The sequence below is a fragment of the Lytechinus pictus genome, chromosome 15 (genome assembly GCF_037042905.1).
Source record: "Lytechinus pictus isolate F3 Inbred chromosome 15, Lp3.0, whole genome shotgun sequence".
NCBI lineage: Eukaryota > Metazoa > Echinodermata > Echinoidea > Temnopleuroida > Toxopneustidae > Lytechinus > Lytechinus pictus.
The window spans coordinates 14,255,317-14,316,264 of NC_087259.1; the positions used below are offsets into that span (position 1 = coordinate 14,255,317).

Sequence of the window (60,948 nt, forward strand, 5' to 3'; positions counted from 1 at the left end):
TCTGCAGCTTATGAGTAGCTTCCCATTGAATAAAATAAGAATAGAGCCTGGATATGGTAATTGGATACTACTGACCTGCCTCAAACACCCTACACACTGTCTTGATAATTGCATTATCTACCCCCATCATTGCTTTTATATGCATCGACTGAGCATAAAATAGCCATTTGTTTACTTACCGTAGATTGATAAGGGGAACAGTGTTTTAATGCAGTATGTTCAAAAGGATTTGAAGATAACTTTTGCAGCCGTGAATAGGTAAAGGTCTTTTTTATTATTGATTACTTATTAATGGAGGTAGAGTAGTACTGTTAGATTTTTTATTTGAAGTATATGAATAAATAAACAAACGCAGTTGGTTGGATATGAATAAATTAACAAGCAGGTGTATTCAGGTTCTGCAAAGGATGACTTTAATGGCATTGATAATTCATAACGATCTGATTAATGTGCTTTTTGTCTCACCTGCATAGCAGAGTGAGACTATAGGCGCCGCTTTTCCGACGGCGACGGCGGCGGCGGCGTCAACACCAAATCTTAACCTGAGGTTAAGTTTTTGAAATGACAGCATAACTAAGAAAGTATATGAACCTAGTTCATGAAACTTGGCCATAAGGTTAATCAAGTATTACTGAACATCCTGCCTGAGTTTCATGTCACATGACCAAGGTCAAAGGTCATTTAGGGTCAATGAACTTAGACCATGTTGGGGGAATCAACATCAAAATCTTAACCTAAGGTTAAGTTTTAGAAATGTCATCATAACTTAGAAAATATATGGACCTAGTTCATGAAACTTATACATAAGGTTAATCAAGCATCACTGAACATCCTGCATGAGTTTCACATCACATGACCAAGGTCAAAGGTCATTTAGGGTCAATGAACTTTGGCCGAATTGGGGGTATCTGTTGAATTACCATCATAACTTTGAAAGTTTATGGATCTGATTCATGAAACTTGGACATAATAGTAATCAAGTATTACTGAACATCCTGTGCAAGTTTCAGGTCACATGATCAAGGTCAAAGGTCATTTAGGGTCAATGAACTTTGGCCAAATTGGGGTATTTGTTGAATTACAGTCATAAATTTGAAAGTGTGTTGGTCTAGTTCATAAAACTTGGACATAATAGTAATCAAGTATCACTGAACATCCTGTGCGAGTTTCAGGTCACATGATCAAGGTCAAAGGTCATGTAAGGTCAAAGAACTTTGGCCACGTTGGGGGTATTTGTTGAATTGCCATCATATCTCTATAAGTGTATTGGTCTAGTTCATAAAACGTGGAAATAAGAGTAACCAAGTATCACTGAACATCTTGTGCGAGTTATAGTAGTTTTCAAAATCAGCACTGCTGCTATATTGAATCGCGTGATGCAGGTGAGACGGCCAGAGGCATTCCACTTGTTTCATATTTGTAAGGATAGAGAATTCAAAATCAGATGTCCATTTCTAATTCTGCTAATGGATTAGTTTAATAAGAGTGGTATTAATGTGGTATATTTATTCAGAACTTATTGAGAAAAGGATGAGAAGAGTACTATATTAATGTCAGTGTTCAAATAATTGTTTATCATATTTACAAATATCATTAAAAATAGTTGCAAAGGATTTTCTTCAAATGCTCGTCAAATCTTTAAATATCACCAGTTTCAATGGTCATATCAATCATTTGTATATAGTCCCATGCATGTATATTTGTGCATGTGACTGTCATCATTGGTCCATTTGTTTTAATTGTGCAATTCTAATATTCTACATCAAAACACTATTATGTGCATTATAAAAACAACCTGTTCCAATTGTGTTGAGACGGTCAAAATTCAAACACATAATCAGAATTGAACTTCTCCTTCACCTCATGTACTATACAAATAATTATTTTTTTTTATTTAGCTAGCACTCAGAAACAATGCGTATTAAGCACTGCATGAATATTGATTGATCCTTTATCCCTATCTGGTAGCCTGCAGACTTTGTACAATGGTGATACTCCGATTAATTAAGATTGCTGGTATGAATAGAGGATTAATAAAGTTTTGACAATGGACACTGAATATCAAGGCCAATATACGGTAATCACTCATTAAGGGGAAACCTTCCCAACTATTGTTGCAGCGGTAGATGAATTATCTCTGACTGATTATAATGATATGCTATTTGTTGCATTTTCTTTGTATACCTTGACAGTCAATTGTGTGTGCATGGATCCTTTTAAATAAAATTGTAGTGATGAAATCTTTTGTTAGGATCAAATTTTAATCAAGGAGGAAAATATGGATTTGATTAGTCCATTATTGAGTTTGTAATGTAGACCTTATCCATCAAAAAAATATGCTTTAATGATAACTTCTTCATTATTTGTTGATCTTCTAGCAGCCCTGCATAATATAACATTATCATTACTCCTCTCAATTCTAATATTATCCCTAGTAGGATAGAAGAAAACAATTGGTTCTATTTGTTAAACTTGCGAGGTTCTCACAATAGATTTATGAACTAGAATTGAAATTCTTTAGTAAATTGTGTACAGAGCATCAGTTGATATAATAACAATAATAATAATATAGGTATATTTACCCAGGGTAGCCACTTCAGTTCCAAAAGCTTTATTCATGACCTTGTTATGTGGACAAACTCAAGATTTTGCTGTACAGAATACAATTTGATGAAATTTGAGAAATAATAATATAGTTATAGTTACCCAGGGAAGCCACTTCAGTTCTGAAAACTATTCTCCCAGCGGTCCCTGCTATTACTATTACCCCGGCTTAAGCCGAGCTGCCTAGGCGCTCAAGCATTCGAGGAATTTCTTCCTACCTGGGTTGAGTGCAGCACAATGTGGATAAATTTCTTGCTGAAGGAAATTACGTCATGGCTGGGATTAGAACCCACAACCCTCTGTTTCAAAGTCAGAAGACTAATGCACTGGGCCACAACACTCCACTGATATGCTGCTTAATCCAACATTGGTATAAATGCCTGTAGCGAAATCCTGCAGAAGACGTTTTTCTGAACATGCTACATCTATAGACAGTGAAGATATTGGAATGGGGAATAGTTGTGTGAACACCCTTTTAATCAAACATTGCGGTATTTGCAGCTGACTGCGCCACACTCTTAACACTTCTCTTATTTCAGAGTAAAGAATACAAGCTTCCATTTCACTCCTTTCTTCTCTCTACAACCCCTCACCCATCTTCGCCACCATCGCCATAACCCCCCCCTACCACCTATCCTCGTCACCCCCCCCCCGCCTCTACTGACACGCTCGCCAGCTTCAACACCATTGTCCCTTTCCTCTTTGTCACACTGCGTTACAACTCTCTCACATCTTCACCCTTCCATTTCTGTCCCAATCGAAATAAGAATCTCCTTGTGGCGTCGTCGCCGTGGTAATCTCCTCGCAAGGTTTCTGTTCCACCGATTGTTTTCATCTCCCCCATCCTCCATCTCTCCACTCTCCCCAATCCCTCTCTCGTGCACCATCAGTGGAATTGGTTGCCCCAACACAGGTGTCACTGTGGTTTTGACCGGTTTGAACGGAACCCAAAAGGTACCCCAGATAAATGACAGTGTTTTTATCATAACGGGTTCCTCTTCCCACTTCTCACATCGTCCATTGCATACATAGCAGCTCTCTCTCTCTTAATCAAATTTGGAGTACACTGCATGAAATTTTGTGTATCCTACTGGATTGATTCTCTGGTGAATGCAAGCTGATTTTCAATAGGATGTTTTCATTATTTTAAAACAAGGACGTGACGTGATGCGGGATTATCTATTCCAGTTGTGAGAGGCATTTCAGTAAGTTTGAGCAATGCACATCTACATTTGTGACGAGATTACAGAGGATTTCATTTTCATCTTGTTATGAGGATTAATGTCACTCACAATCAGGGTTATTATCATCCGTCTGTTGTAACATTCTCAGGGGCATTTCGTCTGTCTCCATAATGCTTCTATTTCATGATTACTGTCTTGTATTTTTCTAGTTTTACTTTTCATTGGAGCAATGTTACTTCCAAATAATGTTTTTATACTATTGGTTTGGATTATATTTTGTTAAATTGTTATTTTGATATGGTTGTTAATTTTATGGAGCATGTATAAATTTGTTGTTTCTACATCCATCTGGTATCAAGATTTGATTATTCATGATAAAAGCATTTCAGTTAACCTTCTAATCTACTTTGCCCAATACCTTTTGCACTTTCATTATTGCAGAACATTATTGTCTCTGCTTCAGCCTATCATTCATCAGAATCCTTATCTATTTTCAACCATATTGATAATATTTAAAAAAAAGTCTCCCTTAACCCTAATTAGGTTTGGCTCTTTTTTAGCCATGCGGTATCGGGGAGGGGGGGGGGATTTCCCCAGTCTCTTTAGGGTCAATTGTTTGATCCATGTTTGCACATTCGTTTGTATTGTTCATGGGGAGGAGTCAAATGGAATATTTATTCTAAATTCTGAGTCAGTGTTTTGGGTCGAGTCCGAAATTAGATTTGAATTTAATAGACTTACATTAACCATATATAGCTCAAATTGTAAATCTGATTTTATGAACACCTCACTTCTTTTTAGTTTATTATAAACAGTAATATGATAAGCTACAAAGAACTTAAATGCACATCACAAGAAGGACATTTGAAATATTGAATCTTAGTTTTTTCTTTCAAAAGGTATTTATTCATTTTTATGAAAATACCGTGATTATATGCTTGTCTGTCATTAACTTTATACATGAATTGATCAATTCCAAGACACCATACAAGATAGTCTTTCTAAACAACACAGCTTTCTGTCAAATCTGTAAGGACTATAAGATAGAGTTACGGTTTAGGGCTTATTCACACTTGAAATGGTGGTTAAACTTAAGCCCTTTCATAGGAAAATAATCCTCTTACAGTTGCCCACAGAGAGAACATAATCCTCTGTGTCTCTGTATAGATACCTCATTTACGTTACATTTCACTTCAATATTTCAGTTGCACAATCAAAAGCAGAGAGTAATGAAACATTACGGTTAAAGGATATTGGTGTTTGCTTTTATTTGCTTTGGACATTGCATGTTTGATACTGATTAAAGTAACAACTCATTCAGACAAATAAGTAGTGTTAACAAGCGACATCTCTCTTGTCCAGAGTTTTATAATTAAATCATTACACTGATTTCTGACATAGTTTTAGCAATTCAAATATTGTGACATCACGCGATGTCTTAGACTATATAACTGAGAAACAAGTAACACTGCAAAATACTGAAAATCTCCAGCAAAAAAAAAGCGCATGGGGGTATGTGTTGCATCATGCTTCATAGAAAAGACCTGTTATTTGCAGAATGTCTTGTTTATTTTTGCTAATTTGTTAGCAATTATTTCCTTTGAGAACTATTTCATAAATGCAAACACTTGCTGGAAATCTGAATGGATTGCTTATTGAGACGTGTACCATAACTGGAGTTATCTTCACCTATGTTATTTTTTTGTCAAAAGTCTTTTCTTGACAAGGTGCAACAAACAATATACTACATCTCTCACCATTTTTAGTGTAAGGACTTTGCATGCAACCCCCCCCCCCCTATATTTAAAAATGTGCATTACATGTATGATATCATATGAGGTTTTAATGACGTCCGAGGATATGCACAAAATCTCTTTTAAAAATCATTTGTGCTAACTTTCATAAGAATAGGAAAATACTAAACTAATTTTGACAAACATAGCAAAGTCATATAGTAACAAAAAAACACAAAAAACAATAATATATAAATCATCTCCAACCAATTTCACTTGCAGGTTGAATTGAATAAATAAGAAATATATAACCTTGAAGGTAAGAGGAATATTGATCCAAAAAAATACTTATATATATTGTCTGCACAATTCATTTGTTTCAATCCAAAATTAATAAGCTTTTGTTATCTTTTCCAAGAAGGAATTGTCTACGTACCATTTTTGCATGCTTAATGAATTTGTAGTTGTGCCTCTCATTTTAACTTAGACTAATTAATTGTTTATAAAGGTTAAAATGTTTGAGACATTAATCTTTATCTTTAGAGACTTCTCTTTCACCATCAAAAGATTAGTTGTACTTCCAAATTTTATTAAGAAGTAGAGCAATGAATACAAATGTATTATGAAGCCAACACATTGCACCAAACTGATGGTGAATATGGAACATATTTTGCTAATTCAGTGTACTTTTGTTTTCATATTTAGCAATGGACATATACAGAAGTAGAAATTCTAGTGGTGGTAGATTAGCATAAACACATTGAAAATATTTGAGTTTATTCACATTATTTTGATGAAAAGACAGCATCCGAAATATTCTGTCTGTAATCTGACAAGCTACTACGTTGTAGAGTGGGAAATTGATGTTTTAAATCGTAGAATTACATATTGTAATCAAAAGTAGATATGAAGTAAGCTTGAATTTTATCATATATTTTCTTTCCCTTTTTTGTGGATTCATGATTTTGGTTTTACCCCGGATGATCTCCCTCTCTCTGTTTTATCAGTAAAAGATGTATTGATTATTTAACACATAAAGTTCACTCACTTCAGATCTTAGGTATTTATTTAGGATTTTGCTTTGAGGACAGATTTATCCGAGTTTATTATTTTTTTTAAAGGCTAATTTTCAGATTGATTTAATCATAATAATTTATGGGATTTGTAATGCGCCAAATCCACTTGGCAGAGTGCCCAAGGTGCAGTGAAAGAAAGAAAGAAAGAAAGAAAGAAAGAAAGAGAAAAGTACAAATATATTATTAATAGATTCAGGAACAATTAAGAGTAGGAAGCATTGAATAGATGTGTCTAAAGGTAACATTTAAATGTGTCAATGGAAGTGCATTCACGGATAACCAGGGGAAGATTATTCCAGAGAACAGGACCAGCATGAACAAAAGCCCAAACCCCCCATGTCTCAACGGATTGGGGAATAACTAGGGAACCAGAGTTGGATGAACGTAGGGACCTGACAGGAGTGTATCTGTTAATTAGATTATTATTGTACTGTGGAGCAGAGCCGCGAATTGCATGGAATACAAGGAGAAGGATTTTGAAGATGATGCGATCTTTACTTGGGCATTAATTTTAAAGAGATGTTTAGAATAGCAAGTTTGTTAAAATTCTGTAAATGATTTTGATTCTTTGTTCTACTTTCAAATAAGTAATTCTTTAAATGGTTTCAATTCTCTATTCTACTTTTATTTTTTTCAGTTTGTGAATAATGATGAAACTTTAAAGTTTGAAGCACAGTACTTTATCCAGCCAAGGAACTCCTCAATGATAAAAGAAAGTAACTATGACTGCATCTTATCATTGTCGTCATGGTGTACAGACAAGCTCTCTGATGTATTTCACACTGTGCCATTTACTTAGATCTATTTTCCTGATAACACAACATGGGGCAAGAAACATACTCCCAGCTGAGCCTTCTTTGCCCTCACTTTAAAAACATGAAATCACTTAGACTTTTTGGGAGCAACCAATAGATAGAGACCCCCTCCCTCTCCCCCTCCCCACCCCTCATATCCTCATAACCACAACAACATAATTCCTATGTGTTTTACGTTACATGATGAGTGTTTGGCTACCACAGAATACTTCAATTGATGAAGTCTATAGTTAAATAAATGTTACCATTTAGAGAATGAGGCTTCTGTTTTACACAAATTTTGATAAAAATGAATTTACTAAATTTAAAACTTGTTTTTACACTTTATCTACCTATCACTTAACTCTTAACATTCTGTAATGTGGCTCTTAATTATACATTTATGAATCAGTTGCATTTGTTCTGTTTGATGCACCAGTTTTATTTTGCTAGAATTACATGAGTTAGTGCAGTATATACAAGGGCTAAATTGTATTTCTGTGACCATCATTGTAATTCTGCCCTACTACCATAAAATACTTGATTTTGATTGGCTGTTTCCATTGTAGTTACCAATGGATAGAAAAATTATCATAAATGTTTTGCCCATGATTATTTTCATAGCCACTGCATTTCTAGAAATGACATTTAAAATTCTTATTACTCCATATTACTCCATACTTCTTTTTTCATATACATACTAGATAGTAGTATAGATAAATTACCAATATGATCAGATATTAAATAGGAGTTAAGGAGAGAGAATGTTATACAGTGCGTCCCAGAAAAAAGGAAACCGATTTCCATGTCTTTTTTCTTCAAAGGCAAATGAAATATGACATTTACATAATCATATAATTCAATTATTCCTCTTTATCTTGATACCTTATATGTGACAAACACTTCACGCATTAATGAGCAAATCAAGTTTGAAATTTTAATGTCAAAACCAGGTTACGCAGAAATATTGGACAAGATTGGTTTGGTTATACTTCAAACAGGCTTATTTTACTATTGGCTCATTAGCATTTCTTTTGTATTTTTTGTTAAGATTCTCTCACTGATCCCTGAAATTAGAATTGTTTCAGATTCACATATGAGTTTCTGCGCAAATCTTTTTCAATATGGTTGTCATCTGCCATGTGCGAACAATTTGCTAAGCTGTTAATTTCAAATAAGAGATAAGATTTCACTCTTGCCATGAGTATCAAATTTATAGTAAAACATATTTCATAATTGTGAAATCTATCTCTGAAAATGGGTTTCCTTTTTTGTGGGATGCACTGTATATAACCAATCATTTGTGTATTTGTTTTATATTTTAATGCAAGAAACCTGTAAGTTGGTAATAAATTGTGCTATACACACAGAAAATAAAACAGATTTAAAGTGAAAAATGTAAAGTAGAGTGTTTAAGGTATTCCCACTATGTTCACTTTGTCTCCTTGCAGGGCCATTTTTCTACCTGCTTATATTGGGTTATATTAAGTTTTATTGCCCTTGCAAATTGCCTAGACTATACCTTTCATATTGGGTCAAGGAACTATAACCAGTCAATAATAAATAATAACTTGCGTGCATCATGACATTAAATTGATAGGCATTGGTGGCGAGGACTCCAGCTATTACTCACCTTCGAAATTATAAACGTTTGCCTCACGATTGTCCAGTTAAATCCCTTTATGAGTTTTACAGACAATATTGAGATGGGGGAATGTTTTGGGGGTATAAGGTGTCGTGTAATTTAATGTAGCGTGGTATATTCATGCTTCATGTTTCTATACAATGTGCAGTAATGTCAAACATTTTGATACAGGCACTTTTTGTTTGTTCAAATATTTCAGTGGGTTTGAGGGCATTGCTAAAGCATGACAGGCAAGGCATTTTTTGTTCTGAGAGTCTGGCCAAAATATTTCTACTCCTGGGTTTCCATGGTGATTGCACCTAAGTTTGCATTCCTCTCATTTATTTTAAACAAAGACAGATTATGTCGAAATTCTATTCTGAGTTGAACTTTCCATTTCATGTATTAGTTTTAGGGCTAATTATATTATTATTTTCAAAGGCCTTTTCTGGCTTCTTTCATTAGAATATATTTCCTGTTGCTTTTTAGTTTAATTTTTTTGCTAGGCAGCATATTTAAATGAATCTTTATATTATAAAGACAAATCCTTTGTATGATTAATTACAATTTGGTGATGGTGATAGTTTGGAATAGTGTTGGTATTGTGGACAGGCAAGGATGGATTTCTCAGTTCGGTGTTATAGATTTCCAGTTTGCAAAGACGAGACTAATCTGATCAAACAGTCTGCTATTTACCCATGCTTTGAATGTACGCCAGGAGCCCATCCCTGTTTACCACACATTAATTGAATATATGTCAGATTTTACCCAGTATTGTATCCAAGAGGACATAGATGGGAATAAGATAGGGAGATGGGAAAAGCGAGATACCTTAGAAAGAACTATGATCAAATCTATAGGTGAAATATTGAACTTGAATTGTAGTAATGATAATGCCATATATATTTTGCCCAGGGTTCCCCCAGCGGGCCCTTGTTAACATGATAATGATATTTTTAACTCGACTTTAGCAGGGCTACCTTAAACTCAATACAATAGAGATTAGTCAATAGATATTTAAATGCATACATAGGAAATAGAGACAAAATGATTCTTCTGAAATATGAGAATACCATTATACGAAGATGTGAAAGCAAATTGCAAAGAATAAACAGAAGAAAGCATTTTTAAATATCTGATTCTGTACTAGAATAAAGCTAGAGCTAGGCATATATCAATATCAAGCTCCGAAAGAAACAACAACACACCATTGTGAGAGAGGAGACAACGTTGGCGTTTACGGTGAAAAACAAAAGAGAAATGAGACACGAGGAGACATTTTGGGGTGCCATACATCCTCATATAAGAATCAAATCATATGGTTCATGTCATCTTTCGTTCATTTGTTTGTATTTCATTTCATTTCTGTTTGGAGACAACGCACCCCGTCTATCCTTGAGCAAAATGGATACGCACTAAAAGTGTAAACATCGAGGATGAAGTCGCTTTGAATCGCCACACACTCAACTGGTTTCAGTACTCGCATTGTATCTATTGTTAATGGCATTAGGTTTGGTACTGTTAAAGTGTGGAAAAACTATAGTTGAAAATCTGGTTAACGGAAGACAAACAAATGATTTGTAGCACCATTTTTTTTAAATTCTTCTCTTTTTGATGGTTGCATCAATGTTTTCAGAATATCCACAGAGAGGACCCATCGTTGTATCAGACCTGTATCCATGCAATGGCCTATTTAGTTGATAGTAGACATATTGGTGTGGTTTTGTATCCACTTGGTCTAATAGCAGACTGTCTAATTCTCAAATTGTCCAACGTTCTTAGCCAGTCTGCTAGGTCTTCTATCAGTCAAGTATGATGATGGTTTATTCCAACTATCACATGGTGTAATACATGTACTCACTTGCTGTTGTTTTAGTTTATACGGCGCATATCACTCGGCAGTGAATATTTGCGCCAAAGTACAAATAGAAACAAGTGTCAATTAGATGTTGTTTGAAGGTTTGCATGGTGGTATGTACAATCGCTGATGTGGTTTACGGTACACCATGTGAAGTGTTGTAGAAACAGTGGATAGGAGAAGAGAAGAAATGGATAGGCGAGAAAGTGGAGATTTGAGAGTAGAGTATTCTTTCTTGAAAGTAGTCCTGAAAAGGACTGTAAACCAGGAAAGATTGATGAGTTGAGAACAGCTTGAGTAGTAGAGCTAGTGAGGAGATGCTGGCTTGAGTCGGCGAGTAGAGATGATGAGTAGTAGAGAGACTCGACGTTTCGGGCAGGTTGACTGTCCGTCTTGACGGACAGTCAACCTGCCCGAAACGTCGAGTCTCTCTACTACTCATCATCTCTACTCGCCGACTCAAGCCAGCATCTCCTCACTAGCTCTACTACTCAAGCTGTTCTCAACTCATCAATCTTTCCTGGTTTACAGTCCTTTTCAGGACTACTTTCAAGAAAGAATACTCTACTCTCAAATCTCCACTTTCTCGCCTATCCATTTCTTCTCTTCTCCTATCCACTGTTTCTACAACACTTCACATGGTGTACCGTAAACCACATCAGCGAAGTGTCATTTAGTCTCGTGTCCAGATGGTTTAATGTTCATTCTGTCTTTGTAATATATTATTCTTTGTCAAATGCAATTTGCTTCATTAATAGTTCATCTCATCACATAGACAAAGTGGTGTTAGACCAATATGATATTAGACATAATTGATATAGCCTAACTTGAAATTCTGCAATTAGACTAGATGAAGTGTTTAGACAAGGTGAGATGACGAGACGAAATGTCAAGTAGACCGAATGGGTGTAGACCAAGTGGTAATTTACCGATTGAACTCCTAACATGCCACATCCTCCAAATGGCATCACACAAGACAAAATTGCCCAGAGATGCATTTTTCTCTTGTTAAGGGTTAAGATTGATGCTCATTGACAAGAAAAAGAGACTACAAACATGGAAGCAATAAGTCTTGGCATATTTACTTGATCTTAGCATCCTCATGCTCTGATGAAAGCATGCTATTTGAACAAGGAGATGCCTCTCTACCGGTATAAGGATGTTGCAGGGATATCCCTCTATGTACTTGGTAGAAATCAAACATGTTGCTCTAATTAGAGGCAGAGTTGTTTGTGTATGACGGAGGAGTATTTATTACCGTAGATTGTTGGAACGAGGTTAGGTGGGATTCAGGGAGGAACCTTTCTACTGATGTTATCTTAAACTTGGATAGCGTCACTTCTATCGATCTTATTAAGTGATGCATCATAGGGGGATGACAGACCCCTCTTAGTTGAGTTACCCCACCTGCCTTATAATATAATTTTTTCAACTCAAGGTGTAAATTTTCGAAGGTTTGCCAAACCAATAGAATCTTCGCTGCTTTGGGAAGTATTTCTCTTTTCCTCTTTCAGAAGAGCATCACCAAATTCCTGCATAATGCTTGCAGGAAGTGTATATTCATGTCTAGACCCTAAGGCTACCTCTTCTGTAAGAAAGTAATCAATTATAATTCCATCGTGGTAATGATTCAGTTGTCCTTTTCTTCGGGGATATCCTGTTCGTTTGTAATTGCAGAGGATTCTTGCAGAGCATCGCGTAAGGTCTCTGGAGGATCCTCGTACGGGGTTGGAAGATATCGGGTGATACTGCTGCCTCTTCCCGAATTTCATCCCCTGAATGGATCATAATAGAATTCAATACTCCAAAGGCAGTTTGGATGCAAGGACGCTGTCAGCAACTGAATCATGCCACGTCTTGGGTTCATCACTGCGTAAAATGCTTCAATCACCCGTTTGCATCATTGACCATGTCTGATTTTTCTTTGTGGAAAATGTTTACTTAACCTATGCATTATCAAAGAGACCTCATTAATATCACTTTTATAGTTATATCTATGCTATCAATAAGACAAGATCCGGTAGGAAGAAATTCCTTGAATGCTTGAGCGCCTAGGCAGCTCAGCTAAAGCCGGGGTAATAATAATAGCAGGGCCCGCTGGTAGAACAGTTTTCGAAACTGAAGTGGCTACCCTCGGTAAATATACCTATAATATTATTATTATATTATAATTATTCACAAAGTCTGATTACTATAATGCATTTTAGCAGATCTTTTGATGTTTTAATATGAAAATGATATGCTTTTAAATTCCTCTATTTTACCAAATTACTTTAAGCATGATGTAACTGAAAATACGTTGTACCTTGACAAGAGGTTACATTATTTTGTTGCTTGTATTTTTAGTAATTGGTGGATTAACTTGTTCACTTTAACATTAACTTTTGCAGACAATAAGAAGTGGTGTTCATGTTATTTTATAGAGTAGTACTTAATTTTCAACCCCCTGCAAATGTTAATATTTGTAAGCTGTCAACATATTTTGATCATATTGTTTGTTTAAAGAATGTATAAAATTTTCACATCAAACTCTACCAAATGGGGCCCCTAAATGTAACTTATTCAACTCTCATACTAAAGCTGTGAAAAGTATAAAAACATTGTTTTTTATATGGTTGGTTGAATGAACTTAAACTTAATCAAAATATGAAATAGATATTTATATTCTAGCTATTTACTTTTCATTCATATTGCATGTAGCAAACAATTGCTCCTGTGCATCTGTTTGAAATGAATGCATTCATTCTGTGCGGTATTAAGAGGTGTCGTAGTGTTACAAGGTGGAAGCTAGGTTTCGTTTGAGTACTGCTTTGGGCTAACCGCAGCGCTTGTTTTCTTGGCCGATTTAAATTGCGCCTCAGACTTTCCAGCAACCTGTTCCTGTCAGTCACATAGCCAAAGAGCAAAGAGGAAAGCTGATTCCAGTCAGCTGTTTTTGGTTTGGTATATTACGCATGGATCGATGTCACAGGATTTATATTGCTGTTTGAATCATTTTTTTTCTTTCAAGCTTTTTAATGTTAGATTTTTCTATAATAAAGTGGCAAATTTATGATTAACACAATTCTATCTTTGAAATCTTCGAATTAAAGGTAAAGCATTGACTTTGTGTGCAGATAATGTGTATTCATTGGTAAAGAAAAACAAAGGTTCTATAAAACTAATATCAAATTATAGATAAAGCATTGGTTCCTATAAAGCTTTATTTCACATATGCCCCACTTTTTCAAAAATTGTGTACAAATATTGAAATATGACATTTGATCATGACTTTTTTTATCGTTGGCCCCTACCCCACTTTTGGTCCCTGACTAATAGGGGGAGGGGGGGGGACTTTGGGATTCTCTGTCATTGTTTTCCATCATGGACAAATGATTTACATTATTATAAAGGTTAGTGATCAGATCTGTTTTTATTTTGATACCTACAATATAATGATATGAAAGGGTCATAGATAGATCATTAGCAAGTGCAGCTTAAAATCAAGTTGAGCAGAAAAAATTTGTCAAGATTTATATGGCAATAGCATCCAACAGTGAGAAGGAGTGGCTCATTAGCATTTCTTTTCCGTTTTGTTTCTTTTCCTCCACTATATCTTACTTAGAGTGATTGAACATTACCAAATGAATTATCAGTGGTAATCATTGTGAAATCATTGGACCACACAGGTTGTGTGGTCCAGTGGTTAGAGCATTGGACTCATAATCGCAAGGTTGTGAGTTCGAATCCCCACTCTGCCATTGTCTCCACATTGATAAAAAGACCCAAGAGCAATATCTGTCGTCTATAAGGTCAGCCACTACGACTGATTAACCTAGACGTAAAATGTTTCATAGGTTTGGTTATATACCAGCTTGGTGTTTACCAGCAAAATGCTGTCCTGCTGAGTTCCTACTGGAGCTTCCATAAAATGCCTCTTTTGAAAAAGATTGTATTTGGTCTCAAATGAAAATAAATATTCTGTCTCAATATTAGCTTTTAGAAGAAAAGCAATACATTTCATGATAGTTGATATCTTGCTCTATAAACAGGATTCACTCTGTCTGGGACACATGGGGATGCACTGCATAAAATTGCGAAAAATGCATAGATCCGTTCCTCGCAAGGCATGACAGCATATCAACATTATTATGCAGGGCATGAAAGTGCAATACTTCTTCGGGAATTAATTCACTTGATCTTAATTTGGCTTGTAAATGCAGGCAAACGATAATAACATGGCCCCCTATCATCACTATAGCATCTCATCGACATTCAATCCAACTCGCTTAAGGGTTCATATAAACAGGGGTTTTTCTTTTCTTTGCAATCTAGAAGTGGCACTTTTGAAAGGTCAGGGGGTGATATTGAAATTAATCACCATCTTTGCGGTCTGTCTGTCTCTCTCTTTTGCTGTGTCAAGTAAAAACATGTTCCTTAGTTCTATTTCAGGAAATATTCTATTTGCCAAATGTAAAGCATGTTTTCCCAACAATTGTGATAGATTACATCACAGAAAATTGCTTTACATTCTTGAAAACAATTAACAAATGAATAGCAAATGTTACTTTAAATGAGACCTGCATTGTAAGGCACAATCAAAAGAATAATGATTATTAAATAATCATACATTTCCTTTAAAATATATTATTTCAGTTATGGAATATATATAAAAAAATAGGTGTAACTAACATGTACATCTGCATGCTTTGCCTTAGACTCTTTTTTCACCAATTTTCAAATTGTTCACTCCATTTTATTGGCTATTCACAACTTTGCTAGAATTATGAAGATACAATTCATGGAAATTTATTCCAGATTTCTTCTCGGTAAGATTAGTCGTTCAATGGAAAATACCTCAAATACCAACTGTAAATAATTATAGAGAATGTAGACATAATTCACTTAGCTATTGTAGGTTTACATAGGGATGCATGTGGAAGCATGGTAGACCTGATCAAATTAGGTAGCCAGCTCTTTATTTTAATTCTCCTATAATTCAATTTTCTGAAGAGCTTTCTATTCAATTGGGTATTCTGTTAAATCGGGTGCTTGGTAAAGAGAGATGCTTGGGGTGACAAAACCTTTCAGCTCGCCTAAGCAAAAACAAAATAAAAAAATTAGGAAAAGCATAAAATTTCCTCTAGTGATATGTTCATTCACCACATTGTCTGGATGTTACGTAGACTAGAAGAATTTGGTTCACATTTATTCAAATCCAAAGGAATTAATTAGTCATCTATAAGAAACCTTATTGCTGTCGTTAGATAATGGAATCTGTTGAGAGCAACAATGAGTTATATTCTATTGGATGGCTCACAATGGAATACCATATATATTCTATGTGTTTAGGAATTCTTGCACAAATTGGATATCAGCCCTAATTAGCAGTATATTTCTGATATCCAATGAAGAAAAGACATTCAATATAATCATTATCTAATTATCTGTTAGACTGTGCAATACGGCGCAAGTTTTCACTGCAAGCTTTGCAGATAAGGCTATTGGGAATTTTGGTCACATTCTGGTGCATAGTGCAATTATGTTCTGAAATGGCAAATCATGCAGACAGAAATATGAATCTTCAATGCACCACTAAAAGGCCCTTGATGAATAATAATTTAATGTAATTGGATGCAATATTAGTTACTTTTCAGCCGCAGTGAATCTGTTTTGAAAGCACGGAGTTCAATCATGTTCAACATAGATTCAGTGCAGATTGTATTGTCATTCGACCCAACAATTGATATCAATTGTAAGTCTACGCAAACTGTGTACTGAAAATTTACTATTGAACGCAAGGTTGGTTATGAGTGTTAATGTATCAGGATACTGTATTCAGAGATCTAATTATAATAATTATTATACACAATTTCAATTTTTGTGATGTCGGCTCTACAGGGGTTTTGCGTAAAAATATACCCATTTTTATATTCATTAGGCTCAAAATGCATGTTATCCTCTCCTATGATCACAAACAATTGAAACTGATTGTTAAATGAAATTTCATAACATTCTTATTTTTTAGTGTGGTTGAGGATTATGTAAAGAAGATTTAAATTTTGTAGTGTTTTATGTTGATGGCTAATACTAATAGTAATTTTCAATAATAAATTGATAACAATAGCATCTATTTCATTGGAATTAGATCTGACAATAGCGAATTACAACAATAATGAAAAACGAAAATTGACTGACTAATCACTGGACTTGCGGATTTAATGGCAGCTAGCTAGGCATGATAATGCATTTGGCCATACTCGATATATGATATTTCCTGGCCCCTTTGCATGGTAATGTAGGATAGTTATTTTGGCTTTTTCTTATTTGTTCATTTCCTCCATTCTGTTTTATTTGCCAGCTGTTTTTTCAAACCCTACAGTAACTTTGCCATCCAATGGTAACCTTTCATGGAGTCCTTGATTCTGATTGGCTGAGAAGCATCGTTACCATGGTAGTTACCATTGGATGGCAAAGGCACTACATTTATGCAACTGGGCCCTGGAGAGCGTTTCATGAAAGGATTTGTCAGAAGTTTATCAGAAAAGTCCTGTTTTATATCCGACAGTTACCATAGTAACATTGACTTTCAACCAATCAGATTCAAGGAAAGTTGTCAGATCTGACAACTCGTCGGACAAGAATGTTGATGAAACGCTCCCAGATCTGGAGGATGTTGGTTAAATTTCTGATCCTCTTTGTATAATCTACTTCTAAACTCTCGCACTATTGTTGGACAAATTACATCTTACAAAGAGCTACAATTGGTCCAATTAATCGTAACTCTATGGGAATCCATCAGTGTCATAATTTTTTCTACAGGAAATTGCAAAATATCCTTTGTAATCAAAGGAGAACACACTAAATTGTCAAGAAATCAATGAATTTATGGATATACATTCATATCTAGAAAAGTTTTTGAACACACATGCATTTTTCTATGTTGACTTTGCTGGCTTTCCATAGTTGCAATTGATTGGATCAATGGCAACTCTTTGTAAGATGGGGCCCAGATGCCCATCTCGCATTCCAGGATATGTGACTTGTTTCTTCAGTAATTCTCATGAATTCTTTTTAACATGATACATCAGTTGGGATAAGCATTACGTGTACCCCCTTACACAGAGCTTAGTGAGTGATCATAGAGCTGATTCTATGCTCAATTACATTAATCTTTATGTGCAATCAAGCATACAAAACAACTTTGCGATCAATCACTAGGTTTTGTGTTACTTGCCCCTGGATATAACAGCAGTTTTCCAAACTGGGGTTGCAAATTGGTTTTGCATGATTATATTTCTAATCAAATTTCTGTCGATTTAAGGCACTTTTGTGCTTTCTGTCAATTTGTAACCAGGCCTGTAATTACATCGCTTTGAAAGGCAGGCCACATACACTGATTAAATTTTCAAACTAAATCTCCCCTGTTGGAATCTTTAATAATGTCATGGTGATGTCATCATCGGTGAGTTGAATGGAAATGACAGTGAGGCTTGATAACTGCGTATGAGAAACGCCGAGGGAGTAGCCACCCTTTCTGGTTATAAAACTTCTCAATTATCGTCCTAATCATCTGAGATGATGTATTAATGGGAAATTGATTAGAACCATGATTGAAAACGCTTCAATCACCATTAGTGGTTAACGTTATGAATTATTGAGGAAAAATGATAACAACTGGATAAAAAAGGAAAATAATATGCATTGGTCAGACGTGATGCTTACGGGCAAAGAAAGGAATACAAGAAAGCAATTCTCAACATTCTTTCATTTTGCATTTTGAGTTAGACTTTATTTCTCCACTCACAGCAAAAACACCAGTGTTGATTTCGCACCAGCCCAGTATCAGCCTACACCAGAGAACCGTTGAAACAACACCAGTTAAGATCCAAACCGATATTGGTTTAACAGTAATTGGTGTTGCTTAAATGCCAAATTGGTTTTAGCCTACCGCCGGTGTTGTTCCAACATCTCTCTGGTGCAGACCGATATAGATACCAGGCTGGTGTTAAATTAACACCGGTGTTTTTGCAGTGCATGTGAATGCTGTTTTCGGTTAGATTCAGAAAGAAAGGAAGAAAACTTGATCATACTTGCAAGGATTATAATTTTGAAGGGAATAATTCTTAGCCACAGAGTCTCATTGGCAAATATAACTTAGATCAAAGAGTTAAAAGTTGAAACTATCACAGAAAGAGAGTAATAAGAAGAGTAAAAAGGAAACCTGTTGTGTTTCAATTTGACGTGCACAGGATTTAAGTAATAAGCTGACAAAAGCAAGAATAACATCTTTCAGTATTTCCTTTTACATTTGTGTGTCTCTATTTTTTCATGTGTTCCCAATTATTTGCTTCTTTTATTGGATATGACTTTATAGTAAGTCAAAGACAGTTGATAAATACACCTGATGGTAGTAGCCTGTACTTACAGCAAAAAATGAAAAATATTTATCATAAATATTCAAAGTAATTAGTAGCCTGTACTTAAAGCAATGAATTCAAAATTGATATCATAAATATTCAAATTAATTAGTAGCCTGTACTTAAAGCAATGAATTCAAAATTGATATCATAAATATTCAAAGTAATTAGTAGCATGTACTTAAAGCAAAGAATGAAAAATGGATATCATACATATTCAAATTAAATAGTAGCCTGCACTCAAAGCAAAAAAATGGATATCAAATATTTAAATTAATTGTACAGCATATTGATTGGAATAGAATGCATAAACAGATGGCTTTGGGTTAAGGCTGTAAATCATTTCATGTTGTTTGTTTCCGATACATTAATCCATCAAGGTTTTATTTGTTAATCTACTGGAATGGGAAAAAAGCGTAGGATGTTAGGGAAGCAATCCATGTCATCAGTCTTGATCTCGCCTAGGGGTTAGAGGAGGAAGAGAGATTTAGCTTTGATGGATGACCCACTGGTAGACTCGCTAGTTAGCTTTACCATTTGTTCCATATGATTATAGCTTCGTATTTTAGTTTAGATGCACAAATCAAATCAAAATTCAAGACTTTCTCTCAGTGTTATTGACTGCATAAAATATTTTGTAAATTTATTTAATTTTTAAGGCTATTTTTTTTATTATTTCTGATACAATACCGTTATATTCATTCAACTACAGGTTTTTGATTAGTTTACTGACACAAATGAAGCTTAGAATTCTTGATTTTTTTTCAAAAGTGTTGAAAATTTTGAACATGTATGAAATTCTTAGGATCAATTTTCAATCATTTTTGTTAAAAATAAATGCATTATGTATTGGTTTGGTCAGATATACATTTTTATGCATTTAAATATCTCATGGTGATGGTGGATGACTTAATTCTTTGGTGCAAATCTGCAGAAAGTGGATGACGTAATGAAGTAGAAATCAGCAATATGCATTTTGTTATTATAATTCAAAATTCAATTTTGACAATCCTAAATATGGAATGCTGAAATATATGTACTTCTGATTTATTCATGATATATGTAGGTAGAGCAGTTTTTTATTAAAGGGGGTACATATGATTCATGGTATATATAAATTATGTATCCAGAGACTTGGTACTAGGAAATTTTAATGGGGGGGGGAGGGGTGCAGGCAAGACAAGTAAAAGGTGATGTCACTTGTTTCTCAATTGTATCAAGTGGTATTTATACTGTAGAGGTACATGGCCCAGATCTATCTTTGTTATACTCTTCTTTCTTATTTATTACTCTTTCTCTTTTCCCCCTCATTTTTTTCCAACTACATGTAACTGAGAAAACGTAGGGGAAGGCCATGTACCCTCTGGTCCTGCACCTTTATAGATCTGTGATGTTCACTGGTTAGAAAAAGTAGCCTAATGTTCCCAAACTAAGAGGCAGGGCCAAATACGCATTTCTCTTTCACCTATATGTCATGAGTGAGTATTTGAATAGATTGAAGGGGGCAGGGGCACTTTGAGGTGAGGAGCAGCCCCGTGGCTACGCCAGTGCAAATTTTTGGAAGAGAAGCTCTCGTAAAGAAGCCAGAATTAGTTAAGTTGAAGTGTCTTCGTGACAAAGTTTACATATACCCTCCATGCCTTCTCTGGGAAGGTTAATTTGTCTTCATCATCTCCTCACGCATTGACATTTACATGAATGAGTTGATGAGAACCAACTTTCTTTTGGAATCGGAGATGGCCGGAGGGGAAACTACCGCGCCTCCTCAACGCCCGATCAATATGTGTGTATGCGGGCATGGCCGTGCATGTTTTCATGGTGATGTTTTTTTGAAGACTCGCCAGCGAGGATGTTTGCCTGGCTGGTGTTGGGCAGGCGTGGTGTTGGTGATGTGTTGGATGACAGTAAAGACAGAGCATTGTTTATCCGGGGCATCGTGTGGTCATCGATATTATTCATATTGCCGTTTAATGTGCACCAAGGACTTCTTCTCTTTAATCCATATGCCATGACTTTCCTTTTTTCCTTACTTGCTTTACGGTAATGTGAGTAGGAGGATTCCATTACATCATTGTTGTTTGCATCTGCAATTGCCCTTTTAAGCTTAATGTGTATCACAGTGATTACAGGATAGAGTTGAACTTTCAATCTTTTTTTTTCATGTTCCTCAAGTCACTAGGTTTTTGATGGAAGTCTTCCTCGATTCGTAAGCACCTAGGAATGTAGACAGACTGCACATGCTGGAAATTCAACTTCTGTAGATCTAAACGGGAATCGTTCATCATGCACTTCTTAAGATGTAGCAACTGAGGGACATGCTTGTCGCGAATGAGAATTCTTTATCTCTGAGCAAATTCTATTTTTGCATTGTCAGAGCAATATCTGTTGGAGTTGATGGATTCAAGATTGTAGAATAAAACACCTTCTCATCCTTGCCCTGAATCTTTTAAATGAATGATCAATCTGTTATCGCTTTCACAAGATTCACATCTCTTTCACATTGATGGTTGCATCCATTGTGATTCTACAAGGAATACATCGATTGTTGTAATAGGGCATGGAATATTCCAAGGCCATTAGATATAATGGCCTCAATGCCCCTTTCTCTGATCTGGGGGGTGTTTCACGAAGATTTAAGTATGACTTAAGTCGCACTTAAATGTTGATGTGTACATGATATGCAATGTGCAAACTTATTAATTAATACACAGCAGTGTGTGTCCTCTTGGCATGTTCTGACCAATGTGGTCATACCTTTAATACCGCGTGCAACTCGACATTTAAGTACGACTCTAAGTCATACTTATGTCTTTGTGAAACACCCCCCCCCCCCAGGTCATGGATATTTTCTTTGCCCTTCTGAATTATCCCCATTGTATTCTAAATAATATGTGTCAGTTTGAAAATTGGCCTTGTCCCAAAATATTAACATTTAAGTCTTGTTGTACATATGAATTGATTGAACCTACTACTAAAGAATTACTGTGTCTTAGTCAGATCCAAGGAGTGGGTTGGATACTATTAAGAAATTTTGTTACAAAAGATTTCGGAAAAGAAGAACAAAGGTAATTCTGTTTTCTTGTCTTGTCGAGTTTGTTTAGAATAAGATGAGGAGGGCTGCATATTTTAATTGTGATCTTTAGTTTTAAATCAGACGGTGACAGTTTTATTTGTGTGTCTTAAAAATAATCTTTTTAGAATGGTGAGGAGTAAAAACATGATAAATAATAATGGATCAAATCATAAATTATCAGGAGCATTTTCTCACTTGGGACCCAGACCGATTTTGCCTGTATATACCAAACATCATTTTGAGCAGATGGGACTGATGCTCATTTGTCATGGCTGTCAAAAGGTTTTATGAGATTTTAAATCAAATGTGATTGATAAATGGGATGTGATATATAGCTTCATCTTCATTACTGAATGAGATTCCAAACATTCCATGGAATCTTCCAGCCATTAAGGCATCTCTGTATGTGCATCACCATCGCATCACCATGGTAACAAGCCAGTGATTACTCAAAAAACAAACCAAGTGAAGATAGAGTCAACATTTGAACCATCTGGAGGGATATCCTCCCCATTAATGAAAATCCTCAGTGCTAAAAGAAAGATATCTCGGGTCTATCTCGGAAGTGATTGGATTTTTTTTCTGCTATTGATAAGAATACATCAAGCCTTTTGGAGTAAAGTCAATATTAGTGATAAAAAATTTCTATCCATCAATCTAAGACTGCTATTAAAGTCAACTTACTTTGGATTTTATAAAAAGTTGTTATTTGCACATTTTATTCTTACTATTGAACTGATTACCAGGATAAAAAAATGCATCTGTTTATGCAAAAACACTTATATTCATAAGAAAATATCTGCAATATGCAATAATAGATGATCTTGCATTAATTCTAGTTTTTACTAGATTTTCTGTGCATAAAGACTCCATCACTTATATACATATTGCAATTTGATTGAAACCATATTTAATGGCTTATTTGTTATATCTTCTAGGTTTCTAAGGAAAAGGGTTTGATCATGCCCAGAACTTGAACCATATGTAATCTTTATCATTCCCTTTTTAAAGATAAAATAATGATGATGCTTCTAATAAAGGATTATAGCTCCATAACACTTTCCATCCAATAGATTTGATATCTTCATTAGATCTGAAGTCATTGCTTACTTATTCATTTCAGGTTTATCTGATATAAACAACTCAATACTGTGGTGATGGTGGTGAATATTTCATCTGACAATTAAAAAGAAAGCATGCAAGGATGCTTATTAAAAGGAACCAGAGGATTGTTAGCTTAAGAACCTGTCCAAGGGACATGTCATTGAGGATTTATGCCTTAACAACTGAAGTTTGCGGGCCATCTTGGTTGAATATACTTTTACAATAAATATACATTTGAATACATATGCTATCGAATTGAATAATATGTATTGTCTATGATAGGCCTATTTAGGGGTATTTTGAGTAATTCAAAATCAACACTGCAAGACCTATTCACCAATAACTGTTTTTCATTAGGTCAACCTGGGGCCCGTAACACAACGCTTAGCAATGATCATATAACGTTTTTCTACAATTAATTGCATTGACCGCTATGTACAATCCATTGTGCAAATCAAGCGTACTAAACTTTGTGTTACGGGACCCAGATCAATCAATCAATATCAAGTCAATGTCATGTAAAAATATAAAATAAGAAATTTGTAATTGATATCCTATTTGTGATTGATTGCTGGTCTGCTCCTGGAAACAAAAAATAGAGATAGATCTATTATCTTTAAAACTTATCTATCAGTTAGAAATTTTTATTGGATTGCAGACAAGTTGCTTGCATTTAGTGCTCTCCCCCATTTCTTTATCATTCCTATGTAAAATATTTTTTTAATGTTTTGTTTTTGGATCAAGTAATTACATGATACACTACATATTTAGATTATGATGGGATTGTTAGAAATTTAGCACTTAAACACCCCCTTTAATACAATGCAGGAACTGAAAGGTATACTCTTTTAAAGTTAAAAAAAGCAACAGATCTTTAGAAAAAAATATTGTGATCAGTTAGTCACTAAACTTTTACACTCAAACTTACTCAATAAAAATGATGCAAATTGCAATTGAAGGATGCTTCTACTTGATGAAAGAAATGATTGAAAATTTGTCTTTAGGCCAAATTAAACCCCCATTCACCCATCCCTTGTTCAAACCTAAATCTTAAATGTCACAAGGATTTGTTTCTATATATCTTACTTGACAAGGAAAGTGATGTAAGTGGTGAGTAATTGGTCCTTTCTAGATTAAGATAAGGGTAACTCCAGGGAGGGAGAATAATTTGAGACAGGAAGGAGTATCAAGTTTGATTGTGCTTGATGAAACATGTGATCTTTGAGTTTATGGCCCATTATGAATCATTGCCTCGCTTCAGTGCTGTTTTCTCCTACATCTAAAACTGAAATCTTACCAAGTGCTTGAATAGTCAAAAAGTATTTAAAGAAAGAGGGAGTGTTGCCTTCCTGTGATAGATTTTCCTGTCATTGTCATTAATTTGTAATTCTTTTACCGAAAGGCATTTTGTGAATTTGTTGAAATTCTTTCTTACTCTTGGTCGTTTCTGTCTTTCCAACCTGCCCCTCATCTTTTCATATCATATCTTTCTATCAATCCATCAATTAGCTCTATCTATCCTTCTTTCATTCTTTCTTTCATTAATAGTTCTTCTCTTCAAATCTCTGAACACCCATCATCTTCTTTTCTCAGGAGTCTCCCATCCCCCTCCCATTCTCTTTCTCAGAATCTCTACCCTCCTTTACATTCATATAATCTATCTCTCATTTTCCTTCCATCTTTTCTTCTTTTCATGCATCCTTCGTACTATCTCTATTTTACTTTCCATCTATCTACCTTTCTTCTTATACCTTGCACCATTGCTCCTCTCTAACTATAGTCTTTTTTTTTTTTTATCATCATCATTTCTGTTGTGGGCATTACTCTTGTCAAATGCAGGCAGTTTCTCAAAAAATCAAATAATATAGTGAGGTGTTGTTGTTGGTTTAGTCAAATCTAACAAGATACCGAATACTTTTAAAAGCTGGTTGGGGTTTGTTTCCATTCTTAAGGGCAGGTGGTGACCTGTCCATCTTGTTTCAATCTTTACTTACGTTTTGCTTTGTTTTTTAAAGACGTTCGTCACTCTCATGTTTAGTTGAAATGTTTTCAAGATTCACCCCATGAAAGGATGTTGGCATTTATGAAATAGAATGAGTGAAACAGATAGGCCTGTAGTGGTTTGTTGGTTTTACACATTAATTTTCTTATTCTGCATTTTTTCCAATATTTTTCTGATTCTATCTTGATATATTGGTGGAGAAATTTAATTCACACCAATCTCTGTGCTCTTTTTTTCTATTAAAGTTTCTCTCTTATTTACTGAAACACAAATCTATGAGTATCTGAGTTATTTCCATCACTTTTTAGACAAGGTTATTACCTGTTTTGTCTGTTTTTTCCCTTTACTTTCATCTGATTGTGTCTTTGAATCGTCCTTCATATTCATCACAAGAATAACCTGATAACCTGACATGTGGAGCATTGTAGCCCAGTGGATAAGTCTTCTGACTTTGAAACAGAGGGTCGGGGGTTTGAATCCAAGCCATGGCGTAATTTTCTTCAGCAAGAAATTTATCCACATTGTGCTGCACTCGACCCAGGTGAGGTGAATGGGTACCCGGCAGGATTAATTCCTTGAATGCATGAGCGCTGAAAGGCAGCTCAAGCTAAAGCCGGGGTAATGATAATAATAACGCGCCTCGGAATATAATATTTCTAGATAGATGGCGCTTTATAAATGCCTATTATTATTATTATTACACATAGTCATTAATCTTCTTTGAGGTTTCAAGACTCAACTGTCTACAGCTTTAACTAGATTGAGTTGTGTTGCTTTCTTTCTTAGTTCTTGAGCCTTTGTATGAATGGCGTCACATGTCCAGGAAGTGATTGATGATATTTTTCTCTCCCAGACACCATCTTTCTTTTATCCTCGGGAGGTCAGGTTTAATAAAATGGCTCTTAGCAACCGATATCAATGGCACATCATAGCCTTGCCTTGAAGCTTATTGGTGGTAATGTACACTTTTTACAGATCTTGCAGGAGTTTCTTTAAGCAACAGCATATTTGAGCTTTGTGCAAACATTACCTACTTGCATGCAAGCAGCGGAACTACATGTAGCATTAGAGACGGGCAAGGAGCACATAACCAGAATACGTATTTCATTTCAGCTTAATGTGGTTTGATGGCGAATTACCTGGAAATTCTGCAAGTGTAATTGCCAATACTCTCCAGACGGAATAAAAATAGACAACCGAGATAAACGATGAGAGCGTGTTTTGAGATCCATAAATGAGTGCTCGGATATTTCAAATTGGACGTATCATCAGTAATATTGAAATTCGACTCTTTCAGCGCACTGTATATTTTCCCACTTACATGTCAAGTCTTGACACTGCACCAGTGCTTTTGTTCAAGAATTTGTCAACAGGAGAATCAAAGCATGCAGGATGGTCATTTTTTGAGAGCAGTTACTTAAAAGTGGATGGGTATGATTGAATTCATTGGAAAATTGGATGATACACTACAAGCAACTTATTAATAGTAATTTTGACTCATTTTCATGGAAGAAACGGACATTGCAAACACAAGAAGCCCCCGGATGCTGACCAGCTCTAGTTCTTGAAACATAGTCTGTTGACCAGAGAAAATGTTTCGACCGAATGGACGCAGCGGAGGAGCGGTCAAGGTAGTGACCGATGGGCGGTTACCCATGGTCACCCTTGCCCCTCTGAACATTGAGGAGGAGGAGGAAGAGGAGGAGGAAGAAACTTTTGTTGAATCCGGGAAAATGAAGGATACGGCACCATTTATCAAAGGTAAAACTGACAAAATCACATCTTTTATCTGTTGATGAATTAACATTTGATAAAAATGAGTAAATTATTGTTACAAATAATTTCTGGAGCACGATTCAGGGTTCTGACTGTCTGTAATATAAAACCTGTTATTAATGATAAATTACCATGGTAACATTGCTCAACAGCCAATGAGATAATGACAAAGTTGAAATAATCGTACAATTTATGTAGTCAGTCTTTATGAGTGCCCTAGTACTCGTATCCTTCTCTTTTTTTTGGGGGGGAGGGTTAGCATTATATTTTTCATCCATAATTCAGAATTGTAGATTTTGGTGAAATCAGTCTTATTTTGCATGAATAATAAGGCAAAACAGCATTAAGGGGGAGAGATTCCATGTCATAGGCTTAATTGTAAAATCCTATATCTCCCTAATACTGTACCGGCAGGACTGCTTCAAGAACTGTACACAATAAGGTATAACTAGTGTTTAACAATGACAAATACAAGGGAACTTCATAAAGGCATATTTCTTGAATATTATTGACAACTCCTGGATATTTCTAGAAATATTTTTATATTTCTTTGTTGTGTTGAACCCCTGCGTAAATTGGGAGGCATATTTTTAAACACATGTTTATCTTATTGTTGTTGTATTTTTGTTATGTGTGTGTAACGTGCTGGGCATCTGATAATGACAATTTCAAGGAAAGGGTGTTGTATGTTTGTGTATTTGTGTTAATGTATTTTGCATTTCTTTTTGCTGCGATACATTGCTATATTTTATGAATTTCTCCCGTGGTAAAATTGTATGTGTATCTGTAAGCTAGCGGCGAGGGGGGGGGGGTGCTTTAACCCTTTTCTCACTATCTACTTCAATATTTCAGTAGCAGTGTTTATCAATTATGCAGAATTCATCGCTTTTAAATATAGATAAGCGCCATCTTTCAAAACAATCCCAAGTTAATGGAGTATCGGCAATGAGATCACCAGATGCCAAATTAGGAGGAGTGTTCACACTTCCATAATTCATACATATTAAGTGTTCACACTCTTACCTAGTTCACCCAGATTAAGTGTTCACACTCTTTTATAGTTCATCCAGATTAACGACTGAAAAACACCAACGTTTTATTCATCCCTTTAATGAGTTGACTTGAATAGATGTGATTAAGCATTCTTGTTTTAATCTGAGAAAGACTTTGCTCAATGATGATCTTTCACATCAAGGAATATTACATCTTCATCTATATAGTGTTGTATAAGGTTAAGAATTCATTATAGATATAATTATATTTTATGCCTGAGGATGTTTCCAATGAATTAAGAAAGGCACAGATTTTAAAGACAGATTAATCATTTAAAAGACAGCCACTAGATCAGACATTTGCGTGTTGAAAGTCGAATGAGGAAAATTGTATGGAAAATTAAGATAACTTGTGTTTGATATCCTATTGCAAGGATATATTTATCTTAAATATTTGTATCTAACAATGTTTGTGAGATTTTCTTTAAAAAATGTTCTAAAAAAGACTGCATAATTCAATATTTTATTATTTGATTCTTAATGTGCAAATCAAAGCATCAATGAAAAAGAGATTATTCGATTATGCAAATGAAACATCACTCGGAAACATTAAATTCCAGGAGATTTGATGGATGTGATGTTCCCCCTTAAGATATCGCATGCGATGCTGCTGAAATAGTGATGGAACAATTTACGACACTGGTCTTTAGGGTTTCTTCAAAATTTTATGTCACCCAAGTACACCAATATGCTTTTCACATTGCATTTCCTTAACCCCGTACTATCCTTAACCCCGGACTATCCTTAACCCCATACTATCTTTTTTTCGATTCACACTGTCTTTCGTAACCCCGTACTATTGCTTAGCCAGGGTTAACGCCTTAACCCCGGGCAATCACACAGCTCATAAATATCGATGATTTTACCATACAGAGTGCGATTAACGTGCAATTTCGACTTCTGTGATTGGCTAATGCTTAGCCCCGCTTTTGCTTAGCCCTGTTTCGTTTCACACTGCGTCTCTTAGCACCGCAATTGTGGTGCTAGCACCATAATAAGCCCGCTAACCCTGCTTTTTTTGCAGGGCCAGATAGTACCGTACTATTTACCGTGCTAGCCCACTTTGCTAAAACGTAGTAAGAAAACGAAGTGGGCTAAGCTTAACCCCGGGAAATTGGTGGGGCTAAGACCCCCCCTTAGCCCCACCAATTTAGGACAAAAAGTGCAGTGTGAAAAGCATACAAGTTCATGTGATGGACAATCATTATGACAGGGTAGTGGCCATTTAAGCCTCCAAGCTTGATTAGTTACTTCTAACAGAAGCGGACCATTTGCAAAAGTTTTCTCCTTTTGTGATTTATTTTGTCTGCAGCCAGCTCTGATTAATAGCAAACGCTGCAAATAAACTACCTTTTGATCATCAGCAGTAAAACAAACATGCAGTGAAAGATGTCTTTTGTGTTTATCGGATAGTGATTTACGACAGTGTATCGCGCACCTTGTTTCTGAATTGTTATCGTTGCTTGGAAAAACAAAAATCTGTCGAGTACTATTATGCTTTGAATTGTCTTCATAAATGATGCGAGGTGTTTGCTGGTGGCAAATCCTGTTCCGCCTCATCCAGAACTTGAAGAAGAATAGGATCATCATCGCGATATTATTGCCACTCATGTGGCAGTTAATATTGCGCCGCTTGATTAACGCTCTGAAATGAAATGTTTTCTCCTTGACTGGCTTTGTGGTAGATTTTTGCACGTAAGGCGTCGGGATCACCTCATAAGAAAACGTCTTACCAAAATTGTTTTGATGGTATAGCTAAATGTCTTGGATACCTGTATGAGCTGCTTGTGTTGAGAGGTGGTGCCTTGGAAAATATCTCAGTTATGCCATAGATTGAATGAGCACTTTAGATGATTAGATCTGGATGATGATGTCTCATAATATAAATGGAAAAACTGTCACTTTTTGAAAATAAGTTGAAGACACAGACACCTTGAAACATTGACGACTGAAAATTGACAGACTGAAGCCTTGGAAGTGTTACATTGGATTAACCAATGAAGGAAACTTGTGAAGGAGCAAGAGGGAGAAAGCCACAAGATGTGTACTGCTTGAAATGGTGGAATGTGTCATTCCCCAACGCTCTTTGAAAGCTAAAAGATTGTGTGAGTTACTGGATTATAACTGACATTGCAACAAGCTTCCTTTAGAATATTCTCGGCTTCTAACATTTACCTTTTTGCACATATTTTGATATTTAACTAACTCAGAAATTGACAGTTTTGTGAGATATATGAATCGCCAAGTGCGTAGGATTAAAGTCTCATTTTCGATACGACTAACTCTAACACTACTAATATCTAGATACACTTTATAAATTGGAAGCCAAGAAAACTAATACACCCTCTGGCATTTATACTCTCTGGTTTCCCGCACACACAATGGGTGAACCTGCAGGTAGTTTGTGAAAATTATCCAGATATTGAAAGATTTAAAAAAAATTCAAAACCATGGAGCACAAAATTGAGACAGTTGGAGCAAGGAGTAGAGCTCCGCCTTTGAAACGAAAGCAGACTGGTTATTTTGTGGACAAAAACGCAAAGGGTAAGTTTGACATCCACTTCTAATCGGTCATCTGATATCTACAGCAGGGGCCGCGGAACCGGGGGGGGGGGGGCTGGGGGGGCTTCAGCCCCCCCACTTTTTTCCAAAACCGTGTACAAAAACTTAAAAATGACCATATGATTGTGATTTTTAGCATGGTCAGCCCCCCCACTTTTGGCTCAGCCCCCCCACTTTGAAAACCGTTCCGCGGCCCCTGTACAGTACCTATCAGGTATTCTTTATTAAATGCAAGTCTTCTTCATAGTTAATCTAACTGTGTTGTATACAGATGAATAATATAATAGGTAATGCATAGATATATTTGTGGTAAAGTTGAATTCTAAAACATTCAGATATTGCACAGCAATTAGAATTACGACATTTCATTCAATATAGACAAAGTAATTCAACATTTTTATGCTTCAAGTTTTTGTTCTGTTGCATTAAACACCTCTATTTAAACAATTCCAGTGGAACATACTGAGTGAGTAAAACAAAATAATTCAACTTAAGAAAGGTTGTTATTGTAAAGAATGATTCACGAAAAGTAGATACATCCTATGAAAGAGCTATTTGTCTTAAATCAATGATACCAAATATGTGTTGTATTTTTCACTGGGTGTAGGAAACGGTCCCATCACAATTACTCCGGCGACAATTGCTCCGATGGAAAATCTGCATGTTAAGCCAAATGTAAAATCTAACCTACAAAACTAAATAAACCCTAATCATTATCTTTACATTATTCTAAACCAAAAATTACAATTCTAGCTATGAGCCTATGCCCTCTTAGATATTGAGACCAGAGCAAATGACACAGGAGAAAATGTTGTGTCACCTTAGGAAACAAAATGTCAAAGGCGCTAACACTGATCTCTCTAACGTCTGACCCTGTTTAGATTTTACATCATGTCCTGTTATGGCTATCATGTTTCAGCCCACATTGGACAATAATGTGATATTTCTGTATGTTTCATTAGCTACATTCTTTTTATTGATTCTGATGTATTCAAAATTTTGGTCGGCACAATAATTATCAAATTGATGCAAATTTTAGTTCTTTCAGAAATGTGAATGAGACTGATAATACTGGCCCAATCCAGCCTTCTGCATGACATAATTATCATTTATTTATTATTGTATTATTGTTAAATGAGAAGTTTTATAAGATAAATAGGCTTTCAAAATTATTTTTTTATGACTTCATGAAGTCCTATAAATTAAATAGATATTTAAATAATCTCTAAGTCATGTATCCTTGATATTATGTAATAATTAAAGAAAATCAGTATTGTTGCCAATTTGATGAACAAAATTGGATCAGTTTTCCTCTCAAGTGAAATTTGAACCGATTATGTCATTTTAGTTCCCAGTGAAATCTGAAAATGAATGTTTAGTTGAAGTAGACACAAGGTCAGTCCGCAAATATAACTGAGTTGATATGCGGAATATAATTATCACAAAAGGGAGAGGGTCTAGAGTCTGTCCTAAGTGCATTTGGCTACAATCCAAGCTAAAAATACTAGTACTCTGTTCACACTATAATAATAAAGGGTGCTAAGAATCAATGGCAAGACCATGGAAAATAATTGACAAAATAGACACTAGAAATTCATTCAAAGCAAGTTCTTTGTGAAAAATAATTGAATATTGAAAGGTAGAAGATCATTGAAAGTGATTCTTCTAAGATGTCATTTAAACTTGAATTGCTTTTTGAAATATTCAAGTGACAGAAAATTCTTCTTGATACAATAAAGTTATTTATCTTGAAAGTCATTTATGAAATTGACAAAACTGGGGAATGAAATGATGCAATTTAAATAAATGGAAAGTTATGGAAATATTCCCCCCCCCAAAAAAAAAAAAGAAATAGACATTTGAATATTGAATATGAAAATCTAAAAAGTAATTTTTTTTGGGGGGGATCAAAGTCATTGAGACTCAAATGTGGAAAATGAAAGCAATAGATAGTTACAGAATGTGGAATAAAAAGGAAGTCTTAGAAGTTCAAAAGTCATGGAAACCGATATCCTTCATGACCAATCACAGCTGGGCAATTCCATAAAATGATCAACCTTTTTGTACCTCCGACCCCCATTTTTCTCAAGTCTTACTTCACTTCATAAACTGACCAAGTCATCGTCCTTTCGGAACATTACAGACTGTCAAAAGAACAAGAAATCAAAGACAGAAAATTTCATGAAAGAGTTTCGGACATACATATTTTATGGAATTGCCCAGCTGCATATTTTAATGATAAACCATCATTTCCGCCTCAAGTTCATGCCTTATAAACATATCGTCTTCTTCATCACATTTGACAAAATAGCATTCAGACCAGATAAAAAATGAATGTATCGATTATACAGTACATTTTTGTAGTATGAATGGTCCAGTACTTGAAATAATTTGGTCTGGATTTCTTCAAGATTATGAAAGTAGAGCAATATATTTTAATTGCTGGTACGTGTAGCTATGTGTGCTACTGAGTTTGTCAGTCAATGGCGATCTTCAGATATTCTTGATTGGTGTATATTATTGGATTTCAGAGGATATCCTCAACGTTTGATGGCTTTTATCAGTATGATGATGAGTTGATGCTTTGATTGCAATATGAATGGCTGAACGAAAGAGTTTGTTGAAAGGGAACCATGATAAATTCTGGAGCTATGGCACAGACCCTGATATTGGTAGAGGATTTGAAAGAGGTGAGGCTGAAACACCCAAGACTATTCAGATTAGATTTGTTTTCATTGGTACATAATACAGCGTTAGAAATTGGAAATTCATGTTCAAACATTTAAAAAAGGATGAATTTTATGTGTAAACTTGTGCACAGGTTTGTGAAACTACCCTTTTAAAACTATACATATTTTATCGGTCAAATTTGAACTCTGATCACACATTTTAAATGCTTTTTTGCAAAACATACCCGTTGCATGTAAGAACTGTGGAACCTAACCTAAAACTTGCCCTCCAAACGGGTGTAAGCTTTGTGATATACCCCTGATTAATGAATCTTATGCCCCCCAAAAAAACAACAAAAAAAAATAAGAAAGTTAAGGGAAAGATCAATATCATTTGTAGCATATTTTGACATCTCGAATGCTTCATGGTGTCTAACCAAGGAAATCTACCCTTTTCACACGTGTTTACAGCAATACAGTGGAGTGTCCCGGATTAAAAACAATCTTTTTTATCATAAAGTGTAAAGAGGTATCTCAATTCGAGAGTGGGATGTAATGATATATGGATGACACCAAAAGGCCCTGGTTGCACAAACTCTTTCCCAGCATCTAACCACAAAGTGATTGATGAATTGTACATCTGCCTGCATGGTTAAGTAATTCAACAGACATATCTTTCTCAGTATTCCTCCATTGAAGTTCGCAAGTCCTTTTCAAGAAAGAAGCACCGGTGTAAACTGCCTTCCCCACCCCTAAGGATATCAATTATTCATGAGAGTGGAGTTTAAGTGAAATCATTACCAAGGTGGACATGTCACAAATTGAAATGAAGGATGAATTAAGGGCTGTCTCAGAGTCACCACTGCGTGTTTCTGCTTAGCGGAACCTGATCTTGTAGCCTTGCAATCGATCAGAGTATACAGTCGCGAGGGAAAGTCGATACAAAAGTTACAGTGCGGGCCAAGTGCCTCTCGTTTCGGCGATGTTACCACCCTTGGTGCTCCAAGGAGAAGTCTGGTGAAGTCTCGATTGAAACAATGAGGGAGTGTCTTGGTGCAACTTTATCGACGGTAACAAGTGATTATGGTAATAGGCTCGCAGAGACTGTCGGTTAGAGCACACTTGTGGCTGATTCACTAGGCAGACCAAATCTATATCCTCGTGCCTTGATCAACATTGCTTCAAAGTGCCTCAAACACTGTTTCTAGATTTCTTTCTGCTATCAAATTTCATATGGAAAATCTTTCCATTGATTGCCATCATGATAATAATTTTAAAGAGTTAATTGTTCCAGAAGCAGTCACATTCATACAAACACAACTGTACAGTGTTTGTTATTCAACTAAGAGAGAAAAATTTAACTCGTGGATCTGTTTTGGTAAATTGACACATTCTTCCTCTGTCTATCCTGATGCACAACAAGTCCTCTATCAGTTGCTGAATGCTGTGTGGATAATGCAAGAAGATATCTGATTTGTGAAAGATATTGCAATCAGGCCACATATGTTTTCCTGCTTTGGACATTGCTGGTAGACTGTTCAACAGGTTAAAGCCAATTGAGCTTCTATTTTACTTTGTGGAGACTGAATCACTAAAACTTCTCTTACACACCCCTGTCAGAAGTGACAGTCGTCCCATCTTTCCTGCAGGATTTCTGGAAGCCACTTTTCATTTTTACCAATCATCACATTTCATCATAGTAACAGCTAGCTAGGGAATGCGGGGGAAGGTGCAATGAGAAGACGTGTAGCAGATTTACAGCATGATTCCTGCTGAAATACATGGGACAGACATTTGACTAGTTGCCTTTGACTTGTGGTGAGGTTAGGAAGTGAATTTGCATCAATTGCCATTTATGAAGAACACGGTGTTTCCTTGGAATTCAGCGTGAAAATCACCTCCAGAATATCCATTAGGTTAAAGCCAACACCTCTTTTGAGTGAAATGATTCATTGAGACATTCATCTATAAGTATTCCTTCATTTGAAACTCATTCATCTATTAAACCCTGCAAGACAGCTCGTCATTGATATACACCTTATACGTATTGCGTTCTGGAACCGGTTGGTCTTTCTTCAAAGCTCACAGCAATGCCAGAATTCAGTGGGTTACAGGTTCTTTAATTCATTCCTGTGGTAACTGTCATTTGAGGAGTTAAAAAAGAAGACCATGGCCAACTATAATATGGTGTCTGATATGGGTATCGTGGATAGCACTGACTCCAAGAGGCGAAGGAAGGGTGCAAGTGCTTCTACCGGCAAGTATTATTCAGGTAAAAGAACCTGGTAGAGGGGTGCAACTTTGCCCCCATATCCCCCTTCCATCTACAAGAATGTATTTGAGATTTGAATTGCTATGAAAGAAGATAAGTTGATTTTTTTATTTGTATATAAAGAAGAACATTTATTTCATTTCTCTATCTTTATACTGTCTTCCTAAGATGTAAGAGCATGTTTATACAGGAACCTCTCAAACAAGCCACAATGCGCATGGATTTTTTTGGTGTTTATACAAAACTTCCAATTCAAGCTCATCTTTGCTAATTTGTGAATGCTTTACCATACAGGTTGCATAAGGAAAAGCTTTAAAGTTTCACATTGTACTGCACTCCACCAAGGTGAGGTAAATGGGTATACCTGGCAGGAATTTATTCCTTGAAATGCTTCTGCGCTGCAAAAGGCTGTGGGCCAGGGTAATAATATCCAAGTCCTTTGGAAGCATATAGGGATGTCGTCATAATGTGATATACGCTCTACAAGAACTGCATTATTATTAATAATAATGATGATTTTAAATAATAAACATGAATTTGTCATGCAGCTTTTATATAAATATATTCAGGTGGACATATTCAGAGCTCTTTTTACTTAATTACTTCATGTATAATTTTTTTAACTAAGGAGACATGTTTTCAATTTTGATTTGAAGTAAGTGATGGAGAGCGTCGATTTGCAGACTATTTCAGAGTTAGGGGGCAGCAAGTGCAAATGGCTGATTGCCAAGAGTGACTTAATGTGTTTCGAAAGTGGATTTAGACAACAATTTATCTGTGGAACTTTGCAGGCTTCAAATATGTGATTGGGTTTTAAGTTTGAGTAATTCTCTTGTGTATAGTGTTGGGCTTGGCCGATTAATGATTAATAATATATGCAATTAATAGAATTTCAAATGAAATTTCAAATGAAATTCTCTGATGCTTCTGCAATCAGTGGAGCTTTCTCAGAAGAGGTGTAGTGGAACTGAATTTTTGCACATGGTAGACAAGTCTTGCAGGTGAATTTGGACTCTTTGTAATTAACTTTGTAAGTAAAATTATCAGTCTATCATAACTCTCATTAGAGTTATGGTCCTTTTGATTAGCTTGTAAGACATTAATATACAGTTTGTGTGGTAGGCTCCGACAGAGCAGCAGGCTTTTGTAGCCAAATTTGCTGATCTGGCTAAGGTATAATGAAAATTCTATTCTTATACATCTAAACGACTCATTACGTATGCGTGGCCACAACTGTTGAGCGCATCATCGGACGTATCAAGGAGGTAACTAGTATGGTTGCTATGGTTACAGGGGATGTTAACGATTTTATAAACTATAAAGTTGGCATGGATGTGATTAGAATGATAATGTTGGCGTGAAAAGAATACGAAATTAGTTTGATTGGAGAAAATTACAGTGAAAAAAGTATCCCTGTTCTATCTCTTCATTTTCAAAGGGGTGATCATGATACATTACTGAAAATACCTACACAACCTATTCCTATTTCTCTCACTTTGGGGGATGCTCATGACAGAGTATTTGCAAATAATGAAAAGGTTGGAAACACTTCCAAAATGATATCTAAAAAAATACTTTTAATTTAAGCGAAACCTATTAATAATACCTTATATCGTTGATATAATCGGAGGTATGGTATTTGCGAAGACTGAGGTTTTACCTTTTTGTCTATTTAATCATTTGTCCATTTCTTTTCGCAAGGTTGTTTATTTTACCTATTATCCATTTTGACTGACATCACGTAATCTGAATGATAATTGCAGTAGACAGAGAAAGTGTTTCATGAAGCATCTTGTCAGCTATTTTCACTGATAGAATTGCTCTGAGCCAATCAGATGCAAGGATTTCAGTAGCTTATGACAAATGGTCAGTGAAAGTCACCATTAATTGTTTCATGAAATGCTCCCTGATGTCTATTAGACATATAGAGAAAACAGCAAAGTGAAAAATATGTAAATTACTTATAAATACCATTGGTCATTTTAAGAGATTTAACTGGTGTTATTGTGCCTTTGTTCTGTCAAATACAAAGTGAAGAAATATATATAATATAAAATAAGCAGTTTAAAAATAGAGTAATACTTATTCTTGCTTGCTCACTCAAGATGAGATATATACCCATCCTTCAATCCCTGGGGAGCAATGATTAATTAGACCAAGTGGTACAAGAAGAAATGGCAAATAAGAGGCCAAAGAGGATCAGTAAGTGTGCCATGAGACAAGATTTGAATTAGACCAACTGGCAATAGACCAAGTGGCAATAAACATCTAGTCTGAAAGCACATACTCATATTTGACACTTTAAGAAATAATACCATGTCTCGAGTGAAGACTAGATGACAAACTCTAGCTGTGTCAAATAGAGGCAGCCACACTACAAAGACCAAGCAGCTAGAGTATGTAGAATAAGAAAAGAAATTCTACATGTACAGAACAACTCCACAAAAAATAATTTTTTCTTGAAGAAGTAATTAGAGGGGAGCATTAATGGCTCGCTTGAGCCGCCAGGCTTAATCAACGACAAGCCGAGTTAAGTTCGTTAGCGGTTTGCAAGGAATTCTCTCCACATTCTTTGTAAGCTCAAGAATGCAGGCCTCCATGGAACTTCTTTAACTCTGCATGGTTGGGGATAAAATTGCATACTGCTATAATTTTATTTTTGGCAAATAGGAATGGAAACCATGCTGGTTATGGTGTTTCAAGAAAATCAAAAGTAAATATCTTGACAAAACCATTTGTATAATAAAATTCTGTTTGCATCATTATCATGATAAGGTTGATTTGCAAAGTTCTTGAACAAAGAAAAGATCAACTTGCTGCATGAAATTTGTTGGTTACATATATAAACATAACTCAACATTGTGAATGTCGTTGTCATTGACTGCCATTGTAATGAAGTGATCAATTCAGCTAACTTTGATAAAATATGTGCCTCTTGCTGAAGCTCGTTCATTATTTTCTTGTAATAAATTTATAAGGTGCCCTGTAGTAGGAGGGTTCAGTGGTAGAAGATGACAATGCCCCTCCCCTTAGCAAGCCTGATTTGCAGATGTTAGGAAGCAACACTGTCTTAATACTGTAGCTCCAGACTCCTTTTAGCACTTACTGCACAAACACCCATGCAAGGGTGGGGTAAAACAAACTTTGGTTCTAAAAGATACTATATACATCTTTATTATTTAGAAAAAACCCATTTGTTTACCATAATTTGCCATGGTTTGTATCTCTAAGTTTGGGTTACCACTTCTACACCTTTGTTTCCATGACAACATTTGTTCAGTAGGCCTACATATATTTCAATTGGTATATTGCTCAAGTGATGGCACTGGCCTGACCCTAACCCTGTTGTCTATTAAGAAGAATGTTATGATTATGAGACCATCTCAACACATATTTGAGAACATTCCTTGCAGCACATTTCTTGAAAAAAAACATCAAGCTACACTTGCAGGTAAATGTCTGATACACTAGTATGGGGGCATGGAGTAATTCTGCCTCCTCCCCATCTTGTTTCCATGATGACCCCTCCAATCCGACTCTAACCTGCCTCGGCATGGGCAGTGCACGTTTGTAGCCCAAATCATCAATTTGCAATTACAGGTGTATGTCTGATGCACTAGTATTGGAGGATTTGTTAGGGAGATGGAGGGGTAACTCTCCCTCCTCCCCATCTTGTTTCCATGGTAACCCCTCCTATCCTACTCCATCTTGCACGAGCATGAGCAATGTATGTGTGTACCATTGCCTTGTAGCATATCCTCCAGCTAATGACACAAGACACTGAGAAGTGCAACGACACCGTAATGGGAGCTCAACCCCAGATAACTGAACCGCATCTATTCCTCAAATTGATTGGTATCTACACGGTCCTGTACTACTTTTCCAGTTTTGTCAAATTGATATGGATTATATGCATGCTATATGTCGAGTGAAGGAAATTCAGGTATTTTTATCAGTCTTTCTGCTGATACTGATGCAGAGTGACATGTATACACATCTTATATCTTATTTGTGTGTGATGGAATGAATTTTGATAATGCATTTTAATTATCAGTTCATGTAGATGATACTAATATCACTGCAGGGGCCCGTCTTACAAAGAGTTGCGATTGATCCGATCAATCACAACTATGGAAAGCCAGCAACGTCAACATCTAAAATACATGTTTGTTCAAAATATTTTATAGAAATGACATATATTCATACATTCACTGTTTTCTTGACAATTCAGTATGCTTCTCTTTGTTTTCAAAGGACTGAGCTAAGAGTTACGATTTTTTGCTTATTTTTTTCTTATCTTAAAATAAAACAGTATTCATCTTTTCACATCTTTTGTATCCTGCAAATGTCTTGTATCTCCCTTGGTATATCATGCCTTTATTCACACACTCTCTTTCTCTTTCTATCTCTTATGTTATCATCTATCAAAACTCAAACACTTTCTCTACCCCTCCCTCCCTTTCTCATGCTCTCGTTCTCTGAATTCTCCTCCTTTTTCTCCTCCCTTCATTTCCAATTGTTCCCCCTCTCTCCCACTCTTTTGTTTCTTCTTTTCCTGTCTTTCCCATCATTCCTCCTCTCTTTATTTCTTACTCTCAATTTTTATATCACCCTCTTCATTCCCTTAAAGACTTGATGTTCTCAAGCTTCATATTATAATGGACTAATTCTGAATTTATTTCTGTGGTCATTGGGTGGTTTCAGACCGCCTCGAAGTTCGTCAGTTCCAGGTATTCTCTGATCGGGAAATTTACCCCGATCAGAAAATACCAGGTATTTTAGTAATGTGAAAGCAAACTACGCGTAATTTCCCCGAAAGAAAATACCCGCTAAATAGTAGGTACTAGGCGAAATTACGAGAACTTTCGCGGGGATTTTTCCAAGGTCGCAGGTATTTTGGCAATGTGAAAGCAATTTACGGGAACTTTTAGCCCAGCGTGTTGTTGGGCGCGGGCGCCGTGGGTGGCTGCTTGGCTAGTGGTTTTGAATCTGGCGCCTTGCCTGCTTATTAGACCATACTGCGCATGCTCCTAACTTCAGGAATTTATCCCGAAGGGTATGTTTCAGGGCGGTGTGAATGCAGGAATAATTAATGGGTATTTTTTAGCTTAAAAATGTTCTTGTAATTTAACGGGGATTCTTGTGATTGAGGCGGTTTGAAACCACCTATTGTCTGGTTTAGGTAATTCAATTATCGTTGAGTATGGATTGAAAGGTGTAATCAGGCCCTTTGGGGGGAGGGGTGATCTGACTGATGAATAGAAAAGGGAAATTGGGGGGGGGTCACAAGTGATGAGGGGATGGGTGTATGGGATGATGAACAATGATTGGAGCTTCAATACTCTATATAGTGTTATATACTGTGAAGGGTGAGAAAGTATAAACATTTTTGTCTCACCTGCATAGCAGAGTGAGACTATAGGCGCCGCTTTTCCGACGGCGGCGGCGACGGCGACGGCGGCGGCGGCGGCGGCGTCAACACCAAATCTTAACCTGAGGTTAAGTTTTTGAAATGACAGCATAACTTAGAAAGTATATGGACCTAGTTCATGAAACTTGGCCATAAGGTTAATCAAGTATTACTGAACATCCTGCCTGAGTTTCATGTCACATGACCAAGGTCAAAGGTCATTTAGGGTCAATGAACTTAGACCATGTTGGGGGAATCAACATCAAAATCTTAACCTAAGGTTAAGTTTTTGAAATGTCATCATAACTTAGAAAATATATGGACCTAGTTCATGAAACTTATACATAAGGTTAATCAAGTATCACTGAACATCCTGCATGAGTTTCACGTCACATGACCAAGGTCAAAGGTCATTTAGGGTCAATGAACTTTGGCCGAATTGGGGGTATCTGTTGAATTACCATCATAACTTTGAAAGTTTATGGATCTGATTCATGAAACTTGGACATAATAGTAATCAAGTATTACTGAACATCCTGTGCAAGTTTCAGGTCACATGATCAAGGTCAAAGGTCATTTAGGGTCAATGAACTTTGGCCAAATTGGGGTATTTGTTGAATTACAGCCATTAATTTGAAAGTGTGTTGGTCTAGTTCATAAAACTTGGACATAATAGTAATCAAGTATCACTGAACATCCTGTGCGAGTTTCAGGTCACATGATCAAGGTCAAAGGTCATGTAAGGTCAAAGAACTTTGGCCACGTTGGGGGTATTTGTTGAATTGCCATCATATCTCTATAAGTGTATTGGTCTAGTTCATAAAACGTGGAAATAAGAGTAACCAAGTATCACTGAACATCTTGTGCGAGTTATAGTAGTTTTCAAAATCAGCACTGCTGCTATATTGAATCGCGTGATGCAGGTGAGACGGCCAGAGGCATTCCACTTGTTTGCTATAAATCGGCACTGACTGTGGTGTGGAATGAGACATTTTGAGTTTCAGAGAGAGGGCAGATGTTTATGTGTGGGAGTTTTGTAGGAGAGAGAGGGAGGGGATGATATGAATATAGGGAGAGGGATAGACAGAGGGAAGGAAGGAAGGAGAGGGAATCATTTTGTTTAATGTTTCCAAGATTAAACTAGTTACCCAAAATGTTTTAACCTGCTTTCAAATTTTGACATTACTAAGTTTTTTCATTTGATTTTGAATAACTATAATCTAATTTGTTTTCAAGGCAAATAATGTAAGCAAACCTTTATCATTGTAATTCTAATTTTGCCATTTGTTTCCTTCTCTCTTTGTTATCTATTGCCGGAGATTATGATCTAATTTGTTTTCAAGGCAAATAATGTTGACATTATTCACATATAAAAAACAGACAAAGAAGCTTTGCAAACATGTAACCAAACCTTTATCATTGTAGTTCTAATTTTGTCATATATTTCTTTCTCTCTTTGTTATCTTTTTTTTTCAGGAGATGAGTCGTTAGGATGCTGTGTATATTTTTTGATGATCTGCTCGTATCTTCTTGTTGCCATCACATTTCCATTATCATTGTTTTTCTGTCTCAAAGTAAGTATGAAAGTATTGTCTCAGTAGGAAAAATTTTCTTTAAAGGGCTATCTCTTTTACCATATTTTACACACTCATTCATGTTTGATTAGACATAATATCAGAACAAATAATACCATTTCAATTTGATAGCAGCAATAAGAGGATGTGTTACACAAGCTTGAACAGATTTTACTCTTTTTTAGATGTTTGTCGATTCCATGGAGATCAGTATTTTAACCTTTGTCATTTTTTTTATACCAAAGCAATCTTTCACAAGAGAGTACAAATATAGTATGAATAAAAAAATATACATATATGATCGCCCTATACATCAATATGTTAGTCAATCACATGGAAATTTGCAATTTTGTAATCCAAATGCCGGGTTAAATTCATTTCTTGTAAAAAAATCCAATAGACATGTTAAATCTTAATGTATTAATTATGACACTATCAATCAATTATATATAGATTCAAAATAAACAATAAATTTTCATGATGTGATACAGCCGTGCTGAGACATAGTATTTGTATGTAAAAGGGTTCCAACAGTTTCTTTTTTTTTCTATGGTTGAGATGCTCAAAAGCATTGATTTTGACGTTATGCCAAATAATATTTCAATGTACTCCTTAAAAGCTTTTTATCATTTTCATCATCCCCATCTTCATTCCCCCTCACCATCATGTCATTTTTGTCTCACCTGCATAGCAGAGTGAGACTATAGGCGCCGCTTTTCCGACGGCGGCGGCGGCGGCGACGGCGGCGGCGGCGGCGGCGTCAACACCAAATCTTAACCTGAGGTTAAGTTTTTGAAATGACAGCATAACTTAATATGTATATGGACCTAGTTCATGAAACTTGGCCATAAGGTTAATCAAGTATTACTGAACATCCTGCATGAGTTTCACGTCACATGACCAAGGTCAATGGTCATTTAGGGTCAATGAACTTAGACCATGTTGGGGGAATCAACATCAAAATCTTAACCTAAGGTTAAGTTTTTGAAATGTCATCATAACTTAGAAAATATATGGACCTAGTTCATGAAACTTATACATAAGGTTAATCAAGTATCACTGAACATCCTGCATGAGTTTCACGTCACATGACCAAGGTCAATGGTCATTTAGGGTCAATGAACTTTGGCCGAATTGGGGGTATCTGTAGATTTACCATCATAACTTTAAAAGTTTATGGATCTGATTCATGAAACTTGGACATAATAGTAATCAAGTATTACTGAACATCCTGTGCAAGTTTCAGGTCACATGATCAAGGTCAAAGGTCATTTAGGGTCAATGAACTTTGGTCAAATTGGGGTATTTGTTGAATTACCGCCATAACTTTGAAAGTGTGTTGGTCTAGTTCATAAAACTTGGACATAAGAGTAATCAAGTATCACTGAACATCCTTTGCGCATTTTAGGTCACATGACCAAGGTCAAAGGTCAATGAACTTTGGCTTAATGGGGGTATCTGTTGAATTACCATCATAACTTGGAAAGTTGATGGATCTTTCTCTTGAAACTTGGACATAAGAGTAATCAAGTATCACTGAACATCCTGTACGAGTTTCAGGTCACATGATCAAGGTCAAAGGTCATGTAAGGTCAATGAACTTTGGCCACGTTGGGGGTATTTGTTGAATTACCATCATATCTCTATAAGTGTATGGGTCTAGTTCATAAAACGTAGAAATAAGAGTAACCAAGTATCACTGAACATCTTGTGCGAGTTATAGTAGTTTTCAAAATCAGCACTGCTGCTATATTGAATCGCGTGATGCAGGTGAGACGGCCAGAGGCATTCATCTTGTTCACCATTATATCTTTGTTCCATTCTCCTTTCATCTCATGAACATTATCACTATACTATAATGACACAGATGATTTGTTTGCGTAATATTTGTTATGCCTTTAATCACAAAATATTGGTTTTAGTACAAATTTACTGTGAATACTGACCTCGACTTGTTTTCGATTTACAATACCAACAATTTATCATCTGATAGTAACTATTATTCCGCTTCTGAATTTAACTCTAATTTTCATAAAACTGACCAAAGATTTAGTTTACTTCATGTGAATTCTAGAAGTCTTAGTAAAAATTTTGATTCTCTCGAAACAATGATTTTTACCCTCAATGATTTCCCCTTTTCAGTTATTGGTGTTTCGGAAACATGGCTTCATAATACCTCGCCTAATCTATTCAACTTGAAAAACTATACATTAATTAGGAAAGATCGTGAAGAAAAGAGAGGAGGGGGCATTGCGTTTTATATTAATGATCAATTGCAATTCAAACTCCGTAAAGAAATATCATTAGAACAATCCGAATCCTTATTTTTAGAAATCATCAATTCCAATAACAAAAACATAATAATTGGATTAATTTACAGACCACCTCATTGTGCTTTTAATTCCTTTTGCGAAGATCTTGATAAATGCCTACATTCTTTTACGGGGGAAGGTAAACATTTATATTTAATGGGTGATTTCAATATTGATTTGTTATCGCAAAGTAATTATCATGATACCCTTCTTCACACTATATATGCTAATAGCTGTTATCCACATATAAATAAACCAACAAGGATTGATAGTCATTCTTCTACTCTTATAGACAATATTTTTTCCAATATTTTCGATAAAGAAGTTACAAGTGGACTACTATACTCTGATATATCTGACCATCTTCCAATTTTTGTAATGTGTAATAATGATATATCAATTAAGAAGTCAGACAAATCGAATATGTACAGAAAAGTAACAGCCCAAAATATTGAATCTTTTAAAAGTGATCTAACGAATGAAGAATGGTTGGATGTTTTTAGTGAATTAGATGCAAATATTTCGTATGAAAATTTTCATAAAAAATTACAGAAGTATTACGAGAAAAATTTCCCTCTTGTACCTATAAATAAAAATAATAAGACTGGTAAAATGCCATGGATATTGAAATCGATATTACGATCTATACATAAAAGGAATAAGCTATATAAAAAATATTTGAGAAACCCAACTGATGATAATAAAAATAAATATAAAACATACCGAAATAGATTAACTAATATAATTCGCTCCTCTCGTAAAAGCTATTATTCTGAAAAAATTGACAGAGTAAAATCAAATATGAAGTCTACATGGGGAGTTATAAATGATTTAATTGGTAAGAAAAGAAAAGAATCACCCACTGATAATTTTACATTGGATAATGTGAATATAAATTCCCAAGACATAGCTCACTCTTTTAATTCTTTTTTTGTAAATATCGGACCTAAATTAGCAAAAAAACTTAGTAAACCAAATGAAATAGCTTCACTGTTTTTGAATCCCACAAATGATAATGAAATAATAGAAATAACAAAAACTCTTAAGTCCAGTAAAGCACAGGGCCATGATAGAATTAGTAATTTTCTCCTTAAACAAATTATACATTTTATTGCACCCCCTCTGACTCATATTTTTAATCTCTCACTCAATACTGGGAAATGTCCAGAGTGCTTAAAAATTGCTAAAGTAAATCCTATTTTTAAGAAAGACAACCCTCATGAAATAAGTAATTATAGACCTATATCGATTCTCCCTAGTATATCTAAAATCATTGAAAAGATTATTTACAAGAGGCTATACAAGTTTTTGGATACACATAATTTATTAAATTCAAATCAATATGGTTTCAGAAAAAGTCATTCAACTGACCTTGCGCTGATTAGATTATATGATAAAATAACATATTCTATAGCCAATAAAGAACATGTAATAGGGGTATTTATGGATCTATCAAAGGCCTTTGATACGATTGACCACCAAATTTTACTTCAAAAACTTTACTCTTATGGAATTCGTGGTGTTGCTCTTTCCTGGTTTCAAAGCTATTTAACCAATAGAAAACAATATGTTGTATTTGATGATGTTTCTTCAACTTTTCTACCAATCCGATGCGGTGTCCCACAAGGATCGATATTAGGCCCATTACTTTTTTTATTATATATCAATGACTTAACTAATACAACTTCTCTTCTATCGTTTATATTATTTGCAGATGATACTAACATATTTTACTCACATTATAACCTTAACACCCTAGTTGACACACTAAATAATGAGTTACTGAAATTATCTTTATGGTTTAAATGTAACAAATTGTCTCTCAATATCAACAAAACTAATTTCATGTATTTTAAACACATACAATCTCATATAAATGACGTACATTACAACATATTTATAGATAATGTTCCTCTTGAAAGAAAGCATCAAACGAAGTTTTTGGGTGTCGTCATTGACGAAAATTTAAATTGGAACGAACATATACGCCATATAATAACTTCTATTTCTAGGAATGTTGGTATACTATATAAATTAAAGAAATGTATTCCTTGCAAAACAATTGCGTTGCTTTATAATTCATTGATTTTACCGTATATAACGTATAGCAATTTAGTATGGGCCACAACAAACAAAACAAAAATAAATTCTATTCACTTATTGCAAAAGAAAGCGCTTCGCATTTGTACCGGTTCACAATATTTATCTCACTCCAAACCATTATTTTACCAATTAAAAACTCTGACAGTATTTGACATTAATACACTACAAAGTTTATTGTTCATTTTCAAGTATTTAAATGGGATGCTACCAGATTCATTTCAAAATTTTTATACTTTGAATAAAACCATTCATGATTACCCCAACCGTAATTCCTCTAATTTACATTTAGTCAATCCAAAACTACGTATTGCCCAGAGATCCGTAAGACATCATGGTCCTGACCTTTGGAATCCTCTCCCAGACTCAATTAAATCCTCTTGCTCCCTACACTCATTCAAAGCTAAAGTTAAGGTCATGTTACTATCGGAATATGTAAAATAAACTTTCTTGTGTCATAATCATGTTCTAATATTCCGTTTCCATCATCATTAACATTATTTCCACCACCACCACCACCGTCACCACTATCATCATCATCATCATCATCATCATCATCATCATCATCATCATCATCATCATCTTCATCATCTTCATTTGTCATTATCATTATTATTTTTTTTTTTACTTGATTATATATATTATAGCAAGTTTTGGCTTGTTAGATTTTGTTCTTCTCTTTTTTATATTATACTTAATTGATACTTTAATAATTTGTTATTGTCCATTCTGCTCATAATATGATTATATGGTTAAAATATGTTTCGGTTTGTCATATTTTTCAAGCATTTTTTGCTTACTATGGCAATCCATCTTCTGCTATTAATTTTATGCTAAATGATTTATACCTGATTTATTGTCAATATATGTTTGTTACATTTATGTTATATTATATTGTTATGTAGAAGAAAAATAAATTCAAATCAAATCAAATCAAATATAATGTGATACGCTCACAAGTAGATACTTAAGTAGTTTGAATAAAACATCCCCTATTCTTTGAGATGGAAGTCATTTGGTTCAAACCTAAGCTTTTCATATGTGTAAATTATCTGATGCTGAAGCAACCCTTTCTACAATCTCGATTTCAAGGATATTATATTTAGATTTAAACCTTGTGGATATAAACACAAAGCTAAAAGATTTGAATTTAAATATTTTGAGATTTAAAAGTTAATCCTAAAGATTAAAAATGAATTGAATACTCGGCCAGTCACTATATTCACATCCAATCTGGATATATTTTAAATCATTGAAATTTAGAGGGAATCCTGGCATGCAGTAAATCATTTGTGTATGGTTCTGAGTATGTGCATGGATGGACATGTGTGATTTTGAATATTTTATGAACTTTGTCACCATATTCCAATATTTAGGCAGCATATATATGACCTGCCACCCCAAAACCAACAATAAGTCGACCAAAGTGAATATTGAGATTTTATTGAGCTTGAAAATTCACTTCCTAAGCTTTAAAATGATATATGATATGTTAAAATAGACCAACAATAATCATTACAAGTACTTGATTAAATGCAGTGGAATTTCAGCAAGAGCTTAAAATATAAGGAGAAAACAAGGTTTGAAGTTTGGGGTTCACTCAAGCATGAGATGTACATACTGTTTGATCTCTGTGAAACTTCAAAGCAGTCCGAAAAAGTAGTGTCCAAGAAACTCTTTTATCTTTTCTATTATTCAACTTCACGACTTCAAATTTTTACAGCATAAAGAAGAAATTGCTCTTTCAGATAAGATATTTCTTAAACTTTGGGTTTTTGTAGACTAAATTACTGTTCTGGCTATTTACAGAGAAAATTACCTGGCGACTGATTTTGGTTTTGGGGAGGTAGGTCACATATATGAAGTTGATAGCTGTAGCAGGCCCCATAGTCATATTTCTTTTTTGTTGGAAAAAAACCCCAGGTAGATGGGAGTTTTCTCAGTGTTTTAAAGTCCTCACATTTCAGTTCCTGTATCTAGTTTCAAGTGTTTCCCTTTTTCATTTTCTTTTTCTTTAATCAGTTAGTGAATAATAGTAATGCACAAGTATAAACTGTAAGGCCCGTATTCTGAAGTCGGGTTTAACTTAAGCTCAGGTTTAAAGTTGTGGTTTAAGTATGGATAGCCAATTGATACATAAATCACTAACAGCAGAGATATCGTATTTCAGCTCATTTGGCTCTCAAATCATTCATAATTGTCTAGGAAGTATAAATAGATGATTGTCTTCACCAACGATGAATCAGTAAAGAGCACAGTAAACATAAGAAACATTCAACTTAATAAAAATATTGATACTTTCGGCTTCCCATAATTTTAAGCATAGAGTTAGACCATGGTTTAAGTTAAACCTGACTTCAGAATACGGGCCTAAGAGTTTTAAAATATACATATCTTTGACTGTTGCTATGTCTTCTGTGTTGCTATGTATCAAAGTTTTTTAGTTTTCCAAATGTGAGTTAGGTACATGTGTGTGTGTGTGTATATATTTGTATATGTATATGTATGTTTAGTACAATATTTTTTAAATTCTTATATGAAAGTGTATACCCATTCCATTATTTACATTGTATTGTTTGTTTCAAATTTGAAATCTCACCTTTGACCTTTGACCCTGTGCAGGTCGTCCAAGAATATGAGAGAGCAGTCATCTTCAGGATGGGTCGGTTGTTACCGGGCGGAGCTAAAGGACCTGGTATTTTCTTTATTCTTCCATGCATTGATAACTACGTCAAAGTGGACCTGAGGACAGTTTCATTTGATGTACCCCCTCAAGAGGTGAGATGAGAACAGGTTTGGTCAACGGCTGCATAAACTTGAAAGCAATAAGATAATGAAGTAACACATTCATTGAAGAAAAAAAAATCATATTTTCATAATAGATAGAATGGAATATGTTATATATGTAGTGGTGCTCAAAAGTTAGTGAGCCCCACCAGAAAACAACATATTTGAAGTGTTCAAATTCTGCCATGTTTCAAATATTTTATTATAAAGTCATAAAATATTACATTCAATAAAGTTTGTTTCTCTGGGCTCGCCAAACATAGTAGTGTAGTTTACATTCAACACTCGGCATGAAGGGGTGCATTTTGTGGTGGGGTTCACTAAATTTGAGCACAACTGTAGGCCTATGTGTATAACTTCATATTAAACTTTAACATAAAAATACAAAGGAAATAATAACAATGGGCGAGACTCTCAAAAAATCATGGTGAAATTGAAGTAAGGATTGAAGAAGAATTTGGGTTGATGCAATATGCTTCATAGATGATGTGCCAACAAATATGCGCTATTCACCCCTATTGGTAATACGCAGAGGGGAGCGCAGTTTGTTGATGTCTGTTCTCCTAGTTGGCCTTGTTACAAGATGCTTTCTAGTTGACTAGCTCTGTAATTTACTTTAATAACATGCCTCCTTGCAAGTAAGCAAAACATGTAACCAGGCGTATGCTTCAGTGGGTGAGGGAGGATGTCAAAATGAGGAAGTGTTCACATTTTTGTTGTTAGGGGGACGAAGCCTTGCATCTAAAAAAGTTCATGTGAGTGAAAAAAAATACACGCATTTCATAATACCATATACAATAGGATCTTTGACAACAAAACCACTGTCAAAGACCATTGTACATGTACATACTGTTGTGACATCCACATATATTTTTCCACAACATGAACTTTCATTTTTTTAGATGCGAGGTTTCATCATCCTAAGAACAAACATAGTGATTTGATTTTCAGAGATAAAGAACCAATATTTTGACAAGATATCTTAAAATAGATAATTATTTATTGAATTAAAAAAGGTGATTCTATTCAAAATGTGATATTCTGGATCTAGCCCAACTAGCAAATCTTATTCTTCTTCTTCTCCTTCTTCCTCCTCATCTTCTTCCTTCGTCTTCATCACCATCATATAAGTCTTCATCTGGAGTTAGAAATCTTACATACGTATAGAATTTTAGAATCTGCATATGGATTACTCACTGCTTCTCTCAGCATATAATATGCTAAATCTATCATATGTGAACAGGTCATGAAAGCACCAGCTAGGAGTGAACGGACCCAGCTGATGATAAGATTGAAAGCACGTCATGAATTAAGGGTTACCCTTGTCTCATCCTAATTCAAATTCTATTTCACATCATAGGAGCAACGAGGAGAGTGGTTTTTTAATTGGGAAGAAAGCTAAGCGTCATTCTGTGTAAACACTGTTTTAATACCGCTGGTTAGGTGGATAAAATTTGTTGAAGCAAATTTATTAATGTGGTTGTCAAAGCATCAGCACATTGGTGACTTTTGAACAGGACAGTGGACATCTAACCTCAGGGCACAAAAAACAAAGACTTCAAAAGTTGAAGGGGAAGCAAAAGAGCATCTGCATTTTAAACTCTCATTTTGTTTACCAAATTGTCCCTTCTATAACCTTTATATCATATACCCATGCAACTCTTCTACATGTACCTATCATTTCTTTTTGCAATTTTTTTTGTTTTCTCTTGCCCCGCTTTTAAAGAAACTTTAAGCCCTTCCCTTAAATAATTTCCTTTTTTCCTGGTGGGGGGGTATACGACTTCTCTTGTCACCTGGAGGTAGAGTATTGAGGAATAGTGTATTTAACAAATGCCATTTTGGATGTGAATAGATGATATCACGTTATGGCATTGATAAATAATGACATTCTTAGAGCCATTCTCACTGTCATATACATGGTAACCCCCACCCCCCTCCCCTCAGAAAAAAAGAAAATAAAGAAGGAAAGAATAAGAACAGATAATGGATGGGGATTTGTTAGAATCTTGGAATATTATAAATTTGGGAGCAAGCGTGAAATATCAAACCGGATGGAAATGTAGCAATCTTTAATTGCGATCTGAAGTAAACAAGGCCATCATATTCTTTTATAATCTTTTTATTAGTCTACTTGGGGCCGCCTTCTCTCGACATATGCAATTACTCTTTATATAATGTCCATCTATCTACCTAATGGAGTCATGTAACTCGTGCACTATCCGATACAAGACTTATTTCTAAACTTCTGCCTAGTCAGAATTTCAGACATACAAAATGGTTTTTTAAGGTTTCTAGCTTCAGTTGACTAACTTGAAGGGTATATTTTGACATGAAATTTCTGGTTTTGCTGCTGAAATCTGATCAGCTTGATTTCAAAGTCTTCCGTTGGTAGAATTTAGGACTCTAAATCTATGTCAAAACAGATATAATGAATTGGATGATAAACATATTGGGATAGACACATGTACTACCTGTAGGTGTTTTCATTGTATAAATGCATGGACACATAATGTTTGATATGCAAAAAAAAGTGACATTCACAATTGAGTGTTCAATTCCTTGCATTTTCTAAATCCCTTCCTTTTATTCTTCCCATCTCTCCTTATATATACATTAACCCTTTGTAGTATTTTTTTCCTTTTTGTATTTTTTTCACTTTCTCTGATTTTTCTTCTCTCTGCCGCAAACACATAACTCTCCTGCTTCTGCTCCAGTTTGTGTATATGTACCCAGCGTAGATTTCGATCAGCATTTGAGAAGATGTCACATCAGACATTTTTTTTTTTTTTTTTGGGGGGGGGTTGATTAACTGAAAAGTAAAAAGAATCTGATTTTTACTATGGTAACTGTCAGAAAATGTCAAAATTGTCAGTGCTGACAACTGTCATGATTATAATCCTGAGATTTATGAACCTCAAATTTTTGTTGGGTCATCCCATTTTCATAATTTGCTAATAATTTTATTTGCATAATGATAATGATGATATGGTGCATTCATGTAGCACTTTATACAATCTCTTAAGCAGCGGCATTGCATCTATTACCCCCGCTTAGGCATCACTACACTAACCTGATCAGGTTCATGAGCATTCAAGGAATTCTTTCCTACCAGATTCCTATTTACTACTCCTGGGTGGAGAGAGGAAAATATGTATATTGAACCCTGGACCTTGTGGTTCAAAGTCCAGACATCTGTCCACTAAAGCCACAATATATTGATATAATATTTCTTATTTATTCCAACTTCAGGTTTTATCCAAAGACAGTGTCACCGTGGCCGTAGATGCTGTGGTGTACTACAGGGTCCACAACCCCACTATTTCAATTACAAACGTGGAGAATGCACAGAGGAGCACAAGGCTACTAGCAGCCACAACGCTTCGGAATGTTCTAGGGACGAAGACGCTGGGCGAGATGCTGACGGACAGGGAGAGCATTAGCAGTCAGATGCAATCGGTGCTAGATGAGGCAACCGACCCCTGGGGGGTCAAAGTCGAAAGGGTAGAAATGTGAGTATGAGTTGAAATTCATGAGGTACCTTGACCATTGAAGACTGAGCCTGCATTTATGTGGTGACCATTCAGCCACTTGAGAACCAATAATAAGTTGCCCAAAATTGATTTTGAGAGGTCTATTGAGCTTTCCAATGGGTTAATAACCCTGCTTGAAAGAACGCAGTGTGTTTACAATGTATTCATGAAGTTGACTTTGTGAAGATGTGACTCACACTGTTAATTGATTAGATTTTAAGTGTGATGATGATTTTACACTGTAAACACCTCAAAATTGTGTTTCCACGTATAAAAGCGTGACACACGGGAAATTCTCAGATTACAGTGCAGTGTGATGGTCATTTAACACAGTGGACAACTTGTCGGTATGAGTGTTCACAGAATGTTGACAACATAGACTATATGAAAATGTCATTCACACCACACTGTTAAAATGCTCATATTCAAATACATTGTAGTGTGAATAACATTTCATTATGTCCACACTGTGAACACACTCTAACACTATATCTTTAACACATCAATTAACTAATGAATATGTACTTCCAGTTGACTTTTTTATAGTTACCACTCAGTTCTATTAGCTATCAAATTAAGGATACAATTCTTTTCTCAATTTTATAATATCTAAAACAAAACCCAACGTATATTTTGCTAAATATCAAGTAAAATTTTTATTTTATGAGATTGGGAATGTGGAATATGGATATTGAATGAACTTAAATGGTTAGTTTTTTAGTGCTTCCTCTTTTATTTAATTACAATACAGATGTTAAATGCAATTCTTGTTAGTTAGGGGTTCAGTGATGAATATGAAAAGAAAAGATAAATATACCAGATAAGTTGGGAAATGTGCGCACACCATAAACAAGCAGAACGCAACATTTGACTGCATACAATTTGACCAAAAAAAAACAATAAAAAAATCCTAGTCCTGGCATTGTACATAAGGGGATAAGGCGCTCTAAACAACAACAACAAAAATGCTGGATAAGCAATATAGGTGACTTATGTATCTTGATAATTGTGATGTGTGTGATATGAATATTCATGTCTCATACATTTTTAATTTAATAAACACATTACAGTAAGGATGTGAGACTACCAGTTCAACTTCAAAGAGCCATGGCAGCGGAAGCAGAAGCAGCCAGAGAAGCAAGAGCAAAGGTAACAAAAACACCCCTCTTGAGTAAATAGACCCTTCCAGGTTTTGTGAAGTTATATAGAAAGTAAGCCAAGACTACTGCAAAACTAGGGGTGTTTTGTAGAATGCTTTAACTCCCATATTCCAACTGGAGAAGAGCAGCTTCAAAAGAACTCTATTTTAGATCAATTGATCCTCTCATATTTTTCTTTAAATGGTTGGTTATTAAGAAAGTTCACTGTAATTGGGGGAGGGGGGGGGGTGTTTCAAATAATTCACTATTTTTGTTTTCAGACTAGCAAAGGAAATCGATGATAGCTGTTTAGAAAGCAATCATCCCCTCTTTTAGATAAATGGGCCCTACCCATGTATCTATAACGTTTTAGAACGTTTAGAAGAGTTCATTAACCCTTTGCGTGCGGACCCCCGAAACCGGATACCTCTCCCTCCGGCGGAGCCGTTTTGGTACATTGCTAGTATTTAGATATGTGGTGGTGTTTTCCTAAACAATTGCTAATTGCGCCAAACTGAAGTATTTTCAGGATTTTTAGTAAATGTACAGATGAAAGATTAGACATTTTTCTTTCTGGAAATGAAGGTTTGGCTTCTCAAATCAATAGAATAGTTAAGAAATTTTATAGGAAATAGTCGTATTATTTTGTCAAATCTTCGCTTTTTCCCAAGTCAATAGGCACTGTGTACAAAAATGCGTAAGGGCAATCAGCACGCGCGGACGGGTCGGGTTCGATCGATACCGCTTTGTTGTCTGCTCTAGTGCTTTTTCCCTGCCTATTGTCACGCTACTCAAGAATGGTGTCTTTAGCCCCTTGTATAGAGATAATTTGCAAAGTGTATAATTACGACGATAATCCGTTTTGGGTGAAATCACAGCATACCAAATATCTTTATTTTCCAGAACGAATAAAAAAGGGCAAATATTCCCTTGCAAGTACAATGATGATGCTGCTGCGTAACGAAAGTCCGAAACTGTGATCTTTGGCTTCTGGGCTTTAAGACGGTGGCCTCAATGTTTCACCGGAAATCGCCCCTTCAGTTTCATTTTTTCATGAATTATTGTTTGTAATAAAAAAAGTTTTGTTCCTGAAGATGAAACGCGAAGTCCATAAACTTGTGATTTTGTTTTGGCCGGATCACCCCCCCCCCCACATCCAGCTAATCTATAATTCTGTATAAGTAAACATTCATGCAATAGCAAAAGCGCATATTTTGGTTTACATTATACCTTTTTGATCTATTTCTTTTCCCCCTCTCATTCTGTCGTTTCATCATTCTCCTTTACATGTATCTCGATTTGCATTTTCTATTCTTTTTTTTAAAATCTCACATCATCTTCTTCCATCCCTATGTATATCATCACCTAGGGAAAATTGTATTTTTTATGACGAAAGCACTGTCATACTCAAGAAGAAAACGTTCTTGCCATGTCTTAAGCGCCTGCATGTTTTGTCAATAAGTGAACTAAACATTTGCTTTATAAAAAAATTACTGTCGTAATATGAAAAACAGTATTCCTAAGAGCTTATTGTATTGCTGAATACGAAAAGCATTCAGTGGGTCATCCTGACGAAATACACTAATCTTCCTTTTATTCAGGGCGTCAACTGGCTATTTGTCTCCTGCTCTTCTGAAAAAGAATTTGTTTGGGCGTCCGCCATGACTTTCTTTTGTTTGGGGAGTGCCGAGATCAAGAACTGGTGGACGTTTTCATTTTCAAAAGAGCAGGGGATAAAAGGTGTTCTAAATTGCTTTATTTTCTGCTTATTTCCTTTGAAATAGAAGACAAAAATAAGAGCAATAAGATGAGAGAACGAGAGAAAGCGGGGTGGGGGGAGTTCAAAAGTGTACCAGGTGCCCGTTTTAAAAAGCTACTAAAATCCTTCAGTGAATCAGTGACTGGTGGATTGTAAATTTGTTTAAATTATTTCGCGTTTGTCAATATAAAATGTGCATGTATTTTATAAAACGGTACCAATTAGGGATTTCCTCGTTTTCCCTTCCTCTGGTTTCTAACCTGTAACTGAAGGTATTTTCTACGGTTTTCACTCCCTTTCTTATATCTATCGTCTTTCTATATCCCCATATCTGTATCCTCTTCCTTCTCCCCGATTTGGATACCCGCCCCCATCCCCTCAATCCTTTCTATTTTTTCTTCTCAGTACCTGTCATTTTACATTACATCTTACGTCTTCTCCCCCCCCCCCCCGTATCTCTTCAGCGGAAACGGTTCCGAGACTATGCCTTGATTTTGCCAACTTGTATTGATCGGAGATGGTTGCATTTGTGGGCCTCTCGTCCAATTGCATCGTGGTCATCATGTCGAAAATTTAGCCCCCCCCCCCGTTTCTCAAATAATATCCCGAAAAACCTTTTAAAATCACTATTGTAACTGTCACTTCACAATAGATTTAATATCATCTTCCATTTTCTATATTGATAACGTACATGTAGGTAGAAATCTTTCCCAAAAGACAAAATGATGATGAGGATCATCGTATAAAAATGCATGACTAAACTATTTTTTGTGAACTTGGGGCTTAGGATACTGGCAAGACAGAGGCCTCAAACTTTTACTAAAAGTATTTTTTCTAATTTTTTCATAAATTATATGTCTCATTTAATTTGATTTTCCACGCAGCTATGATAATAAAATAATTTTGTTCCTGAAGTTTGCGTACCGGTATTCAATTTGTAATATCCTGAAATTATTTCAGAGTTAAACGAGTAAAAGTGGCTAAAATTATAAGTCTGAAATCATACCTCCCAACTCTCTTCTTGTCACTTTCTACACTTCTTTCTTTATCTTACTTTTCCCTAAAAAAGCCATGCTAGCAATTACTGAAAGTCAGAGAAAGTATTTTTTTCTTGAAATTATAAGTCTGAAATCATACCTCCCAACTCTCTTCTTGTCACTTTCTACACTTCTTTCTTTATCTTACTTTTCCCTAAAAAAGCCATGCTAGCAATTACTGAAAGTCAGAGAAAGTATTTTTTTCTTGAATAAATTATAGCCTACGCAATAAAAAGTTTTTTTATTTGTTCTTTCGTTTTGTTCTATTTTCAATTTGTCTCCTTGTTTTCACAACCGAAAACAAAGTAATAGATAAATTAAAAAAAAAAACATTCCTAATAGTCAGAATTCATTTTTGTCTTTATCGTTCTAATCATTTTATCTAATAGTACAGAGGCTGCAGAGTTGCTAGGAAGTTTCAGTCCTCACCCCTTTCAGCAAACGTGTACAAAAAATCCGAAGTCTATATAAATTTGTGATTTTTTGGGCAAGTCCACTCCCTCCCACATTCAGCTAAACCCCTGCATTATCAAAACGCTCAGCGGCCCCTGTTTTTTTATTTAAAAGATCAGATATTTTGGTTTATATAACCAGGGTAAGCGCCCCAAATGTTTGCAGTAAAGGAAACAATTTTTTTTCTATATGAATTTTTTTCTACCGCGCAATTCGCCGGTAAAAAAAAGAAATTCGCGAAAAAGTAGGAAAAAAAAAAATGGGTCGGTATCAACCATTTTTCGTGGGGGGGGGGGTGTAGGTCACACATGAATAAAAGTTTGTAGGATTGAGAGGGTTCTGTCTGGTGACACGCAGACAAACGTGATTTCTTTATAGTGGATGCCTTAACGTAATTTCTCATAATATATCATTCTATTTCCTCCATTTCAGGCGAGGAAACTTAGTTCAATATTGGTTTTATAATTTGAAGTGATAATGTTTCCGTCAACTTTTCAAAGCAAACATTTTCATCTGGGAGAAAAGGGAGAATAAGATAAAGAGCTTTTAAAACCTATTATAAATTCATTCTGTATATTGACATGAATTAAAATAAATATTTTTTAGCCGATTCACCCCCGTCCCACAGCTCAAACCCTGCACGATAAGAAAAAAAAAACCATTGCTGTCCCTGTATAACATCATTTTTTTCCAAATATTTTGGTTTGGATGCTAACCATGGTAAACATCTCAAATGCTATTTTGTAATATTTTATCATTATTTTTTTGGGGGGTCGTATAGGGGAAAAAACTTGCCGGGACGGTCTTTATTCTTATCTTTTCTACCGCGTTACTCGCAATTAAAAACAGAAAATAGGAGAGAGGAGACAATCAAGCAATATTAGAGTGTATAGATCAGAACATTTCCGTCAAGGGGGGGGGGGAGCTTGGTCAAACAATAATAATAAAAAGTCATCAGTTTGACAAGGATCTGAGGACATACTTGCTACAAACAAACGTTTAGGGATTTTTGAAAGTAATCTAACAAAAAAAAATAAAGTAATGTTGTTATTCGTTTAAGTATATCATGGAATTTTAGCAAAAGCGCATTTGTCTATTCCCGGTTTTATCTTTGTCTCTCATTCTCTCTCGTTCTCCGTGATATATAAACATTTTTTTCTATAATTTCCCTAAATGATTCTTATTTCATCCTCATATGCATCATCACCCAGGGGGAGCGCTTTTATGCAAAATGAATCACTGACCGATGTCATAAGCACCTGTTTTGTTGGTAATTGAGACAATTATTTTTCTTTTTTTTAGATAAGGTATGTTGGTCGGAAAAAAGTATTCATAAAAACTTGTTGTATTGCTAAGTACGAAGAGCATTCAATAGGTAATCTTGCCGATAAACGCTAATCTTCCTTTTGTTCGGGGCGTTGACCGTCTGCATCCTGCTCTTTTCGGACGGAATTTGTTTGAGTGGCCGCCCAGACATTCTTTTGTTTGGGTAGTGCCGATATCATGAACTACATGGACGTTTCCCTTTTGAAAAGAGCAGAAGACGAATGGTGTGCTAAACTGCTTTCTTTTCTCTTCTTTTTTTTTAGAATAGTAGAGAAAAACAATGAGAAGAGGGATGATGGGGAAGGAAAAAGTTCAAAAGTGCACCGCGATCAGCTCGAAGTACTAAAAAGACATTACAAGCTTTCTATCTAGAGTTATATCTTCTTGATGAAACAAATAAGACGAAAATGGTAAATAAATGCGTAGGTTATTACGTGACGATCTTCCAGAAAAGATTTTAGATTATCTTTCAGAACAACGATATGGATCAAATCACGTGATCAAAACAAATCACGTGATCAGAACAAATCACGTGATCAGGCCTAGTGTGCGCGCGCGTACGTGCACGTCACAAGATTTATCCTCCCCGTCTGACTCCAACGAAAAATTCGGGTAAAGTTGAAATGATTTTCTATTTTGAGGATTTTTCTCCACGTAGCTGTATATTTTTTTCATTTGATTATCGAAATAGGTTTATAATGGAAATAGTGGGAAAGGTTTTAGTACATAACAATTACGAAAAAGCTGAAAAACTTAATCGAATTAAACCAAACAAATCTCGGCTTCTGTAGAAGCCCGTCGTAGCTAAGTGAACAACTCGCTGGGCTTCTGTGGAAGCCCGTCGCACGCAAAGGGTTAAGGAAATGGGGGTACTTTGTAGAATCCACAAAGTATATATTTATTTTTACTAAATTTAACATGTATAGAACCAAAATTTTGCCCACATTTTTTTAAGTAGACAGCACTTGCAAGTACTGTCTTTGGGACCAAGCCTTTAGTAAAAATGGACACTGATATAACTTGATAGTGGCCCAGCACTTACATGTACTCTTGTTGCAACAGTTGTAACTGTCTTGATCTTGCTGGAGATATAGGCCTTATAGTTTGTGTTATGTTATATTTAGTGTTATGTGCGTTCATGGATTTTACATTAAAGCTATTGTCACTGTAGCATATATTACAGAATCAAATTTTGTTACGTCCAATTTACAGGTGATAGCTGCAGAAGGGGAACAGAACGCATCCAGAGCGCTCAAAGAAGCAGCGGACGTCCTCCAGGAGTCACCAGCGGCCCTTCAGCTACGGTATCTCCAAACCCTCAACACCATCTCGGCAGAGAAAAACTCCACCATCATCTTCCCGTTACCCATCGACCTTCTGAGAGGATTCATGGGCGCGGACCACGCGTCGGGTCCCAGCATGGAGGAGGTCAAGATGGTAGAGTGAAAGGTCAGAGGGGTTGTGACCCTGACATAAGACTTTGAACCTGGGTGATTCCCTCGCTCACCACGCAGCATGGAAGATGCACTTTAACCCCTGTGGCAATGGCATTTCATTGAACACCTCGTGACCAACGGCTTATCTGACCCATTGCACTGTACTTCTTTTGGTGATGGCATATGAGTGAAAGCTGTTTGACCAACAACATTCTGACCGTTGCATTGTAATTCCTTTGGTGATGGCATATCATTGAAAGCCATTTGGCCAATGGCATACCTAACCCATTGCACTGTTAT

General features: G+C 35.5%; 1 protein-coding gene across 2 annotated transcripts; it reads left to right on the plus strand.

Annotated features, from left to right (window-relative positions):
- The first annotated feature begins 33,425 nt into the window (after nt 1-33,425).
- LOC129277313 (stomatin-like) lies at nt 33,426-60,748 on the plus strand. 2 transcript variants are annotated; one of them, XM_064110244.1, is made up of 6 exons: nt 33,426-33,531; nt 42,669-42,766; nt 49,801-49,956; nt 53,218-53,477; nt 54,569-54,647; nt 60,425-60,748. In XM_064110244.1, the coding sequence occupies exons 1-6, from the start codon at nt 33,441-33,443 to the stop codon at nt 60,656-60,658; spliced, it is 918 nt and encodes a 305-aa protein (XP_063966314.1). In that variant the 5' UTR covers nt 33,426-33,440; the 3' UTR covers nt 60,659-60,748. The 2 variants fall into 2 exon arrangements, with proteins under 2 accessions (XP_063966314.1, XP_063966313.1); XM_064110243.1 differs by lacking the exon at nt 33,426-33,531 and adding an exon at nt 34,428-35,782.
- Nucleotides 60,749-60,948: the final 200 nt, after the last annotated feature.

Excerpts from the sequence above, each read along its gene's own strand:
- LOC129277313 (XM_064110243.1), top strand. The coding sequence starts at position 35,680 with ATGGCCAACTATAATATGGTGTCTGATATGGGTATCGTGGATAGCACT. Across the intron at positions 53,478-54,568 it reads AAAGTCGAAAGGGTAGAAAT|TAAGGATGTGAGACTACCAG; the intron begins GTGAGTATGAGT and ends AACACATTACAG. Across the intron at positions 54,648-60,424 it reads CCAGAGAAGCAAGAGCAAAG|GTGATAGCTGCAGAAGGGGA; the intron begins GTAACAAAAACA and ends TCCAATTTACAG.